The following is a 72,089-nucleotide window of genomic DNA, read 5'->3' as shown; positions in this document are numbered from 1 at the left end:
TCCAGCCCATGGTCAGACATTCGCCGCTATCCAAAGCCGGGCACCCACATGCACAAATGAACAGCTCCAGCGCATGATGCGCACGCCCACCAGCCCTCCCACAGAGCGTCGAAAGACGCTACCATGGAGACGCGGCAGACACGCCCACCCGCAGCACGGGGCCGCCCATGATGCAGGGAAGCGGCGTATAGCTTCATAGAAGCGCCGCGATCAGAGTGTCAGGACACAAAAGGAGGGACCAACAGAACATACCCATGCATATTGCATGATGTATATAACGCTCCAGCGCATGGTGCGCATAGTCCACGGACCTCACAAAAACACGTCACATGACTCAACATACGGTGCTTCCATGGAGATCCGACAGACACGCCCACCAGCCGCACCGAGCCCATCAAGCAAAATACCGGTGCTCTGTCACAAGGCCACATGACCATATTATAATAGAGCATAGACAGGGGTGCATATACCACCCCATAGCACCAAATCCATGGCTATCAGTCACACAATCCTGCATCATTAACAGTGCTATAATAGTATAATATAATAATCTAATATATATAATTATAATAATATAATAGTGCACATAACTCCACCCACGGCGTTACCATGGAAATCCGGCAAACACGCCCACCAACAGCATAGAGCCACCCACCATGTAAGAAACCGGCACTCAATCACAGGGCTATATGACCAAATCTAAGTAGAGCATAAGAGGGGTTCATGTAATGACCCATAACACCATATCCATGGCTGTCAATACTTATATGTCATTGTCACCTAACCCAAACCGACCTATATGTGTAAAATGGACTTACAGAGAGAAATATACCTATAAAGATCCCATATAGATAGAGGTATCAAAAAACAAAAGAAAAAAACAAGATATAACTAACTAAAAACCAAACACGTAATAAAAACAACAACACAGATCATGACGCTACACAGATCCTATACGGCATTCTAGGAAACACAAAGCTGCAAGTTGTAATCAACATTCAACCCCCAGGAGAGCGACAGCCCAATCTCGAAATCCACCTGAGTTCTTTTTGCTTTAGCAGCCTAACTCTATCACCGCCCCGTCTCAAAGCGGGTACACTATCAATAACCCTAAATCTTAGTTGGCTTACAGAGTGACCGCTATCAGCAAAGTGTTTGGGTATCGGTAACTCTAACATTTTAGTCCTGATGGTACTCTTGTGCTTACTAATGCGTGCCTTGATTTCCATAGTAGTTTCACCTACATATGTTAATCCACAAGGACACACAATTAGATATATTACATAACTGGAGGTACACGTGTATCTTTCTTTGATGTAAATCCTCTTAAATCCCTGTATGAGGGTGATTAAAAAAATCACCTTTCAATAGGTTACCACAGCAGGCACAACCCAAGCAGGGAAAATTTCCCAGCTTAGGGGGGACTAAAGTCCTCTATACCACCGTTTTCATTGGACCAATGTCTGATTTCACAAGTTTGTCCTTTAGATTACACCCTCTTTTGTAGGACAAAATCGGGGGCCGAGTGAACTCCTCAATCTCAGGAAACCCCTCATGTAACAGATGCCAATGCTTCACTACTATGTTTTTAATCTGGCCACTAGCCGTGCTGAAAGTAGATACAAAAGGGATATGCTTATCTCTAGTTCTAACCCTCCTGTTCCTCACTTCTCTCGAGACATCCCTAACCCTTTTCATATGTTCTCTGACTCCACCATTAGGGTATCCTCTACTCAAAATGTTTTTACTCATCTCCTCTAATCTTGAGTCCAAAAGCGAATCATCCGTAATAATTTTGCATACCCTGAGCATCTGGCTCCAGGGTAACGACTCAACCATTTTCCTCGGATGATGACTATTAAAATGTAGAAGACTGTTTCTATCAGTACTTTTAACAAACAAATCAGTCTTCAAAACCGATACTAAATGGAGCACTATGTAAGCCCATTTTACTGTATGGAGCCTTATGTGGGGTGTATTTTACTGTATGGAGCACTATGTGGGGTTCATTATACTATATGGCACACTGAGTGGAGCGCACTATACTGTATAGAGCACTATGTGGGGCCATTATACTGTATGGAGCACTGTGTGCGGCCATCATACTGCATACAGCACTTTTTGGGGCATTATAATCTATGAAGCACTATGTGGGGCCATTATACTGTATGAAGCACTATATGAGGCCATTATACTGTATATAGCACTATGTGGGGCCCATTATACATTATAGAGCACTGTGAGGCCATTATACTATATGGAGCACTATGTGGGGCCATTATACTGTTTGGAGCACTATGTGGGGCCATTATACTGTATGAAGCACTATATTGGGACATTATACTGTGTGGAGCCCTATGTGGCTCCATTTTACTGTATGGAGCACTTTTTGGGGGCTATTATACTGTATGGAACACTATGTTAGCTCATTATACTGTGCGAAAGGCAATGCAGGGCCCAGTATACTGTATGGAGGACTATGTGGAGCCATTATACTGTATGGAGCACTTTTTGTGGAGCCATTATACTGTATGGAGCGTTATGTGGGGCCATTATACTGTATGGAAGGCAATGTAGGGTCCCATTATACGTTACGGAGAACTATGTGGGGGCCAATACACTGTATGGAGCACTATGTAAAGCCCATTTTATTGTATGGAGGTCTATGCGTACATTGCATTTTTAGTGATGTCCGTTTTTCTTTTGCAAAAAAAGGAATTGTTTGCATCAAGTAAATTTTTAGTGAGCACATTAGGGGAGCATAAGTCGCAGTGTTGGTGACCTTCGTTTTTCATTTGCAAAAAAAAAAGACTAGTTAGCGCCGGGTAAATTTATAAGTAGGTCATTAGTGTAGTGAATGTCACTGTATTTTTTTTTTTTATACAAAGTTTTTTTTTTTTCCATCTGATTTTTCTTTTCATTTTTTTCTTTTAAGTGTTTCTTCAGAATTTTTCCTTTTTACTTTTTCTCTCTACTTTTTTTCCTCTCTACTGTTTATAACAAATAGTACCTTTTACCCAACCCCACACAATACATGTGTAAAAGCACCACTTAGACACACACATCCCCAGTGTTTTGAAAAATGAAATAAAAATGACCCACATTGTTTTAATTCCAATGATGCATATAAAGGGTTACTAAACTTCTTGAATGTAGTTTTGAACACTTAAAGTGGTGCAGCATTTAGAATGGTGTCTTTTTGTGGTATTTTCTGTCATATAGCCCCTCAAAGTCACTTCAAATTTGCTGTGGTCTCTAAAAAAATGGTTTTGAAAATTTGGTTGGAAAAATAAGAAATTGATGATACATTTTTAACCCTTCTAAGTTCCTAACAACAAAAAAATGATGTTTAAAAAATTGTGCTCATGTAAAGTAGACATGCGGGAAATGTTATTAACTATTTCCTGTGATATACGGTCACTCTCTGGTTTAAGGGAATAAAAAGTACAATTTTGAAAATTGAGAAATGTTCAAAATTTCTGCCAAATGTGCAATATTTTCACAAATAAATGCAAAAAATATACCACTAACATGAAGTACAACCTGTCCCAAGAAAACATTCTCAAAATCAGTGGGATCAATTGAAGCGTTTCAGAGTTATGACCTCATAAAGTGACAGTGGTCAGAATTGAAAAAATTGGCAAGGTCAGAAAGATGTAAACAGGCTCTGGCGGGAAAAGGTTATCGGAACATGCTCGAGTGTTATCCGAATATCTTGGCTGTGCTCGAATAATATGTTCGAGTCCCTGCGGCTGCATGTTTTGCATCTGTCTCATAGCCGTGAATCATGCAGCCGCGAAGACTCGAACATATTCGAGCACGGCCAAGATACTCTGATAACAACCGAGCGTGTTCCGATAACACGTTATCCGAGCACCTTCACTCACATCACTAGTTAATTGCTAAAAATATAGAGTGTATTTTTACTTTATATTAATGCTGCTGACTGCAATAATTGGATTGGATGTGGGGAGAACGTACTGACGAAGTACACGGTGTTATTCACTTTATACTGTAGCAAATATTAATAGGCGCCAATAAAATGTCAACCAATCAAAATTCTGGCCAGTGAGAAAGGCATTATGGATTCACGTGAAAGGATTCTGCAGTGTTACAAGACTCTGGTGTTTAATGAGATTTTCGCTGCCATATGTGCCAAACATATTGCAGAAGCAATCCCCCCAAGCACTGCTCTGATTCCTTTAGTAAAATATTTTTTTTTTCCAGAATCTTAAAAGTGAGTTAAAGTTAGCGAAATATTATGTTAATCACATGGGAGTCGGGCACTTACAGTATTTACCTGCTGGCCAGAGATCAAACGGCCGTAAATAATGGGGTCAAATAAATGTAATGTCACCTAATATTGCTTCTTCTAAACCTCTGAGAAACGTCCGCCGCGCCTCTTCAGCGGTAATTTTACAGAGGGGAGACTTGGAAAGATGACAGATTTAGGGATTATATTATCACAGTTTGGGTTTGCGTGAAATTAATTTTGACAGAATTTATATATTACTGAATACTGAGAAGCTTGATGCCCCCGATAGGTACCGGTATATTATGTGCCACCTCATAATAGGTCACCATTGGGGCCTTTCTGAGACATAAAAGGGGTATTGTAGTTCAGAAAACAACCTAAAATGTATACAATTCTGTAAGTTTCAGTGCATAAGTGGTTGGACATCAGGATTTTTGCACCATATAGCATTACAGCTTTTGCATTCTGCTGGGGATCGGTGGAAGTCTTTTTCTACGATTTTATATGGATCCTAATTTTGGGTACCCAATCTGACCCATGCAGTGTCAGTCTGGGGTACATTAAACCTATCCTTAAACTACCATTATTTACCATTATTCCTGAAGCTACACATCTAATTACTTCTTTTCACTGCTCAGATATTTCATAAATGAGAAAATCCTGCACAATTACCAGATGGGAGCAGCATGTGATGGGCAGAAGGTGTAGAGGAATTATGTCGGAGCCGTGCAGCAGGAAGAGAAGACAGGGGAGCTGGAGGGATTTTTTTTCCAAACACAGTTCAACTGTTGGCTTTCAGTTATCTCTTGTGACGCCGCCATATGACCTCAGCTAAGCATACATGGTTTCCATCATAGTGCAGGCTTGACCGGCATGCACCCCGGAGTGAATAACGGTAGACAGAAGTCTGTTTTCCTAACAGCCTGAACCCACCAAAATTTCTGGTGGAAGGAATAAACAGCATAGTGGAAAATGACTGTCAGAAACCTACTGCAATATCTGCTCTGAAAATGTAAATAGTTGATTAGATAGATTATTATAAAAACGAAAAAGCCCAAAGCACTATAAAAAAGACACATTCAAAATATACTCTATATCCAAACAGTGTGAGACTAATGCAGGCCCTCACATTGGCCATATATATAGGCAATCATCTCCTACACATATTTAAAAAACAAAACAAACATACTCACCTCACTCCTGCTCCCCCGGCGCTCTGCCCTGGTCCCCAAGGCTCTACTTCTACGTTTGGCCAACACGTACATACTGGGACACCGGCACCGCCTGATGACTTCATCATGCTACGTGGCACGTCCCAGCATACAGTAGGTGATGGGAGCTCCCCTGGAGCTACTGTGCTGTCATTCTGTATCGTTGGAAACAGAGTTCCAGGAAAACTCCCAACTGGGATATGTGCGCTGCCATCAGCGACCCACAAAACATTATAATGAGGGCAATCTGGCCATGGGCCCCCAGATCATCAGGCTTAGGGTTATAGCCCAGTTTGCCCTCTTTATAATCTGTCTATGGCTGAGACTGCTATATGTTTATCACATAGGAAATACCAAGACTGCTGTGTATATCGCATAGGAGACACCAAGATTACTGTCTATACTGTTGTGAATTCTGCTCTTGGGCTCCCTCCGGTGGTTGTAAGTGGTACTGCTGATCTCAGCAGTTATCAGGTGCTTTCACTTACTACCAATTCTGACTGGGCTACTTATTCTGGCTAGATCCTTTAGTCAGTGCCAGTTGTCCATTGTTTTCTGGAGGATTCACATCTCTGCTTGGTTTCTCCTGCTGGATTGTCCAAATCATCTAAGATAAGTCCTGGCTTTGTTTTTGCAGTCCACATGCGGTGGACTTTATAGCTCAGTGAATTGCTATGTTTTTTCTTGTCCAGCTTTGTCTGTGTAAGGATTTATTCAGCCAAGTTGGAAGCTCTGGAGTTGCAGAGTTACCCTCCATGCCTTTAGTTAGGTGTAAAGATTTTTGTATTCTCTGTGGTGGATTTTTGTAGTATTTTAATACTGACCGCACAGTACTCTGTCCTGTCTTTTCTTTCAAGGTAGCGTGGCCTCCTTTGCTAAATTCTGTTTTCAGTCTGCGTATGTAATTTCCCTCTCCTCTCACAGTCAATATTTGTGGGGGGCTGTCTTTCCTTTGGGGATTTTCTCTGAGGCAAGATAGTTTTCCTGTTTCTTTAGGGGTAATTAGTCCTCCGGCTGTGACGAGGTGTCTAGGGAGTGACAGGAACATCCCACGGCTACTTCTAGTTGCAGTGTTAAGTTCAGGGTCTGTGGTCAGTATAGAGGCCACCTACTCCAGAGCTCGTCCATGCTGCTCCTAGGCCACCAGATCATAACAGTACAACTGGCCGCTACAAAGAGTTACATGCATCTCAAAAGAAGGGAAGTGCTGAGCTATTTTTTTTTTGTAGTCTGTTTTGTCTTCTCTTCCCTCTTAAACTCTGGGTGGTTCAGGAGTTTGGCGCGGGCATGGATATTCAGGGACTGGCTTCTCGTGTGGATCAACTTGCTGCAAGAGTACAGGGTATTTCCGATTATATTGTCCAGACTCCAGTTTTGGAGCCTAGAATTCCTATTCCTGATTTGTTTTTTGGGGACAGGTCCAAGTTTTTGAGCTTTAGAAATAACTGCAAACTGTTTTTTGCTCTGAAACCTCGTTCCTCTGGTGATCCATTCAGCAAGTTAAAATTGTCATCTCTTTGCTGCGTGGCGACCCTCAGGATTGGGCATTTTCCCTGGAGTCTGGGAATCCAGCATTGCTTAATGTAGACACCTTTTTTCAGGCGCTAGGGTTATTGTATGATGAACCTAATTCAGTGGATCATGCAGAAAAGACCTTGTTAACCCTGTGTCAGGGTCAAGAAGCGGCAGAATTATACTGCCAGAAATTTAGAAAATGGTCTATGCTCACGAAATGGAATGAGGATGCTTTGGCGGCAATTTTCAGAAAGGGTCTTTCTGAATCCGTTAAAGATTTTATGGTGGGGTTCCCCACGCCTGCTGGTCTGAGTGATTCTATGTCTCTGGCCATTCAGATTGACCGGCGCTTACGTGAGCGCAGAGTTGTGCACACAATGGCGTTGTCCTCTGAGCGGAGTCCTGAGCCTATGCAGTGTGATAGGATTTTGTCTAGAGCTGAACGACAAGGTTTCAGATGTCAGAATGGGTTGTGTTTTTACTGCGGCGATTCTGCTCATGTTATTTCTGATTGTCCTAAGCGTACAAAGAGAATCGCTAGTTCCGTTACCATCAGTACTGTACAACCTAAATTTCTGTTATCTGTGACCCTGATCTGCTCATTATCGTCATTTTCTGTCATGGCATTTGTGGATTCAGGCGCCGCTTTGAACTTGATGGATTTAGAATTTGCCAAGCGTTGTGGGTTCTCATTGCAGCCTTTGCAGGATCCTATTCCTTTAAGGGGCATTGATGCTACACCTTTGGCTAAAAATGAACCTCAGTTTTGGACACAGCTGACTATGTGCATGGCGCCAGCACATCAGGAAGATTGTCGTTTTCTGGTGTTGCATAATTTGCATGATTCTATTGTGCTGGGGTTTCCATGGTTACAGGTACATAACCCGATACTGGATTGGAAATCTATGTCTGTGACTAGTTGGGGTTGTCAGGGGGTTCATGATGACGTTCCTGTGATGTCAATTTCCTCTTCCCCCTCTTCTGAAATTCCTGAGTTTTTTCAGATTTCCAGGATGTATTTGATGAGCCCAAATCCAGTTCCCTTCCTCCACATAGGGACTGTGATTGTGCTATTGACTTGATTCCAGGCTGTAAGTTCCCTAAGGGCCGACTCTTCAACCTGTCTGTGCCATAACATGCCGCCATGCGGAGTTATGTTAAGGAGTCCTTGGAGAAAGGGCATATTCGGCCATCTTCTTCACCTTTGGGAGCGGGTTTTTATTTTGTTGCCAAGAAGGATGGCTCATTGAGACGCTGTATTGATTATCGCCTCTTGAATACGATCACGGTCAAATTTCAATACCCTTTGCCTTTGCTTTCTGACTTGTTTGCTAGGATTAAGGGGGCTAGTTGGTTTACTAAGATTGACCTTCGAGGAGCGTATAATCTTGTTCGTATTAAACAGGGTGACGAATGGAAAACTGCGTTTAATACGCCTGAAGGTCATTTTGAATACCTTGTGATGCCATTCGGGCTTTCTAATGCTCCATCTGTGTTTCAGTCCTTCATGCATGATATCTTCCGCAATTATCTTGATAAATTCATGATTGTATATTTGGATGATATTTTGATTTTTTCAGATGATTGGGAGTCTCATGTGAAACAAGTCAGGATGGTATTTCAGATCCTTCGTGAGAATGCTTTGTTTGTGAAGGGGTCTAAGTGCCTCTTTGGAGTGCAGAAGGTTTCTTTTTTGGGTTTCATTTTTTCTCCCTCGTCTATAGAAATGGATCCGGTTAAGGTTCAGGCCATTCATAATTGGATTCAACCCACATCTGTGAAGAGTCTTCAGAAATTTTTGGGTTTTGCTAATTTTTATCGCCGTTTCATTGCCAACTTCTCCAGTGTGGTTAAACCCTTGACCGATTTGACGAAGAAAGGCGCTGATGTGACGAATTGGTCCTCTGCGGCTGTTTCTGCCTTTCAGGAACTTAAATGCCAATTTATTTCTGCCCCTGTGTTGCGTTAGCCGGACGTTTCTTTTCCTTTTCAGGTTGAGGTTGACGCTTCTGAGATTGGGGCAGGGGCCGTTTTGTCTCAGAGAAATTCTGATGGTTCCTTGATGAAACCATGTGCCTTCTTTTCCCGAAAATTTTCGCCTGCGGAACGCAATTATGATGTCAGCAATCGGGAGTTGTTGGCTATGAAGTGGGCATTTGAGGAGTGGCGACATTGGCTTGAGGGGGCCAAGCACCGTGCTGTGGTCTTGACCGATCATAAGAATCTGATTTACCTCGAGTCTGCCAAGCGGCTGAATCCTAGACAGGCTCGTTGATCCCTGTTTTTCTCCCGTTTTGATTTTGTGGTCTCGTATCTTCCGGGTTCTAAGAATGTTAAGGCTGATGCCCTCTCTAGGAGATTTTTGCCTGATTCTCCTGGGGTCCTTGAGCCGGTCGGCATTCTGAAAGAAGGGGTGATTCTTTCTGCCATCTCCCCTGATTTACGACGGGCTCTTCAGGAATTTCAGACTGATAAACCTGACCGCTGTCCAGCGGGGAAACTGTTTGTTCATGATAGATGGACTAGTAAGGTGATTTCTGAGGTTCATTGTTCTGTGTTGGCGGATCATCCTGGGATTTTTGGTACCAGAGATTTGGTTGGTAGGTCCTTTTGGGGGCCTTCTTTGTCACGGGATGTGCGTTCTTTTGTGCAGTCCTGTGGGACTTGTGCGCGGGCCAAGCCCTGCTGTTCCCGTGCTAGTGGGTTGCTTTTGCCTTTGCCGGTCCCTGAGAGGCCTTGGACGCATTTTTCTATGGATTTTATTTCTGATCTTCCTGTTTCCCAGAAGATGTCTGTTATCTGGGTGGTTTGTGATCGGTTTTCTAAGATGGTTAATTTGGTACCCTTGCCTAAGTTGCCTTCCTCCTCTGATTTGGTTCCGCTGTTTTTTCAGCATGTGGTTTGTTTGCATGGCATTCCTGAGAATATTGTGTCTGACAGAGGTTCCCAATTTGTTTATAGGTTTTGGCGGGCCTTTTGTGCTAGGCTGGGCATTGATTTGTCTTTTCCTTCCGCATTTCATCCTCAGACAAATGGCCAGACCGAGCGTACTAATCAGACCTTGGAGACTTATTTGAGATGCTTTGTGTCTGCTGATCAGGATGACTGGGTGACCTTTTTGCCATTGGCTGAGTTTGCCATTAATAATCGGGCTAGTTCGGCTACTTTGGTTTCTCCTTTTTTTTGCAATTCTGGCTTTCATCCTCGTTTTTCTTCTGGACAGTTTGAGCCTTCTGACTGCCCTGGTGTGGATTCTGTGGTGGACAGGTTGCATCAGATTTGGACCCATGTGGTGGACAATTTGGTATTGTCTCAGGAGAAGGCTCAGCGTTTTGCTAACCGTCGTCGGGGTGTTGGTTCCCGGCTTCAGGTTGGGGATTTGGTCTGGTTGTCTTCCCATCATGTTCCTATAAAGGTCTCTTCCCCTAAGTTCAAGCATCACTTTCTTGGTCCCTATAAGATTTCTGAGATTATTAATCCGGTGTCTTTTCGTTTGGCCCTTCCAGCCTCCTTTTCCATCCATAATGTTTTCCATAGATCTTTGTTGCGGAAATATTTGGTGCCTGTTGTTCCTTCTGTTGATCCTCCTGCTCTGGTGTTGGTTGATGGGGAGTTGGAATATGTGGTTGAGAAGATCTTGGATTCTCGTTTTTCGAGGCGGAGGCTTCAGTATCTTGTCAAGTGGAAGGGTTATGGCCAGGAGGATAATTCTTGGGTTGCTGCCTCCGATGTTCATGCTGACGATTTGGTTCGTGCTTTTCATTTGGCTCATCCTGATCGGCCTGGGGGCTCTGGTGAGGGTTCGGTGACCCCTCCTCAAGGGGGGGGGGGTACTGTTGTGAATTCTGCTCTTGGGCTCCCTCCGGTGGTTGTAAGTGGTACTGCTGCTGATCTCAGCAGTTATCAGGTGCTTTCATTTACTACCAATTCTGACTGGGCTACTTATTCTGGCTAGATCCTTTAGTCAGTGCCAGTTGTCCAATGTTTTCTGGAGGATTCACATCTCTGCTTGGTTTCTCCTGCTGGATTGTCCAAATCATCTAAGATAAGTCCTGGCTTTGTTTTTGCAGTCCACATGCGGTGGACTTTATAGCTCAGTGAATTGCTGTTTTTTCTTGTCCAGCTTTGTCTGTGTAAGGATTTATTCAGCCAAGCTGGAAGCTCTGGAGTTGCAGAGTTACCTTCCATGCCTTTAGTTAGGTGTGGAGATTTTTGTATTCTCTGTGGTGGATTTTTGTAGTATTTTAATACTGACCGCACAGTACTCTGTCCTGTCTTTTCTTTCTAGGTAGCGTGGCCTCCTTTGCTAAATTCTGTTTTCAGTCTGCGTATGTAATTTCCCTCTCCTCTCACAGTCAATATTTGTGGTGGGCTGTCTTTCCTTTGGGGATTTTCTCTGAGGCAAGATAGTTTTCCTGTTTCTTTCTTTAGGGGTAATTAGTCCTCCGGCTGTGACGAGGTGTCTAGGGAGTGACAGGAACATCCCACGGCTACTTCTAGTTGCGGTGTTAAGTTCAGGGTCTGCGGTCAGTATAGAGGCCACCTACTCCAGAGCTCGTCCATGCTGCTCCTAGGCCACCAGATCATAACACTATACATCACATAGGAGACAAGACTGCTGTATACATCACATAGGAGACACTGAGACTGCTGTGTACATCACATATGAGACAATAAGATTATTGTCTATATATCACATAGGAGACACCAAGACTGTTGTGTATATCACATAGGAGACACCAAGATTACTGTCTATAAATTACATAGGAAACACTGAGACTGCTATATATATCCTTATATTTCCCCTAGTTATTTAGTTTCAATTCCTGGAGAAACCCTTTAAGCTCATAGGCTCTGGTACCAAGATTCAGCATGTTTCATCTCTCCAACTTATGACAAAAACAAAATTGACAGGAGCAAGGATAAGATATTTTAGAGGTAACTGTAAAAAGTATAAATTTAAAGGGATTGTCTTACGACAAGGATTTGTCACTTAGCCCCAGGATATGTGATAGTTAACATCGGTGGTCTGACCACTGTGATGTCAACCAATTGCTCACCCTGTGAATTTGCTTGTTTTTGTTCCTCCCTTCTCTTCTTACCCTCTTACTCTTACCTGTGATCCTACGTGTCCTTCTTCTTCTCACATGTTCTGGAAGTTGAAATTTCTGGGAGAAATGCAGTAATAAAATTTACCCCCCAAAATACAAGAAAACAGATTTTCCAAAATATATTTATACAGCCTGTTGCAGAATATACATAATGTGTCTTAATGGCTGTAATATATACCGGCTGTGAAAATATTGGCAGCCTTTTTAGTACAAGCGTGCTTACCTTGTAAAAAATTCATTGCAGTTTTCTCAATATATCACAAAACTTGTCGAGTGTTTCAGCATTTGCTCGAATCAGCATATGTGCAATCAATAAAATGTCCATGAAGCAGCTTCTACATTGGCCAAAATTGAAGTTACGTGGATAGTGCCAAGCGCTTTGGTGGCCAGGATCGAGATAGTAAAATTCATCGTCGCCTCCCTTCTATCGCACATTTTTACATAGAATGGTTCAAGGGTTAGTAAAGGACTGGAATGTCCCTGGCGGTAAAGAGGGATTTAATATCTAATATCACAGGTGGTCTGAAGGACGAATCACAGTAAAGGGCTGTTTACAACTCAGCAAGTTATCAAATATCATTGAGAAACGTGAAAACTCGTCTGCTGGGGGTCCAACCAAGAACGGGCTCTGAAAAGTCTGGTCAAAATGGATCAGTTGGCGTGAATGCAGCATTTCAGAGCCCCATGGTGGCAGTCCAATGAACTGGATTCTCAGGGATCAGCAAGTTATCAGCTGTCCTTTGCATTGATGAATCATTAAATGGAGAAAATTATTGGGATACACCTCTTAACCACTGAATCTTTTGTTCACTCCTAATCCCAAGGTGTAGAACATGCAGACACTTCTCCCTGATGTATATTGTCCGGCCCTGTCCCCCCTGATGTTTAATGTCTGGCCCCTCGCCTCCAATGTATAACATCCAGCCCTTTGCACATGGTATATAACATCCAGTTCCTCCTTCTGTTGTATAACATCTGGGCCCTCACCACCTGTGTTAAATCTTAATTATTGATTATTGACTTATTCTTACACTCAGTTCTGTACTGAGCCTCGTGGAAGGTTTAGCTGACATTACATATGCTATTCCTGTATATTTAGCTCAGAGAAAAAGTTAACACCATATAGAGAGAAAACATGCTCTATGGGACATATATATATATATATATATATATATATATATATATATATATATATATATATATCCACGGCTCTTAGGAGGGAGGGGTTGTCACTTGGGGCCTTCTTCTTGACTCTCACACAGACTTCAAATGGAATGAACAGCTGGTATGTGAGTTAGCCATGATGACTTCTACAAGTCATTGACAAGTGCTAGAAGTACTGCAAGTTCCAGACACACTGAAGATAGACGTGTTGATGACCAGAGCCCAGTGTTGTCCAACAAAGGAACTACAAGCTGAGATATTTCAAGGTAAGAAAAATGGACATAATTAATTCTTATTCTAAGCTAAGTCAACTGAAATTTAGATCTTTAAACGAGTCTAATTTAGAAGTCTTATGGCTCCGCTTATATGCAGAATGCAAAATTGAGAATTTAAAGATAGATTCTAAGAAGAAGAAGCTGATGTCCTACAATAGAGAAAAAGAAAATTATTTCAATATTTTACATTTGGTTGACGTATATCACAAGTTTGTGTCAAAATTCCAAAAAAGGCTGTGTAGAAAGAGTGTCAAAGGAAAGTAGTAATGTTCCAGAGATTGACTGTAGTGTGGAGAGTGAACAAGATGTGAGACACGTGTCTGTAATGGCCACTCAAGGTGACCTTGTGTCTCATGATGTAAAAAAAGATGGAGGAAACGTGGGAGGAGACATGAGAACTGACGAAGATGACGTACAAGGAACAGATGTACAAGGGCCACTAAAAATAGAAGACAACGCAGAGGCCCAACTCCTCCAAATGAAAGTTAGGAAAAACTTGTTAAAATTATGCAAAATCATTCCTGCATATGATAACAAAATCCATGTGTGCAGAAATTCAGAGATATTTGAGAGTTTTGCTGATAAGTTTGATTTAACTAATGAGGAGAAAAATCAGTTGTTTAAAATGTGGCTTCCTGTAACTTTTTCTAGACGGTTAACATTGAATGTACAGATTGATAACAAGTTATATGGAGATTTAACCGATATGGACAGATTAAGAATTCTCGTTTTCTGTGGATTAAATGAAAATTCTCCAGATATTGATATTCTTCAAAAATTAAGGATTGGACGGAAAGAATGTACTTTTACATTCATGTCCATATTTGAAACGTTGTACAAAACGCTCATTAAAAATGTCAAAATACAATCAATGATAAAATGTTTTGTAAACAAATTTGGATTCCTAAATTCTGTATCTCGTGTTATTGCGTCACAAAAAGATTCTTTACTTTAATGTGCGCAATCCCTTGATTTTTCTAGAAAAAATTAGAATCTTGAAAGGAAAATAAATCATACTAAGTCTGGAAAATCAAACAAAAGCCAAAATCAAAATCTTCAAAACTGAGTTATCCCCAAAATCAAATCAATGAAGTACGAAGAAAATTACATAGTCGTTATAAGCCCTACCAAATGATCCAAGAGTCCACTGAAAAAGTTGCATTGAAAGAGTTAAAACTGTAGGTTCTGACCTCTCTGTAAAAAGATAAATGGCAGAAATTGACAGACACAAAGAGGTGGCTTCAGAGAGCCACATCATGGGAGTAAGCTGAAGACTCCATGATTGGAGTACTTGAAATAATCTGTACGTTTAAAAATGGCAATTTTAAAAAGAGCTTTTAAGAACATTATTGACAGAGATAAGATTTGGTTTAGGAATTGGCTAAAAATGTAATTATATGTTGTGTAAAAGTGTTATACAATGTATTATTTAGTAATTTGTAATTATCTTAAACAGTATAATTCTGTAGTTCTATAGATTTTGTAGATACATATATACATACAGTAAATAGCATATTTGCATAAGTAGAGATTGATAACTGTATTTTTATATGTATAGCAAAATAATTAAAATTTACTCCAGTAATAATACTTAGAATTACATTAAATACATATATTAAATATATTCATATGTATAAGATATTTAAATTAACCTTTATCTTTTATTTTTCCTTAGAATTTTAATTTCAAAGCAGAATTTGATCAAAAACCTCTTACATGGATTTATGACTTTATTTACACAGGAAGTTGTAATAATTGCATGATTTTATATATTTAACAGTTAAAAGAAATATCTAACAATCTCAATTTAGTTTTTTGTGTGCTGTTCAATTTTTTGTAACATTTTGCAGATTTTTTTATTGCATGGTAATAATATATCATTACTGCATGGCACGACATGACATGACAGTCACAGCAGTCAACATCTGAACTGTGGACTAATAATAAGGATTCCATTTATCCCTATTTCAGTTTTTGTAACTATAACTAAAGGTAATTGCACCTATGACATAAAAATGTTCTATCACATGAAGAATATGATTAATAATGTATTATCAATAATTATTATTTTATTTGTCCAAATATGAATTCTATATTAATATTCTGATAATAATTATATGGATATTCTTGATTGCTATGGTACGCTGTGATATTATAGGTCAGGAAAATTACCAGATTTGGTATAAAATTAGGGAATGATTGCTTCACTCAAGATACTGGAGTTACGTTAATAAAGACTTTTCATATTTCTAAATTCAAATGATTCTTAAAAGTTGCAAAAAGAAAAAAGCCGCTATCCAGAAGTTCCACAAGGTAACAATGCTATTTGATTTCTGAGTAGTAATAGACTGTGTCCATTACAATTCATGCCACCACTGACAACCACTGTTGTGAACTATACTTTTTGGCTCCCTCTTGTGGTCACTAGCGGTATGGCACTTGGATTTTCTTTCCCCAGGTTGGTAGTCACCTGGTTCGTTAGACTCTGGGTGTTCCTATTTAAACTTCCTGGATTCTTAGTCCATTGCCTGGCATCAATGTAATCAGTCCTTGTCTGGTAGCTCCTGTCTACTGGTCCTGATTTTTGCAAGATAAGCTAAGTCCTGCTTTCTTATTTTTGTTCATTTGTATTGTTCTGTTTTTTTTTGTCCAGCTTGTTCATAATGTGATTCCTGATTTTGCTGGAAGCTCTAAGGGGGCTGATATTCTCCCCCCACACCGTTAGTCGGTGCGGGGGTTCTTGGATATTCAGCATGGATATTTTTGTAGGGTTTTTCGCTGACCGCATAAGTCCGCTTTCTATATTTCTGCTATTATATAGTGGGCCTCTCTTTGCTGAATCTAGTTCATACTTACGTTTGTCCTTTCTTCTTACCTCACCGTTATTATTTGTTGGGGGCGTGTCTTTACTTTGGGGTACCTTTCTCTTGAGGCAAGTGAGGTCTGATTTTCTCTGAAAGGGTTAGTTAGTTCTCCGGCTGGCGCGAGACGTCTAGAACCAACGTAGGTATCTATCAATGGTATCCTCTACCATTGGGATCATAACAAACCACGACTGCAGCATCCATCACTGACATTCATGATTGCAGTATCTAAACTGACAACCACGATTGGAGAGGACGGTGATCCTATGATACTAAAATGAACTGTGTTATCACATTTTTATCATGCTCCAGTGGTTTCCTATCACCTATAAAGCTTAGAAGAAAAGCTGGTGAACAATAAAGGTAATTGTCAGGAAGCTACAACCCTGACATGTGTCATGGGGACTAATGACTGGTTAAGGTGCTATGTTTAGCAAGGAAGAGTCAATTTAACCCTTGCTGTGCTGACCAAATATGTCACACCTGTTCCAAGACCAATGCGGAAGATATGGAAGGATTCCAGAAATATCCAAGGTGAGCCAATGTAAGTCCAGGTCTCTAAAGGTGACACTGCACAGATATTAAAGCTACATTTCATTTATGGACTTTGTTTTCTTATCAGCATTTGAATTTATGGACTTTGATTTACACATGACACACGGTCTCTACAATGTCTACATGCCATTTCAAAATAATTATAATAAAGATTGTTTTAAAAAGAACCAAGAAGAAGACAGAAGACATCAAGATGAAGACCAGATGACATCAGATGACAATTTATATAAGGGAAGTATAATATATTTTATATGAATATTGATCACGGCTTACCATAACATGAATTTACATATCATTATGTTATTGAGTACATATAACAATATTATTATTATTATTATGGACATTCATTTATTTTGCCAAAAAAGAAGAAAAGAAGAAAGAAGATGTTATTATCAATATATCTAATTTGAGGGTTCAAATCAATGTCTGTCACCCTCAAAAGGGGAATTGTTAAATATTAATTATTGACTAATTATTACACTCAATTCTGTACTGAGCCTCGTGGAAGGTTTCGCTGACATTACATTTGCTATTCCTGTATATTTATCTCAGAGTAAAAGTTAACACCATATAGAGAGAACATGTGCTCTGTGGGACATATACACTGTGTGCAGAATTATTAGGCAAGTTGTATTTTAGAGGATTATTTATATTATTGATCAACAACTATGTTCTCAATCAACCCAAAAGACTCATAAATATCAAAGCTTAATATTCGTGGAAGTTAGAGTGTTTTTTTTTTAGATTTGGCTATCTTAGGAGGATATCTGTTTGTGCAGGTAACTATTACGGTGCAGAATTATTAGGCAACTTAAAAAAAAACAAATATATTCCCATCTCACTTGTTTATTTTCACCAGGTAAACCAATAAAACTGCACAAAATTTAGAAATAAACATTTCTGACATGCAAAAACAAAAACCCCAAAAAATTAGTGACAAATATAGCCACCTTTCTTTATGATGACACTCAACAGCTTTTCATCCATAGATTCTGTCAGTTGCTTGATCTGTTTACGATGGACATTATGTGCAGCAGCCACCTGTTATGAACTGGTGGCCTAGGAGCGGCATGAGACGTACTCTGGAAAATGTGGTAACTGTACTGACCGCAGACCCTGGACTTAACACCGCAACTAGAAGTAGCCGTGGGATGTACCTACCAATCCTAGACACCTCGACACAGCCGGAGGACTAATTAACCCTATAGATAGAAAAGGGAAAACTATCTTGCCTCAGAGAAAATTCCCAAAGGATAGGCAGCCCCCTACAAATATTGACTGTGAGAGGAGAGGAAAAAACATACACAGGCTGAAAACAGAATCCAGCAAAGGAGGCCAATCTAGCTAGATAGAAAAGATAGGACAGAGAACTATGCGGTCAGTATTAAAATACTAAGAAATGTCCACCACAGATAATACAAAAAACTCCACATCTAACTAAAGACATAGAGGGTAAATCTGCCTCTCCAGAGATTCCAGCTTGGCTGCATAAATCCTTACACAGATTAAGCTGGACAAGAAAAAACATGTAATGCACTGAACAATGAGGCCCACAACATCTGGGCAGAAAAACAAGCAGAACTTATCTTGAAGAAATGAACTGCAAGCAGGAGCGACCAGGAAGGGATGTGAATCCTCCAGAACAATGAGCAACTGGCACTCACTAAAGGGTGAAGCCAGACTAAATAGCCCCGTCCGAAGTGGACGCACCTGATGACTGCTGTGAAGGATAAACAGCAGCACTACCACTTATTTCCACCGGAGGGAGCCCAAGAGCAGAACCCACAACAGAATTCACAACAGCCACCACAGCCTCCCAGACACTGCTCTGAGAGGTGGACTGTTTTCCCTCCCTGTAGATCTCACATTTTATGAGGGACCACAGGTTCTCTATGGGGTTCAGATCAGGTGAACAAAGGGGCCATGTCATTATTTTTTCTTCTTTGAGACCTTTACTGGCCAGCCACACTGTGGAGTAGTTGGAGGCATGTGATGGAGCATTGTCCTGCATGAAAATCATGTTTTTTCTTGAACGATACCGACTTCTTCCTGTACCACTGCTTGAAGATGTTGTCTTCCAGAAACTCTCAGTAGGTCTGGGAGTTGAGCTTCACTCCATCCTCAACCTGAAAAGGTCCCACAAGTTCGTCTTTGATGATACCAGCCCATACCAGCACCCCAACTCCACCTTGCTGGCCTCTGAGTCGGAGTGGAGCTCTCTGCCCTTTACTGATCCAGCCTCTGGCCCATCCATCTGGCCCATCAAGAGTCACTCTCATTTCATCAGTCCATAAAACCTTTGAAAAGTCAGTCTTAAGATATTTCTTGGCCCAGTCTTGACATTTTATCTTATGTTTCTTGCTCAAAGGTGGTCGTTTTTCAGCCTTCCTTACCTTGGCCATGTCCCTGAGTATCGCACACCTTGTGCTTTTTGTTACTCCAGTAACGTTGCAGCTCTGAAATATGGCAAAGCTGGTGGCAAATGGCATCTTGGCAGCTTCACACTTGATTTTCCTCAATTTATGGGCAGTTATTTTGCGCCTTTTTTGCCCAACACGCTTCTTGTGACCTGTTGGCTATTTGCCATGAAACGCTTGATTGTTCGGTGATCACGCTTCAAAAGTTTGGCAATTTCAAGACTGCTGCATCCCTCTGCAAGACATCTCACAATTTTGGACTTTTCAGAGCCCGTGATATCTCTCTTCTGACCCATTTTGCCAAAGGAAAGGAAGTTGCCTAATAATTAAGCACACCTTATATAGGGTTTTGATGTCATTAGACAACACCCCTCCTCATTACAGAGATGCACATCACCTGATTTACTTAATTGGTAGTTGGCTCTCAAGCCTGAACAGCTTGGAGTAGGACAACATGTATAAAAAGTATCATGTGATCAAAATACAACTTGCCTAATAATTCTGCATACAGTGAATACACTACCGTTCAAAAGTTTAGGGTCACCCAGACAATTTTGTGTTTTCCATGATAACTCATACTTTTATTAATCAAATGAGTTGCCAAATGAATTGCAAATCTAGTCCAGACATTGACAAGGTTTGAAAAAAATAAATTTTTTTTAAATAATAATTTTCTCCTTCAAACTTTGCTTTCGTCAAAGAATGCTCCCTTTGCAGCAATTAGAGTATTGCAGACCTTTGGCATTCTAGCAGTTAATTTGCTGAGGTAATCTGGAGAAATTTCACCCCATGCTTCCAGAAGCCCCTCCACAAGTTGGTTTGGCTTGATGGGCACTTTTTGCGTACCATATGGTCAAGCTTCTCCCACAACAGCTCAATGGGGTTGAGATCTGGTAACTGCGCTGGCCACTCCAATACAGATAGAATTCCAGATGCCTGCTTCTTCCTTAAATAGTTCTCACATAATTTGGAGGTATGCTTTGGGTCATTGTCCTGTAGGATGAAATTGGCTCCAATCAAGCGATGTCGACAGGGTATGGCATTGCAAAAGGGAGTGATAGCCTTACTTATTCAAAATCCCTTTTACCTTGTACAAATCTCCCACTTTACCAGCACCAAAGTAACCCTAGACCATCACATTACCTCCACCATGCTTGACAGATGGCATCAGACACTCTTCCAGCATCTTTTCAGTTGTTCTGCGTCTCACAAATGTTCTTCTGTGTGATCCAAACACCTCAAACTTGGATTCGTCTGTCCATAACACTTTTTCCAATCTTCTTCTGTCCAATGTCTGTGTTCTTTTGCCCATATTAATATTTTCCTTTTATTAGCCAGTCTCAGATATGGCTTTTTCTTTGCCACTCTGCCCTGAAGGCCAGCATCCTGGAGTCGCCTCTTCACTGTTGACGTTAACACTGGCGTTTTGCGTGTACTATTTAATGAAACTGCCAGTTGAGGACCTGTGAGGCGTCGATTTCTCACACTACAGACTCTAATGTACTTGTCTTGTTGCTCAGTTGTGCAGCGGGGCCTCCCACTTCTCTTTCTATTCAGGTTAGAGCCTGTTTGTGCTCTCCTCTGAAGGGAGTAGTACACACCGTTGTAGGAAATCTTCAGTTTCTTGCATGTAATAGCCTTCATTTCTAAGAACAAGAATAGACTGTCGAGTTTCACATGAAAGTTCTTTTTTTCTGGCCATTTTGAGAGTTTCATGGAACCAACAAATGTAATGCTCCAGATTCTCAACTAGCTCAAAGGAAGGTCAGAGTTATAGCTTCTCTAATCAGCCAATCTTTTTTCAGCTGTGCTAACATACTTGCACAAGGGTTTTCAAGGGTATTCTAACCATCCATTAGCCTTCTTACACAGCAAGCACAAAGTATCATAAGAACATCGGAGTGATGGTTGTTGGAAATGGGCCTCTATACACCTATGAAGATATTTACATTACAAACCAGACGTCTGCAGCTAGAATAGTCATTTACCGCATTAACAATGTATAGAGTCTATTTCTGAATCATTTAATGTTAGCTTCATTGGAAAAAACTGTGCTTTTTTTTTCAAAAATAAGGACATTTGTAAATGACCCTAAACTTTTGAATGGTAGTGTACATATATCCACGGCTTATAGGAGGGGGGCTGTCACTTGGGGGCTTCTCCTTCACTCTCTATGGACTTCAGACACAGACGTCAAACGAGATGGACAGCTGGTATGTGAGTTAGCCATGTACTTCTTGATTACTTCTACCATATTTCATGACCGAGACAGACGCCATTTACCATTCAGAATCTCAGGAAAGATGGGGAACAAACTTTGATATGGACAAATGGACAATCTCTTTGTAACTATTTTACCTATTTTATGTTTTGCTGCAATTATGCTTTTTGGTTGACAATCCAATAAACCACTACATGTTTTATGAGAAATATCATGACATTTTCTTTAGAGTATCGCATGTGGTAAACAGTCTTGAATAATTAATGACATGAAATAAGCATTATTTAACAATATTATTTTCAACAATCATCTCTATCTACCTCATTTGTCCTACAAAAATAAAAGTTATCGCTGTTGGATTACTCCGTCACCCTGGATTGTCATTGCCTGGACTGCAGTGACTGGGAAAAATAGGTAACTTGTGAGGAGAACTGTGTCCGTCTTGTCTATTTCTGTACAAGGTCCCGAGGTGTATATTGACTGTGGCTTAGTTGACTTGGCTGGGACTATCGCCCCAGGCCACCTTGTTGCACATTTACCAAGCGAGACACAGATCAGCAGTCTAATCATTCAAATATACATTTCAGGCTAGTTTTCTGGTAGAAGGCCCCCATGTTAAAAATATGTCTAATGGTCAGTGTCGGTATCATGTTCTCACACTTATTTCCATACAGTTCTTTCAGAATCTGACCACATTACTAAGGTGAATAAGGAAATACACTATATTGTACATATGATTTAGATTAGTATATTATATAAGTTCTGTATATTTTTAACCGCTTTCTGACATTAGACGTACTATCCCGTCAAGGTGGGGTGGGCCCATATGCCCACCGAAGGTATAGTACATCATAGCGATCGGACGCGCTCACGGGGGAGCGCGGCCGATCGCGGCCGGGTGTCAGCTGACTATAGCAGCTGACATCCGGCACTATGTGCCAGGAGCGGTCACGGACCGCTCCCGGCACACTGCGATCAAACATGATCGCAGCGTTCCGGGGGCATAGAGAAGCATTGCGCAGGGAGGGGGCTCCCTGCGGGCTTCCCTGAGACCCTCGGTACAAGGCGATGTGCTCACCTTGCACCGAGCGTCTCCTCCCTGCAGGCCCCGGATCCAAAATGGCCACGGGGCTGCATCCGGGTCCTGCAGGGAGGTGGCTTACAAGCGGCTGCTCAGAAGAGGCGCCAGGAAGCCTCCCTGCTGTGCCTGTGTGATCGCTGATCTGACACAGTGTACAGCAAAGTGTCAGATCAGCGATCTGTCACTTTACTGTGATGTCCCCCCCTGGGGCAAAGTAAAAAAGTTTAAAAAAAATATTTACATGTGAAAAAAAAAAAAAATCCTAAATAAGTAAAAAAAAAAAAAAAAACATTGTTCCAATAAATACATTCCCTTATCTAAATAAAAAAAAAAAAACAATAAAAGTACACATATTTAGTATCGCCGCATCCATAACGACCCGACCTATAAAACTGTCCCACTAGTTAACCCCTTCAGTGAACACCGTAAAAAAATAAAAAAAGAGGCAAAAAACAACCCTTTAATATCATACCGCCGAACAAAAAGATTAATAACACGCGATCAAAAACACAGATATAAATAACCATGGTACCGCTGAAAACGTCATCTGGTCCCGCAAAATACAAGCTGCCACACAACGTCATCAGTGAAAAAATAAAAAAGTTATAGTCCTCAGAATAAAGCGATGCAAAAATAATTATTTTTTCTATAAAATAGTTTTTATCGTATAAAAGCGTCAAAACATAAAAAAATGATATAAATGAGATATCGCTGTAATCGTACTGACCCGAAGAATAAAACTGCTTTATCAATTTTACCAAACGCGGAACGGTATAAACGCCTCCCCCAAAAGAAATTCACGAATAGCTGGTTTTTGGTCATTTTGCCTCACAAAAATCAGAATAAAAAGGGATCAAAAAATGTCACATGCCCGAAAATGTTACCAATAGAAACGTCAACTTGTCCCGCAAAAAAACAAGACCTCACATGACTCTGTGGACCAAAATATGGAAACATTATAGCTCTCAAAATGTGGTAACGCAAAAAAATATTTTTTGCAATAAAAAGCGTCTTTTAGTGTGTGACAGCTGCCAATCATAAAAACCCACTAAGAAACCCGCTATAAAAGTAAATCAAACCCCCCTTCATCACCCCTTGTTAGGAAAAAATAAAAAAAATGTATTTATTTTCATTTTCCCATTAGGGTTAGGGCTAGGGTTAGGATCAGGGTTGGGGCTAGGGTTAGGGTTGGGGTTGGGGCTAGGGTTAGGATTACATTTACGGTTGGGATTACGGTTAGGGGTGTCAGGATTAGGGGTGTGGTTAGGGTTATGGTTGGGATTAGGGTTAGGGGTGTGTTGGAGTTAGGGGTGTGGTTAGGGTTGGGGATAGGGGTGTGGTTGGGATTAGTGGTGTGTTTGGGTTAGGGTTTCAGTTAGAATTGGGGGTTTCCACTGTTTAGGCACATCAGGGCCCTCCAAACACGACATGGCATCTGATCTCAATTCCAGCCAATTCTGCGTTGAAAAAGTAAAACGGCGCTCCTTCCATTTCAAGCTCTCCCGTGCGCCCAAACAGGGGTTTACCCCAACATATGGGGTATCAGCGTACTCAGGACAAATTGGACAACTACTTCTGGGGTCCAATTTCTCTTGTTACCCTTGGGAAAATAAAAATTTGGGGGAGTAAATAAACATTATTGTGGGACAAAAATTATTTTTTATTTTCACGGCTCTGCGTTATTAACTGTAGTGAAACACTTGGGGGTTTAAAATTCTCATAACACATCTAGATAAGTCCCTTGGGGGTCTAGTTTCCAATATGGGGTCACTTGTGGGGGGTTTCTACTGTTTAGGTACATCAGGGGCTCTGCAAATGCAACGTGACGCCAGCAGACCAATCCATCTAAGTCTGCATTCCAAATGGCGCTCCATCCCTTCCGAGCTCTGCCATGCGCCCAAACAGTGGTTCCCCACCCACATATGGGGTATCAGCGTACTCAGGACAAATTGGACAACAACTTTTGGGGACCAATTTCTCCTGTTACCCTTGGGAAAATACAAAACTAGGTGTTAAGGATAATTTTTGTGGAAAAAAAAAGATTTTTTATTTTCACGGCTCTGCGTTATTAACTGTAGTGAAACACTTGAGGGTTCAAAGTTCTCACAACACATTTAGATAAGTTTCTTGGGGGGTCTAGTTTCCAAAATGGGGTTACTTGTGGGGGGTTTCCACTGTTTAGGTACATTAGGGGCTCTGCAAACGCAATGTGACGCCTGCAGACCATTCTATCTAAGTCTGCATTCCAAATGGCGCTGCTTACCTTCCGAGCTCTGCCATGCACCCAAACGGTGGTTCCCCCCCACATATGGGGTATCAGCGTACTCAGGACAAATTGGACAACAACTTTTGGGGACCAATTTCTCCTGTTACCCTTGGAAAAATACAAAACTGGGGGCTAAAATAGAATTTTTGCTGAAAAAAAAATAATTTTTATTTTTACAGCTCTGCGTCATAAACTGTAGTGAAACACTTGGTGGTTCAAAGCTCTCACAACACATCTAGATAAGATCCTTAGGGGGTCTACTTTCCAAAATGGTGTCACTTGTGGGGAGTTTCAATGTTTAGGCACATCAGGGGCTCTCCAAACACAACATGGCGTCCCATCTCAATTCCAGGCAATTTTGCATTGAAAAGTCAAATGGCGCTCCTTCCCTTCCAAGCTCTGCCATGCACCCAAACAGTGGTTCCCCCCCACATATGGGTTATCAGCGTACTCAGGACAAATTGCACAACAACTTTTGGTGTACAATTTCTTCTGGTACCCTTGAGAAAATAAAAAAATGGGGGGGAAAGTTCATTTTTGTGAAAAAATATTACTTTTTATTTTTACGGCTCTACATTATAAACTTCTGTGAAGCACTTGGTGGGTCAAAGTGCTCACCACACATCTAGATAAGTTCCCTAAGCGGTCTACTTTCCAAAATGGTGTCACTTGTGGGGGGTTTCAATGTTTAGGCATATTAGTGGCTCTCCAAACGCAACATGGTATCCCATCTCAATTCCAGCCAATTTTGCATTGAAAAGTCAAATGGCGCTCCTTCCCTTCCGAGCTCTGCCATGCGCCCAAACAGTGGTTTACCTGTTATGATCCTTAGTGGCTGAGGATCACAGATCTGACCAGCTAAGTAACTGAACATAGGACGAGCTCTAGGGAGGTGGTAACTGGACTGACCGCAATCCTGATCCTATCCAATACACAATAAAAGTAGCCGTGGAACGTTACCTGAAATCCTAGACGTCTCTTCACGGCCTGAGAAACTAACTACCCCTAAAGAGAGAAAGCAAAGACCTCACTTGCCTCAGAGAAAATACCCCAAAGATATAGAAAGCCCCCCACAAATAATAACGGTGAGTTAAGGGGAAAATACAAACGTAGAAATGAAACAGATTTAGCAAATGAGGCCCGCTAATCACTAGATAGCAGAAGATAGATAGGAAACTGTGCGGTCAGTAAAAAACCCTATTCAAAATATCCACGCTGAGAGTTCAAGAACCCCCGCACCAACTAACAGTGTGAGGGGAGAAACTCAGCTCCCTAGAGCTACCAGCAAGCGAGGAAATCACATATTAGCAAGCTGGACAGAACTCATCATAAACAAGAAACACATTAAACACAGATGAGCAAAAATTGAACAAACAGAAACTTAGCTTCTCTTGGAGAGACTGGTAATGAATGTAGTCAGGGAAAATCAGAATAGCACTGAATACATTGACAGCAGGCAACAACTGAAAGTCCAGGTGAGCTAAATAGGGAACCAACTAGCAGATGACGAGACAGCTGATCCCAGCCACAGACCCGCAGAATGATAAAAAGAGCCACCAGAGGGAGCCCAAAGACAGCACTCACTCAGTACCACTTGTGACCACAAGAGGGAGCCCAAGAACAGAGTTCACAACAGTACCCCCCCCCCCTTGAGGAGGAGTCACCGAACCCTCATCAAAACCCCCAGGGCGATCAGGATGAGCCACATGGAAGGCATGAACCAAATCGGCCGCATGAACATCAGAGGCGACCACCCAGGAATTATCCTCCTGACCATAGCCCTTCCACTTAACCAAATACTGAAGCCTCCGTCTAGAAATACGAGAATCCAAGATCTTCTCCACCACATACTCCAATTGTCCCTCAACCAGCACCGGAGCAGGAGGCTCAACAGAAGGAACCACGGGCACCACATACTTCTGCAACAAAGACCTATGGAACACATTATGAATGGTAAACGATGCTGGGAGGTCCAAACGAAATGACACAGGGTTAAGGATTTCCAAAATCTTATAAGGACCGATGAAACGAGGCTTGAACTTAGGAGAGGAGACCTTCATAGGAACATGACGAGAAGACAGCCACACCAAATCCCCAACACGAAGTCGGGGACCCACACAGCGACGGCGGTTGGCAAAGCGCTGAGCCTTCTCCTGTGACAACTTCAAATTGTCCACCACATGGTTCCAAATCTGCTGCAACCTATCCACCACCGAATCCACCCCAGGACAGTCAGAAGACTCCACCTGACCCGAGGAAAAACGAGGATGAAAACCAGAATTACAAAAAAACGGCGAAACCAAAGTAGCAGAACTAGCCCGATTATTAAGGGCAAATTCGGCCAATGGCAAAAAAGTAACCCAATCATCCTGATCAGCAGAAACAAAACATCTCAAATAAGTTTCCAAGGTCTGATTGGTTCGCTCGGTTTGGCCATTCGTCTGAGGGTGGAAAGCCGATGAAAAAGACAAATCAATGCCCATCTTAGCACAGAAGGTCCGCCAAAATCTGGACACAAACTGGGATCCTCTGTCAGACACAATGTTTTCAGGGATGCCGTGTAAACGAACCACATTCTGAAAAAACAGAGGAACCAAATCGGAGGAGGAAGGCAACTTAGGCAAGGGCACCAAATGGACCATTTTAGAAAAACGATCACACACCACCCAGATGACAGACATTTTCTGAGAGACTGGAAGATCCGAAATAAAATCCATGGAAATGTGCGTCCAAGGCCTCTTCGGGACAGGCAAAGGCAAAAGCAATCCACTGGCACGAGAACAGCAAGGCTTAGCCCGAGCACAAATCCCACAGGACTGCACAAAGGAACGCACATCCCGCGACAAGGAAGGCCACCAGAAGGACCTAGCCACCAAATCTCTGGTACCAAAAATCCCAGGATGACCCGCTAACACCGAAGAATGAACCTCGGAAATAACTCTGCTGGTCCATCTATCTGGGACAAACAGTCTCTCTGGTGGACAACGGTCAGGTCTATCCGCTTGAAATTCCTGCAGCACTCGTCGCAAATCTGGGGAAATGGCTGACAAAATCACTCCCTCTCTGAGGATGCCAGCCGGCACGGAAACTCCAGAAGAGTCAGGCACAAAACTCCTAGAAAGAGCATCAGCCTTCACGTTCTTCGAACCAGGCAGGTACGAGACCGCGAAATCGAAACGGGAGAAAAACAACGACCAACGTGCCTGTCTAGGGTTCAGTCGCTTGGCAGACTCGAGATAAATCAGATTTTTGTGATCAGTCAAGACCACCACACGATGCTTAGCCCCCTCGAGCCAATGTCGCCACTCCTCAAATGCCCACTTCATTGCCAACAACTCCCGATTACCAACATCATAATTCCGCTCCGCAGGTGAAAACTTCCTCGAAAAGAAAGCACAAGGCTTCATCACAGAGCCATCAGCGCTTCTCTGCGACAAAACAGCCCCTGCTCCAATCTCAGAAGCACCCACCTCGACCTGAAAAGGAAGAGAGATATCTGGCTGACATAAGACTGGAGCTGAAGAAAACCTTCAGGAGCGCTTCAGCTCCCGAAAGGCCTCCACGGCCGCAGGAGACCAATTAGTCACATCAGAACCCTTCTTGGTCAAATCCGTCAAGGGCTTAACCACGCCAGAAAAATTAGTGATGAAGCGACGGTAAAAATTAGCAAAACCCAAGAACTTCTGAAGACTCTTAACAGATGAAGGCTGAGCCCAGTCATGAATAGCCTGGACCTTGACTGGGTCCATCTCAATAGTAGAAGGAGAAAAAATAAAACCCAAAAAGGAAACCTTCTGGACTCCGGAGAGACATTTTGAGCCCTTCACAAATAAGGCATTGGCACGCAGGACCTGAAATACCATCCTGACCTGCTTCACATGGGACTCCCAATCATCAGAAAAGACCAAAATGTCATCCAGATACACAATCATAAATTTATCCAGATATTCTCGGAAGATGTCATGCATGAAGGACTGAAACACAGAAGGAGCATTAGACAGTCCAAAAGGCATCACCAAGTACTCAAAATGGCCTTCAGGCGTATTAAATGCAGTTTTCCATTCATCACCCTGCTTAATACGCACAAGGTTATACGCACCACGAAGATCTATCTTGGTGAACCAACTAGACCCCCTAATCCGAGCAAACAGATCAGACAATAATGGCAAAGGATACTGAAATTTGACCGTGATTTTATTTAGAAGGCGATAATCTATACAAGGTCTCAGAGAACCATCCTTCTTGGCCACAAAAAATAAATCCTGCACCAAGAGGGGAGGAGGACGGGCGAATATGTCCCTTCTCCAAAGACTCCTTTATATAACTCCGCATAGCGGCATGCTCTGGCATAGACAAATTAAAAAGTCGTCCCTTAGGTAACTTACTACCAGGAATCAAATTTATAGCACAATCACAATCCCTATGAGAAGGCAGGGCACCGGATCTGGGCTCATCAAATACATCCTGGTAGTCCGACAAAAACTCAGGGACTTCAGAAGGAGTGGAAGAAGCAATCGACACCAAAGGTGCGTCGCCATGAACTCCCTGGCAACCCCAACTTGACACAGACATAGCTTTCCAATCCAGGACTGGATTGTGAGTCTGCAACCATGGCAGACCCAACACGACAACATCATGCAAATTATGCAGCACAAGAAAACGAATCACCTCCTGATGTACAGGAGCCATGCACATGGTTACTTGAGTCCAGTACTGAGGTTTATTCTTAGCCAATGGTGTAGCATCAATTCCCCTTAGTGGAATAGGGATTTTTAAAGGCTCCAAAATAAAACCACAGCGCCTGGCAAAAGACAAATCCATCAGATTCAGGGCAGCACCTGAATCCACAAAAGCCATAACCGAGTAGGATGAAAGAGAGCAAATTAAAGTCACAGACAAAATGAATTTAGGCTGTATAGTACCAACGGTGACAGATTCAGCGATTTTTTTTAAGCGCTTAGAGCATGCTGAGATAACATGAGCAGAATCATCACAGTAAAAGCACAACCCATTTTGACGTCTATGATTTTGCCGTTCAATTCTGGTCAGAATTCTGTCACATTGCATAGACTCAGGTTTCTGTTCAGAAAACACCGCCAGATGGTGCGCAGATTTGCGCTCCCGCAAACTCTGATCAATCTGAATGGCCAAAGCCATTGACTCATTCAGACCTGCAGGCGTGGGGAATCCCACCATGACATTCTTAATGGCTTCAGAAAGACCTTTTCTGAAATTTGCAGCCAAAGCACACTCATTCCATTGAGTAAGCACCGACCATTTCCTAAATTTTTGACAATACACCTCTGCTTCATCCTGACCCTGAAAAAGAGCCAGTAAAGCCTTTTCTGCCTGGTTCTCAAGATTAGGTTCCTCATAAAGCACTCCAAGCGCCAGAAAAAACGCATCCACATTCAGCAATGCAGGGTCTCCTGGCGCCAGGGAGAATGCCCAATCTTGAGGGTCACCACGTAATAAGGAGATAATTATTTTAACTTGCTGAGCGGAATCACCAGAGGAACGAGGTCTCAAAGAAAGAAATAATTTACAATTATTCTTAAAATTCAGAAACCTAGATCTATCTCCAGAAAATAACTCAGGAATGGGAATTTTTGGCTCTGACATAGGACTGTGAACAACAAAATCCTGAATGCTTTGAACCCTTGCAGCAAGTTGATCCATACTAGAAGTCAGACTCTGAATATCCATGTCTGCAGCTGAACTCAGAGCCACCCAGAGATTAAGGGGAAGAGAGAAGCTGGACAAACTGCAGCAAAGGAAAAAAAAATATGCACTCCGGACTTCTCCTATCCCGCTTCTGCGATGCATTAAACACTTTTGGGCCTGCTGTACTGTTATGATCCTTAGTGGCTGAGGATCACAGATCTGACCAGCTAAGTAACTGAACATAGGACGAGCTCTAGGGAGGTGGTAACTGGACTGACCGCAATCCTGATCCTATCCAATACACAATAAAAGTAGCCGTGGAACGTTACCTGAAATCCTAGACGTCTCTTCACGGCCTGAGAAACTAACTACCCCTAAAGAGAGAAAGCAAAGACCTCACTTGCCTCAGAGAAAATACCCCAAAGATATAGAAAGCCCCCCACAAATAATAACGGTGAGTTAAGGGGAAAATACAAACGTAGAAATGAAACAGATTTAGCAAATGAGGCCCGCTAATCACTAGATAGCAGAAGATAGATAGGAAACTGTGCGGTCAGTAAAAAACCCTATTCAAAATATCCACGCTGAGAGTTCAAGAACCCCCGCACCAACTAACGGTGTGAGGGGAGAAACTCAGCTCTCTAGAGCTACCAGCAAGCGAGGAAATCACATATTAGCAAGCTGGACAGAACTCATCATAAACAAGAAACAAATTAAACACAGATGAGCAAAAAATTGAACAAACAGAAACTTAGCTTCTCTTGGAGAGACTGGTAACGAATGTAGTCAGGGGAAATCAGAATAGCACTGAATACATTGACAGCAGGCAACAACTGAAAGTCCAGGTGAGCTAAATAGGGAACCAACTAGCAGATGACGAGACAGCTGATCCCAGCCACAGACCCGCAGAATGATAAAAAGAGCCACCAGAGGGAGCCCAAAGACAGCACTCACTCAGTACCACTTGTGACCACAAGAGGGAGCCCAAGAACAGAGTTCACAACATTTACCCCCACATATGGGGTATCCGGGCACTCAGGACAAATTGTACAACAACTTTTGGGGTCCATTTTCTCCTGTTATCCTTGGTAAAATAAAACAAATTGGAGCTGAATTAATTTTTTTGTGAAAAAAAATTAAATGTTCATTTTTTTTTTTAAACATTCCAAAAATTCCTGTGAAACACCTGAAGCGTTAATAAACTTCTTGAAGGTGGTTTTGAGCATCTTGAGGGGTGCAGTTTTTAGAATGGTGTCACACTTGTGTATTTTCTATTATATACACCCCTTAAAATCACTTCAAATGTGACGTGGTCCCTAAAAAAAATGGTGTTGTAAAAATGAGGAATTGCTGGTCAACCTTTAACCCTTATAACTCCCTAACAAAAAAAATTTTGTTTCCAAAATTGTGCTGATGTAAAGTAGACATGTGGGAAATGTTACTTATTAAGTATTTTGTGTGACATATCTCTGTGATTTAAGGGCATAAAAATTCAAAGTTGGAAAATTGTGAAATTTTCAAAATTTTTGCCAAATTTCCAGTTTTTTTCACAAATAAACGCAGGTAATATCAAAGAAATTTTACCACTATCTTGAAGTACAATATGTCTCGAGAAAACAATGTCAGAATCACTGGGATCCGTTGAAGTGTTCCAGAGTTATAACCTCATAAAGGGACAGTGGTCAGAAATGTAAAAATTGGCCCGGTCATTAACGTGCAAACCACCCTTGGGGGTAAAGCGGTTAAAAACATGTACGAGGTACAGGAGGGCGAAGACAAAGACGTGGTCAGACGGTCCGAGGTCGGGGCAGGCAGCACAGCATCAGAATGCGTAGCCGAGGTCAGGAGTGGAGAGATCAGATAGGATGTTATACGAGCCGGGTCAATAACGGGAGAAACCAAAACAAACAGGTCACTAGCAGGCAAACTGACTAGGAACCAACCGGAATATTAACTTTATTTTCGCTTGCAGACACGGCCCTGAAAGAGAGAAGAAGATTTGTTACACAGTGTCATCTAACCTGCCTGGATTAACCACCTGAAAAATGTACTGTACAGAGACGTATCCATCATCAATCAAGAAGTAGGGGCAGCTCAAGCGAGAAAAAGTGGAGATGAGCAAAGGATGGCTAGTAACTGATACGCCCACTAGTGACTGATACGCCCACCAGTGACTGATACACCTACCAGTGACTGATACGCCCGCCAGTAACTGATACACCCACCAGTGACTGACACGCCTACCAGTGACTTAAACGCCCACTAGTGACTGATATGCCCCCAGTGACTGATACACCCCCCAGTGACTGATACGCCCCCCAGTGACTGATACGCCCACCAGTGACTGATACGCCCACCAGTGACTGATACGCCCACCAGTGACTGATATTCCTACCAGAGACTGATACTCCCACGAGTGACTGATATGCCCCCAGTGACTGATACGCCCGCCAGTGACTGATACGCCCCCCAGTGACTGATACGCCCACCAGTGACTGATACGCCCACCAGTGACTGATACGCCCACCAGTGACTGATATTCCTACCAGAGACTGATACTCCCACGAGTGACTGATATGCCCCCAGTGACTGATACGCCCGCCAGTGACTGATATTCCTACCAGTGACTGATACGCCCACTAGTGACTGATATGCCCACGAGTGACTGAAATTCCTACCAGAGACTGATACTCCCACGAGTGACTGATACGCCCCCAGTGACTGATACGCCCACCAGTGACTGATATGCCCCCAGTGACTGATACGCCCACCAGTGACTGATATGCCCCCAGTGACTGATACGCCCACCAGTGACTGATACTCTCACGAGTGACTGATACGCCCACCAGTGACTGATACTCTCACGAGTGACTGATACGCCCACCAGTGACTGATACGCCCACCAGTGACTGATACGCCCCCCAGTGACTGATACGCCCACCAGTGACTGATACGCCCACCAGTGACTGATACGCCCCCCAGTGACTGATATTCCTACCAGTGACTGATACGCCCACCAGTGACTGATACTGAAAGTCCCAGCACTCTATGATCAGTGGGTTCTGATCCTGAGGATGAAAGTGAGCAAATATCAAGCAGCACATTGTATAGTTTATACTCTGTACAGGGATGAATGTAAGGAGTAGAGCGCCCCCTTGTGCCAGAGTCTTGTATACTTACATTTTACTTCCGGGTAGGGCGGCAGCAGCAGCAGAAGGTGGACAGGAAGCTAAAAAGAAAGAAACGGGATTTAGCTGAGAACAGAAACGTCTCCTAATGACACAATGACCTATGGAAATAATCACTTAATTTTCCCCATTGCAGCCACCACATCTGACTTTGGGGTGAATATGAGGGTGACCCCAACTTCTAAGCTCCTCCCATTATTGGGGGCAGTGATTCTACATTTCCCAGCATTACCAGTGTTAAAAACCAGGTGAGGCTGAGCCGCCCTCCACATGGCCAGTATTACGGAACGTATCCCTTAACCAAATACATACACCCCTCACCACAACCATTTCTGGAAAAAGAGGGTCCTGACCCCCCCACTAAGACTGTACAGGGGACAATATATAAGAGCAGAATGGCCTCACTCGTCAGGGTCGGCCGTGTATTTACCTTGATGGTGGCGGTGGTGTTTCTTCTCTGGAGCTGGAGGGAAATAGAAGCCATTAGCTACAAAGAAATTCTCTATTTACTGAAGAAATACAAAACAATGTTGGGAATATCCAGATTATTATCACTAAAGTCCGAGCGTAAAGCTCCTGTGTCCCCATGTAAACTCCATCCCAGGGCCCTATAGTTATGTGTGAAGTCGGGAGAGAAGGATCCGGCCTGTTGGATTCCCAGAGGAGTCTGGCAGAGGCTCTGTCATAGAGAACACAGGGGTGCTGGGCCGATCTGAGCGTCCTGTGTATGGGGGAGTCGGGAGAGATCGCTGTCAGCCTAATAATGGTTTGGGGGCTTAATGTGTGCGGGGCCTTTACTCGGAGCTATCATGTGACTATGTACTTACAGCTGTTCGGTTTCTTTCCTTCCTCAGCTGATCACTAGGATCAGGGTATGAAGGATGGGAAGGAGAAGCAGCTCCAATCTCTGCAGCACGATATGTATAGACCCCACCGCCCCCCATACAGCTGGTTACCGTCCTGTGTCCCCCCCAAGCTCTAACACTGTGACAACTCTGCCTACTCCCTGTGATTTACAAGAGGTGATAAAGACTCCTGGAGATGAGCAGACCCCATAGAAAGACATATCTGTAGTAATAAGATCTTCTATCACTCACATGTTGTTCGCCAGCCAGATGTACCAGGCTTTATCAGCTCTAAAAAATCCAGAGAGAGAAAAACAAAGACAATGAGATGTGATGTCCCCAATTATGACTGGCAGCCATTCTCTGCGGACACTTACTCATACTTGGCGGCTTCTTTTGCTTTCTTTACTTTCTCCGCGTCCTCACTGAAACACAGAATAGAAAACATCCCATTAGATTAGAATGGTGGGAGCAAAGATTTATAGCCCCATGACCTCCATAATAATCCGCCACATAGTGGTCTCCAGTTTTATCCATTATAAGTGGAGGATCATCCTGTAGGGACCCCATATAACGTCAGTGTTATCACCCAAAAAAATCACTGTCTGTCCCTAATAATAATAATCCTCTTCCTACTGTATCTGTCGACATCCCTAAAGGATCCTCAGAGGAAGATGAGGAGACGCGATCTCTGTCTCCTCATATCTGGAATATGGAGTCTCTGCTGCTGTCACATTAGATCGCTGGAGTCTCTTCCTGCACCCCGTGACCATGTCAGATAATGGGGGCTCCTAATTCATGTCCACAACCATTCTCAGTGTCCATGTACAGTATTATCTGCTGAACACATGAAGCCCCCCAGTGTGGGTGTCTCTCTACAGCTGGTGAGATGTGGAGAAAGACGTCCTGTCCCTCGACCTGTAGAGAGCAGACGTGTCTGATGTTATGTCTGTAATCAGCTCCTTCTACCTCTACTTACATCACCACAGTGGTCTCCTCTGCTTTCTCCTCCTCCTTCTGTTCTTCCTTTACTTCTCCTCCTTCCTCCACTCTAATCTCTTCCACTTCTTTTTCATCACTATGAAAGACATAACAGAACATCTCAGACATAAATGTAGAAATATATTGTTCCCTTGTATGTCCTATGTCCAGAGTGGACGACTCCCTTCATTAGTTCTGAAGGATTAGTTCTGAGAATTGTGTCGGCGGTAGATCTATATTCTTCTTTATGCTATAACTAACATGGTATATAGTAGATGTATATGGACACAAATTGCAACAAAGAAGATGACTGACTACAATGTGAAATGGGGGATTGAGCACTCAGATAAGTGTATTCACATGTCAATGATGGGCTTAACAAGTGGGTGTAAAACCAGGTGCGTGACATCCCATATAAATGATCCAGGTAACAGGAAATATAAACCTAGGTGTTAGGTGTCGTGTTCCCGCCGCTGCACAGGGGGAATCTCGAACCATATCTGCTGCGGTCTCCCATTCTACATCAGCCGCAGTGGAGCCTGCTCAGCGGAGATATCGGTCCCAGCATCTCGCTCAGCCTGATACTGTGCAAAGGGTTACTGTTGCCTTTCCAGGCTCTGCTTTTGTAGCCAGCACTGGTCAGCGGCGAGCGGGCTTTTCTGGGACTAAGTCCTGCTTTGCACACACTGAGCATGCCCATGGGACGACATCTCATTGGAGGTCGGGGGTCACACGCTCAGGCCCTGTAGCAGTTCCTATTGGTTCTCCAGGAAGGTCCTGAAGAGCTGCAACTATAAAACATTTGCATGGCCGCACGGCCATGCGCTAGTATCAAATGTGTATGGCTTAGTCCAGTGGATACTATACCACTCTTTATAAATGTGGTGTGAGACTGTAGCGCTGGGACTGTACACTCAGGCAGGCAGTTAGCCGTTGGCTTGCTTGCAAGCACAACCCTAGTTAGGGCTATACTTTTTGTGTACAGCGCGAATCTGTGCAGCGACAGAGATCGCTTTCAGTTCACACGGGGTGAAGCTTAACCCACGGGTAAGCTCAGAGTTTATCCGTCATTACTTTGCAGCAGATATCTCTGCACGGTGGACCCCGGGCTGCGAACGCACCTTGTTGCTTCCTACCTATACTCGGTGCGTTCCGCTAGCCCTAACAGTGTACTAGCGCCAGGGTCTGGCTAAGTAATGGCGGACGAACAGCGATTGCAGGGGTACATCCAGCTGCTGGAGGGCAGGTTGGCGGCTCTCGAGCGTGCAACCTCAGCGGTGGATGTTACCACAACAGCTGTTCAGGCTGCTAGCGTGGCTGCAGCAACTTTAACCACTGCCACCCCTGTTCTGACCTTATCCCACCTCCCGCTGCCAGAGAAATACTCTGGTGACAGTAAGTCCTGTAGGGGTTTCTTGAGCCAGTGCGGTATTCACCTCGAGCTCCTGGCTGCACGTTTTCCCACAGAGCGGGCAAAGGTGGGATTCATTATTTCTCTTCTGTCGGACAGGGTGTTGGAGTGGGCTACGCCGCTGTGGGAGCGCGACGATCATGTGGTGCAGAGTGCTCCTCGGTTTTTGAGCACTCTGAAAAAGGTCTTTTTAGGACCTCAAGTCACCCATGAAACAGCGCTCCAACTGCTGGCATTGACTCAGGCTACGTCCATGGTCAGCCATTTTGCCGTCCACTTCCGGACTTTGGCATCTGAGCTGGAGTGGCCAGATAAAGCCCTCATCCCAGTATTTTGGAGGGGGCTGGCTAACCATGTGAACGACGCTTTGGCCACTAAGAAGATTCCTACCACACTGGAGGAGCTCATAGCTGTATCAACTCACATCGACCTTCGTTTTAACAAGCGAAGGTGGGAGCGAGCCCAGTGTAGGCAGAGGTTTTGGCTGGCTCCCACCTTCGCCAAACCTCAGGAATCTCCGGTCCAGGCGTCCGAGTCACATGAGGCCATGGAGGTGTCACGAGCGGGGTCTAAGTCCCGGACCGCTCGTGCACTTAAGGTCTGTCAGGTTTGCCGGCAGTCAGGACACCTTGCCTCCGGGTGTTCTCAGTGGTCTGGAAAACGTCAGCGTCTAGTGGCGACGTTTTCCTCCAAATTGTCCTTCAAGGGGACAATTACCATAGGCCCATCCACTCTTATGGTAGAGCTTTGCGTGGACTCCGGGGCGGAGGGCAATTTTATGTCATCTGCTTTCGCCCAACGACACGCAATACCCCTGGTGATGCTCGCCAAACCAGTGACCGCTCGAGTGGTAAATGGGTCGACACAACCCTCACAGATTACTCACCAAACCATTCCATTTACCCTTTCCATGTTTACATCTCATCAGGAGATTATTTCCCTATTAGTCATTCCCGAGGGAATTGATGAGGTCCTGTTGGGGATACCATGGCTATGCTACCACTCTCCTCATATAGAGTGGTCCTCTGGGAGAATTCTGGGATGGAGTAAATCCTGTGAGGGTAGATGTCAGAGGGAGTGCGTTCAGGTTGCTACAACTGAGGTACCCACAGATCTCTCCTCTCTCCCCAAGCACTATTGGCCCTATGTGGACGTGTTCTCCAAAAGGGCTGCGGAGACCCTTCCACCTCACTGCCCCTATGACTGTCCTATTGACCTCTTGCCTGGTACTGAGCCTCCCCGGGGTCGAGTCTATGCGTTATCTCTTCCGGAGACGGAGGCAATGTCCCAGTACATCTGAGAGAATCTGGCAAGAGGATTAATTAGGAAGTCAGTGTCACCTGCAGGGGCTGGGTTCTTCTTCGTGCAGAAGAAGAGTGGGGAACTACGTCCATGCATAGACTACAGGGATCTTAACGCCATCACCGTTAAGAATAAGTACCCACTACCCCTGATATCTGAGCTCTCTGATAGGCTACTGGGAGCAAGAGTATTTACTAAATTAGATCTGCGGGGTGCTTACAACCTGATTCGCATCCGTGCGGGGGACAAATGGAAGATGGCATTTAACTCCAGGAATGGGCACTATGAAGATCTGGTGATTCCCTTCGGGCTCTGTAATGCCCCAGCCGTTTTCCAAGACTTTGTGAACGACCTCTTCCGGGATATGCTCACCACCTCGGTCGTAGTCTATCTGGATGATATTCTCATCTACTCTCCAGATATTGACTCCCACTGGAGAGATGTTTGCAAAGTCTTCGACCTCTTACGGGCAAACTCCCTCTACGCCAAGTTGGAGAAGTGTGTGTTTGAGCAGGAGTCCTTGCCTTTCCTTGGCTATGTCATCTCTGCCCAGGGATTGGCTATGGATCCTGCCAAGCTACAGGCTGTGATGGACTGGCAGGAACCCCATTCTCTTAAAGCGGTGCAGCGCTTTATGGGGTTCATTAATTACTATCGCCAGTTCATTCCCCACTTCTCAACTTTGGTAGCTCCCTTTGTTGCCCTCACCAAGAAAGGAGCAAATCCCAAATTGTGGTCGGAGGAGGTATCCAAGGCCTTTCTCTGTATTAAGTCACACTTCGCCAGCACTCCCATTCTACATCACCCCGATGTAGATAAGCTGTTTAAAATGGAGGTGGATGCCTCATCCCTTGGTGCTGGAGCAGTCCTCTTCCAAAAGGATGCTCAAGGTCGGAAGCATCCTTACTTCTTCTTTTCCAAGACCTTTTCACCTGCGGAGAGGAATCATTCCATCGGGGACAGGGAGTTGCTAGCTATGAAGTTGGCTTTCTCAGAGTGGAGACACCTCCTGGAGGGAGCTCGTTTTCCCTTCCAAGTTTTTACTGACCACAAAAATTTGGTCTACTTACAGACAGCCCAGCAGCTAAATTCTCGCCAGGCCAGATGGTCCCTGTTCTACCGGTTCCATTTCACCCTCCATTTTCTCTCCAGGGAGAAGAACATTCGTGCCGACACCCTGTCCTGCTCCGTAGTGTCATCTGAGGAGGAGGAGGAGGAGGAAGAGCCTCGGCTTATTGTCTCTTCGAAGAGCCTGAGAACTGTGGCTCTGGTTTCGATAGAGTCTGTGCCCCCAGGCAAGACTTTCGTTCCATCTAATTTGAGACCAGAGGTTCTCTCTTGGGCTCACTCATCCAGGGTGGGTGGACATTTTGGGACCAAGAGGACATCTGAGCTTTTAACGTACTGGTGGCCGTATATGGCCGTGACATCAGGAACTATATTCGGGCGTGTGACTCCTGCGCCAAGAATCTGTCTCCTCGGCAACGGCCTGCTGGGCTACTTTACCCCCTGCCGGTGGCAGACAGGCCTTGGGAGATGGTCGGGATGGACTTTGTGGTGGGCTTACCCAAGTCTTGCAGCTGCACCGTTATCTTGGTAGTGACCGATCATTTCTTTAAAATGGTGCACTTGGTGCCGCTTCCACGGTTACCTTCTGCACGGGCCTTGTTCATAAAACATATTTTCCGTCTACATGGCATGCCTGACAAAATTGTCAGTGACCGGGGTCCCCAGTTTGTGTAGCGCCCCCACCGCCGCAGGGCTGAGGGGTACCCAGTACCGGGCCTCTGAGTCTCTGCTCTAGGGTTGTCACGGTGGCTAGGCCCGATCCGTGACCCTGCCGAGGGGCGCACAGTCAGTGGTAGATATGATGGATGATGGTAGTGACTGTAGCGGTGCAGTTGTGGGGTGCAGGTCGCGGTAAATAACGAGGACACCAGGTTGCAGTCTCTTTACCTCTTTACTGGAGATCTCTGGGTCCTCAGTCCTGAATACGGTTCACCAGGCTGCGCAAGTCCGGCCGGTCCAATGGCACCTCCAGAGTTCTCTTCACAGGTGGAAATCTGCGCCTTCCCCCTAGCGCTAGGTGTTGTGGTCCTTCCCTGCTGTGCTTACGGAAAGTACCCCACAACTGTTGTGTCTGTTTCTTAAGTTCCCTCACAACTCGATTAGATGATGTTCTGCTAATCCTCCGTCCCTCCCTGATGTTCTGGTTGGGACGGCACCCGTTTGACGGGTAGGCTCGGAGCTCTTCCGGGACCCTAGAGTCGCCCCTCTCCACAAGTTGCCCCCCAAGACTGCATAGGTGATTTAAGTTAGACAGCCCGCCTTAGACTGACTGTCCTGCCGCTGTTTAGAGTATTGCTTGAAGCTGGATATTATAATACTCCCTCGGCGTTCCGGCCACCGGTTATGCGCCTCAGTAGGATGTTGCTTTGGTCTTACAGCACGACTCCTACTGGTATTCTCCTATTGCTATGATCTCGTTTCTCACTCAGCACAATCTATCTCGCTTCTGATCCTTTCTTGGGCACCGCCGCTATCCTGAGCAGGCACGGTCCCGTTACGTTCGTTCAAGTTGCCAAGCCTCTGTCAGGATCCCACCCCTGACAGAGACCCTACTGTATCTTCCCCCCGCAACACCCTCTGCCACAAGGTGTTGCCTGGTTCCAACCCAGTCAGCTTCTGATCTAACTTCCTGCCTGACCCCCAGTTTACCCACTATGGTGGGGAGTGGCCTAATGAATAGCACCCTTAGCTCCCCCCGGAGGCCCGGCTGTGAAATGTATTGGTGTCTGTGATACCTGATCAGATGAACTCCTTCAGTGCCATCAGACGCACCATAGCTCCCCATAAGGGCGGAGCCACAGTACTGCAACGACCAGGACTCTGGGGCGCTGCACTCCCCCCTGGTTAAACACAGTACTCCGGGACTGGGAAGAAAACAACAATACAAGTTAGCAAAAAGACATACAGTTTTGTTGAGTGCAATAACAATAAGTATACTTGAACAGGCTTCCCTTTATGGGAGGTAAGGACACTTGAACGTTACAAACATGGTTAAATATCATAGCAACATGCTATAAATAACTCTTCTTACCCAACTGGGTAATCTACTTAGTGCAAAATTGTTGAACAATAATTTAACATTGCCTTTAAGGACATACACTCTAAATCCACTAAAGACCTTCCTATAATCACATTATAAGGTAATTTAACTTTTTCATTCTCCTTCTTTAAATCTACAGGACCGCCTGTCCCAACGGCACCAGACCTACTGCCTCTCCTTTCTGTTACAGGACCGCCCCGTTCAGCCCGGGCCTACTGCCTTTTCTACTACTATACACAGTATAGATCATAACATTACTTTCAGTTTAAGAGCACTGAGCCATCTCTACATGACTCCTATGAGGACTCAGGGTTTACCTTCTATCCTAACTATCTATCAACATTATCAAAACATTTTCTATTGAACATTAAGCCTTCTCATTATCTTTCTCAATAACATGCACGCTGGACACTTCGTCTACCCCTACGGGCCCACCGCATCCTTCTTCTAGCTTTCTCTTTCTTTCCGGGAACATCATCAGCATTTCTTTACAATTAACTAGTTGGATACATATAACTTTTTCTCGCAAACATTATCATTGCTTTCTCTTTATCAAAACATTATTGCTATCTCTCAATCTTAAAGCAATATTACTCTCTTAAGTGCAACACATGAACATCCCCTTTAAGAGGGGACCAAGTCTCTATGAGGTAGCATATCTTCTCAAGCTACCAGTCCGTACTCAGCAAAGGTTCCAGTGTGGTATCTTCACAAAGAGTCCTTTTTGAAGTAAAACCAGTAGGGAACGCCTTTAATAAGGTGCAAACTATTTACAAGCAGTTTGTATCATGCACTGTTCATGATTCAGCAGTTCTTTTCAACATGGGTGAACAAAAAGCAAAAAGGAAAACAAAAGCAAAAATAAAAGGCAATAGGGATCCCGGGTAAACAAAGGGATCCCTTTAAGAATAACCCTAGTCGGGTTTAAAGCAGCAAAAGCAGGGAAACAAACAGTTAACTATTTACATGTTCAGGTTTCCGAGGTTTAGTTGGACGGCTTCCAGGGCTGAACCTGGCACTTAACCCTTCCTGGCCTGGGAAAAGTGAGGTCCAGGGCTACACCCAGTGCTGGACACACGCCGTTAATCCGTCTTTCATGTATGGTTAAATCATGCGCAGCTATGGAGGTCTGCGCAGCTTGAGTATGGGCATTTGCTGCAGCAGAGGTAGCGGCTGCTGCAAGATCAGTCACTGGAACGGAGTCAGCGGCTGTGGCACTAGCAGTCGCGGGAGTGATGTCAGTCATCAGGGCAGGGTCGTCCTTCATACCTGCTTCAGATGCGGTCCCTCCGGTGCCGGTCGGCTCTGCCTCCGCTGGGGTCTGGAATGCTGGCTGCAGGGCCTCGTGCTGCGACGTGGTCATCTCTGCTCGCAGCATCTCGCTTTCCGGCAGGGCCTTGCTTTCTGGCTTCGGAGCGCTGGAACTTCTTTCTTGCTCCGGACCAGACGAGGCTGCCGACTGATGTCTGGTGAGGCTCCCGATGATGGTCTTCTTCCACCCGGCCTCAGTGCTCAGCTGCGTCTGCGAGAGTTGGTGGATCAGCTCGTCCGCTCCGGTCTGCAGGAGGTCAGCGTCAACTATGGAGGTCTGGCTGCGATGCCTCTCCGGGTAGCTGGGGGAGTCCTCGGCTCCGACCCCACGCTCCGGCTCCGGGCGGCTGGCCATGGCGTCCTCTATGTCGCTGAATTCTTCTTCCTGGTCCTTTTCCCGCTCTCTCCTCCGTGGGCGGTTTCGTTTTCTCTGTCTCCGCCCACCATTGAGAATCAGGAGGCGGATCTCGGCTGCTGACGGACACGTCCTCAAGGGGCCGAAATATTTAGACTGGGCGGCCATTGTCTTTCGCGCTCTTCAGCTTGTTCACGCCCACTTCCATGCCCTTCTTCTTCTCCTGCGCTCTCCTTAGCGCTGTAATGGCGGCGGTTTTGGCGCAAACTTTTGGCGGCAAGTGACAATCCACAGTCTTTGCAATAAAGTACAGTCCAAGCACGATAAATCACAGTTCCAAGGCACACATGACCTGATTCTTCAGGCTTAAGTAGATCCTGTTCGTGACGCCAAGTTTGTAGCGCCCCCACCGCCGCAGGGCCGAGGGGTACCCGGTACCGGGCCTCTGAGTCTCTGCTCTAGGGTTGTCACGGTGGCTAGGCCCGATCCGTGACCCTGCCGAGGGGCGCACAGTCAGTGGTAGATATGATGGATGATGGTAGTGACTGTAGCGGTGCAGTTGTGGGGTGCAGGTCGCGGTAAATAACGAGGACACCAGGTTGCAGTCTCTTTACTGGAGATCTCTGGGTCCTCAGTCCGGAATACGGTTCACCAGGCTGCGCAAGTCCGGCCGGTCCAATGGCACCTCCAGAGTTCTCTTCACAGGTGGAAATCTGCGCCTTCCCCCTAGCGCTAGGTGTTGTGGTCCTTCCCTGCTGTGCTTACGGAAAGTACCCCACAACTGTTGTGTCTGTTTCTTAAGTTCCCTCACAACTCGATTAGATGATGTTCTGCTAATCCTCCGTCCCTCCCTGATGTTCTGGTTGGGACGGCACCCGTTTGACGGGTAGGCTCGGAGCTCTTCCGGGACCCTAGAGTCGCCCCTCTCCACAAGTTGCCCCCCAAGACTGCATAGGTGATTTAAGTTAGACAGCCCGCCTTAGACTGACTGTCCTGCCGCTGTTTAGAGTATTGCTTGAAGCTGGATATTATAATACTCCCTCGGCGTTCCGGCCACCGGTTATGCGCCTCAGTAGGATGTTGCTTTGGTCTTACAGCACGACTCCTACTGGTATTCTCCTATTGCTATGATCTCGTTTCTCACTCAGCACAATCTATCTCGCTTCTGATCCTTTCTTGGGCACCGCCGCTATCCTGAGCAGGCACGGTCCCGTTACATTCGTTCAAGTTGCCAAGCCTCTGTCAGGATCCCACCCCTGACAGAGACCCTACTGTATCTTCCCCCCGCAACACCCTCTGCCACAAGGTGTTGCCTGGTTCCAACCCAGTCAGCTTCTGATCTAACTTCCTGCCTGACCCCCAGTTTACCCACTATGGTGGGGAGTGGCCTAATGAATAGCACCCTTAGCTCCCCCCGGAGGCCCGGCTGTGAAATGTTTTGGTGTCTGTGATACCTGATCAGATGAACTCCTTCAGTGCCATCAGACGCACCATAGCTCCCCATAAGGGCGGAGCCACAGTACTGCAACGACCAGGACTCTGGGGCGCTGCACTTGCGTCTCAGTTTTGGAGAGAGCTCTGTAGTTTACTCAGCATAGAACTGAATCTCTCTTCTGCATATCATCCCGAGATGAATGGGTTGGTAGAGAGGGCCAACCAGACTCTGGTGACATATTTGCGACATTTTGTCTCTGCTAGGCAGGATGACTGGGCATCTCTGCTACCTTGGGCGGAATTTGCTTTGAACAACTCCGTAGCTGACTCCACCGGACAGACTCCATTTCTCCTTAATTATAGCCAGCATCCGCGTGTCCCTGTGCCCATGCCCGTGTCATCCACTGATTCTAGGGAGGCAGACTGGGTGGTGAAGGCACGTGACATTTGGGACCACACACAGGATGCCATCTGGGCCTCCAAGGAGAGAATGAGGTTTCTGCCGATGCACACCGGCGCCCCGCTCTGACCTTTGCTCCTGGCGACTTAGTGTGGCTCTCCGCCCGTAACATCAGGCTCCGAGTTGAGTCCACTAAGTTTGCGCCTCCATACATAGGCCCTTTCAAGGTTCTGGAACAGGTTAACCCTGTAGTCTACCATTTGGCTATTCCTCTGCGCCTATGTATCACCTACACTTTCCATGTATTGCTCTTAAAGCCCGTCTATATGTTCTGGTTTTCCGAGTAATCTGCCGGGACATTGGGTTCGTCCACGGATGAGTACGAGGTGAACTCGATCTTGGGGTGCAAGGTGGTACGTGGCAAAAAATACTATCTGGTGGACTGGAAGGGTCACGGCCCAGAGGACAAAACCTGGGAACCTGTGGAGCACATTCGGGCTCCGCTGCTCTTTGCAGCCTTTGAGCATAGAGAGGCCCAAGGAGGAGGGGGGGTAATGTTAGGTGTCGAGTTCCCGCCGCTGCACAGGGGGAATCTCGAACCATGTCTACTGCAGTCTCCCATTCTACATGAGCCGCAGTGGAGCCTGCTCAGCGGAGACGTTGGTCCCAGCGTCTCGCTCAGCCTGATACTGTACAAAGGGTTACTGCTGCCTTTCCAGGCTCTGCCCTTGTAGCCAGCACTGGTCAGCGGCGAGCAGGCTTTTCTGGGACTAAGTCCTGCTTTGCACACACTGAGCATGGCCACGGGAGGACCTCTCATTGGAGGTCGGGGGTCACATGCGCAGGCCCTGTAGCAGCTCCTATTGGTTCTCCAGGAAGGTCCTGAAGAGCTGCAACTATAAAACGTTTCAAATGTGTATGGCTTAGGCCAGTGGATACTATACCACTCTTTATACATGTGGTGTGGGACTGTAGCGCTGGGACTGTACACTCAGGCAGACAGTTAGCGTCAGTGGGGGCAATTAGCCGTTGGCTTGCTTGCAAGCACAACTCTAGTTAGGGCTATAGTTTTTGTGTACAGCGCGACTCTGTGCGGCAACAGCGATCGCTTTCAGTTCACACGGGGTGAAGCTTAACCCACGTGTGAGCTCAGAGTTTATCCGTCATTACTTTGCAGCAGATATCTCTGCACGGTGGACCCCGGGCTGGAAACGCACCTTGTTGCTTCCTACCTATACTCGGTGCGTTCCGCTAGCCCTAACACTAGGTAAGTGAAGTCACATGTAGATCACAGGGATCAAGTGGGTGTAATCCTATATAGGACATAGGTAATAGTCAGCATAATCTCATAAAGGGAGTCAAAGTGTAATTAAATACATAATGTACTTTATGGATTATAAGACGCACTTTTTCCCAAAACTATTTGGGAGGAAAATGGAGTTAAGTCTTATAATATAAAGATAGCTTACCGGGGGAATGGCTGCAGTAGCGCGGGGTCACAGGAGGCAGAGTCGCTGCTTAAGGAGGCAGTTGTGGCATCAGGAGTAGGGCAATGCTGCAGGCTCTGGTGTGGGAGCTGGGAGTGTCCAGGTGGGGCCCGCTGTGCAGTTCGGTGAAATGTCCGCCCGAAGCCTCTGGCAGCTATTTTCCTGGCAACGCAAGTAAATCAATGTAAAACGGGACTCTGCTCACCGCCGTTGACATGTTATCAGATTCCAGGGCCCGCAGCTTTGCACCGCCTGGAGGTCCCCTCCTCCCAGACCGGGGTCAGCAGCCTTGTACCGCCTAGATGCCCCCTCCTCCCAAACAGGGTCCCGCAGCCTCGCAAGGCCACTGGACGCCCCCTCCCAGACCGGGGCCCGTAGCCTCTCACAACCTGGATGCCCCCTCCTCTCAGACTGGGGACTGCAGCCTTGCACCGCCTGGATGCCCCCTCCTCCCACACTGGGACCCACAGCATCGCCCCACTCCTGCTGCTGCCACTGACCTCCAGCAGCAGGGACCCTTTCTATTAAGACCCCACTCCACTTCCTCCGCCCTCCAAAAAGTTATGGGTAAAACTGTAAAATACAGTACTTGATGTACAGTAGGAGTTCCTCTGTGATGCGCCCACCCAGTGGTGCCTTCGTCAGGGGTTGGACAGCAGCTTAATCGCGAGTCGGGGTGTGTTCGGTGGGCACTTCAGCACTTGGTGAGATCTTTTTCCCCCTTTATGTTCTCCATACTTGGCGTATTTAGTATGGTTTAATGCCTTAAGATGCTGGTGTATGCATACGGGAACATTGCCTCAGGCGGCCATTATGGATTTTCAATAATTGAAATGGCTTTGATAAACTGTATATAGGGGCATGTTATGGGATAACATAAAGGAGAGGATTTTTCTCACCAGTTACTGGACTTCTTAAATGATTTAATGTATAATCTGTACCGAGTGCCACAATTTTTTGGTGTCTTACATATAACACATCTTTTACTGATGTGTGTGTTTTTTAACTTTTTGTATTGTGATAATAAAGTTTTTTGTCATTTTTAAATTAAACTCCTATTATTCTCCAGTGTTTTGTAGGTTAGTTATGGAGTTATACGTAGTGGCCAAGTGATTCACACAGGTCACGCTATGAGTCTGGATATTGTGGTATTAATATGTAATATGCTAACTTATTTATCGTGAAACTGGAGGAGGAATTTTTGTCATCTTGCTCTTTTAAACCTTTTGCATACTTCCGCTACATTGATGATCTGCTAATAATATGGACAGGCTCAAAAGGTGATCTACTCACCTTCCACAATAACTTCAACAAGTTCCACCCAACCATCAGACTCACCCTCAACTTTTCAAAGACCCAAATATATTTTCTGGACATGACCATACACATCAAGGACAACGCCATACAAACATCAATTTACCATAAGCCCACTGGACGTCCGGCTTATCTTAGATGGAACAGCTTTCATCCAAGACACACAAAAAAAAATCCATCATCTACAGTCAGGCTCTGAGGTACATTGTTCAGACAGTAAAGACAGGGAACTACAGCTGCTATCACTGAGGAACACATTCCTACAACAAAGATACCATCCACTGGTAATAGATGAACAGATCCACAGGGCTACAAGGATCCCAAGAAGCAGCCTCCTGGATTACAAACAGAGAGGATAACAACAAAGAACCTCTTGTGGTCACATTCAACCCCCACATGAGCATCCTAAGGAAAATTGGTGCTGATCTCCAACCCATATTCCACAGAGACCACAAATTGAAAGACATATTCCCAGAACTACCACTTCTCTCCTACAAACAGCCCCCTAACTTACGGAATCACCTTGTCAGAAGTGTCCTCTCATCACCATCAGTAACTGGCACATTCCCCTGTAACAATAAAAAATGCTAAACTTGTACTCACATATTACCAACAGATATAGTCCATGTACCAAACACAAATCAGGACTATAAGGTCATGGGGTTCTTTTTCATGTACATCCTCCAACCTGGTGTACATGAAACAATGCAGAAGGTGCCCTGGAGGTATCTATATTGGGGAAACCAGGCAAAAACTACAAACTAGGATGAATCTACACAGAGACACAATCAGGAATGAAATGGACACACCGGTGGGAAAACATTTCTCTGGACCTGGACACAGTATGACAGATTTAAAAGTCTTAATACTAAAAGGTCATTTTAAGGACCACAGGGAAAGAAAAATTAGAGAATTCAAACTAATGAAGATGTTCAATTCTTTGACACTAGGACTCAATTTATGAGTCACTACATGGATACAAGTCACACCTCCACCAGACGGACTCCAGATAACTAAGAACATCATTCCCACTGCCTCTCCATTTGTAAAGGTACCTTCACATTAAGCGACGCTGCAGCGATAGCGACAACGATGCCGATCGCTGCAGCGTCGCTGTTTGGTCGCTGGAGAGCTGTCACACAGACCGCTCTCTACCGACCAACGATGCTGAGGTCCCCGGGTAACCAGGGTAAACATCGGGTTGCTAAGCGCAGGGCCGCGCTTAGTAACCCGATGTTTACCCTGGTTACCAGCGTAAAATGTAAAAAAAACAAACAGTACATACTTACATTCGCGTCCCTCGGCGTCCGCTTCCTGCACTGACTGAGCGCCGGCCCTAACAGCACAGCGGTGACGTCACCGCTGTGCTGTGCTTTCACTTTCACTTTACGGCGCTCAGTCAGTGTGGGAAGCGGACGGCGGGGGATGCGAAGGTGAGTATGTACTGTTTGTTTTTTTTACATTTTACGCTGGTAACCAGGGTAAACATCGGGTTACTAAGCGCGGCCCTGCGCTCAGTAACCCGATGTTTACCCTGGTTACCAGTGTAAAACATCGCTGGAATCGTTGCTTTTGGTGTCACGACGATAAACGCCGGTCTGACGACCAAATAAAGTTCTGAACTTTGTTCAACGACCAGCGACATCACAGCAGGATCCTGATCGCTGCTGCCTGTCAAACTAAACGATATCGCTAGCCAGGACGCTGCAACGTCACGGATCGCTAGCGATATCGTTTAGTGTGAAGGTACCTTAAGAAAATGCTTAATTTGATTTCCTTGGCTTATCTTTAGGAGGCATCACACCTCCCACCCCCCTGAACAAATGTCCTGCTGTAGTATTCTCTAAATGTTATGCTTTTTTCTTATTAATCTATTTGTAATCTTGCCTGAAGAAGGAGCCACAGTGCTCTGAAAGCTGCAAACATAATATTTTCTGGTTTCTGGCCAATAAAGGTATCACTCCTAGAATACTTCTGTCATCATTGGGCAGAAAAGTATTCACATCAATTTTTCTGGCTAACACAGTACCACAATACAATTTGTTATTGTACTACATAATGATCAGAAATGGAAGAAGATGAAAGTTCTGCAGCAGCAATTACCGGACAGGGAGATCTGATCTTATGGAAAATGTCTGACAATGAATGAAAGGGGGAAATGAGAGGCTGGTAAAAAATATAGAAGATAATATAATATATAATATAAAATGTAATTAACCATTGAAAAAAATAATAAAAATGTGAATAATGTGACTATTATTATCATACACAACGCTGGTCTGGATGAATTGGGCCCCTTGTGTGTAGAGAACATGGAGACGACTTGTGTGACATGAAGAAGACGCCATTACTTACCTCGATCTTCTCATGCAGTTCAGGAACAGAATCTGTAAATGGAGAACACAATGTTAGTCTGAAGCTCAGAGGAGAAACAGCTGGGGCCCTATGTAACAGCTGTACCAGGGGCCCAACAACCATGTATAATACTCAGGTCTTCTAACGTGGCATCCCTCAAGCCCTTGGGTCCCACACTCCAGGAGCCATTTATAATATTGGGAGTCTTCATGTATAAGCTCCCTCAGGCTCCAGGGGTGTATTACTAGTGTTCTCTTCTGTGGCCCCTATTCAGATACCGGGGCCCAGCAGTGACTTATAGCCTTGACCCCCTATACCCGGCTTCTCCTGGAGCAGATACTTTGTAGTAAAGCAGCTGGGAGAAGCGGTGATGATAAGCGGCGCCATCATATCATCAGGACCATCTTCAGCCGCTATAACATTGACCCCCAGCAGTGATGTCCCCTCATTTGTTGCTTACATCTCTAAAACTCCTGCAGAATTTAGCCATCTTCACCGAACAAAACTCCAAATAACACAAAATCTCTCTCTCTTAATAACTCTCCTACTCCAACCAACTCCAAACACAACCCTCAGTGAGATTCCGCTCAGCAGCTCCTTATATAGTCCCATGATGTCATAATAGTCACATGATTCTATTCTGTGACATCATACTCACAAATGTGCACAGAGCTGTGGAAAGGCGGTGGGGGCGGAGCTTCATATCAACCAATCAGAGCGCAGCTTTTATTATTCATGGAAACACAGTAGGTGTTGGAAGTTTGAGGGTGTGGCCTCATGTAAATGGGCGGGGCTTATGTCATGTCTCCTAACATTTGCGATGGTCAAAAAAGGAGAATTCTGGGTAATATAATGTGAACATAATGTTTTATTGTGGTAATTAATAACAGTATTATATACGGGGTAAGTGGTGACTGCTGGGAATATAATACTATAATAAGTAATATCAGATGTGACGTGTGATGATAATAAAATGACCAATTTAGGGGTCTTTATTAGTTTCGAGGGTCTGGGTAAACTGATTTTATTTAAGGGTCTGTGTGTATTTATGGGGTCTGGTGTCAGTATATGGGGGGGTCTTCTGTGTATTCTGTACTCTCCTTAGCTGTCGCTGGCAGGTTATATAGATCTGCCCCATCTTGCACGGCATGGCTGTGCTGTATAATTAGTGTATGAATGTTCGTTTATCCCCGGAAACATCTGTATATATTATGTGTGACTCTCAATTAGTATTTTGCGGTGTCTGATACAAAAATAAGACAAGTGACAAAATTGGCTGCAGAAGTCACATTTGCTGATAACATTATGTAACCGCTGCAGACAATCAACAAAGACAGGAGCGGTGACAGAGAGGCAGCACTGGACCTGGGGAGGCCGAGTCATAGCCCAGTTCATTACTTTATACATTTACAAGCTTTTGGTTAATTAACCCCTTAACCCCTGGACCATTTTCGTTATTTGTTCCCCTTCTTCCCAGAGCCATAACTTGTTTTTACTTTTCTGTCAATTTGGCCATGTGAGGGCTTGTTTGTTGTGGGACGAGTTGTACTTTTGAACGACATCATTGGTTTTACCATGTCGTGTTCTGGAAAACGGGAAAAAAAATCCAAGTGCGGTGAAATTGCAAAAAAATGCAATCCCACACTTGCTGGCTTTTTTTCATCACTAAATGTTAAAACTGACCTGTCACTATGATTCTCCAGGTCATTACGAGTTCACAGACACCAAACATGTCTAGGTTATTTTTTATTTATGTGGTGAAAAAAAATTCCTAAATTTGGTGAGGAAAAATGGTGCCATTTTCCGAAACCTGTAGCGTCGCCATTTTTCGTGAACTGGGGCTTGGTCAGAGCTTTTTGTTTGGCGTGCCGAGTTAACATTTTTATTGATATCATTTTGGTGTAGATACGAAGTTTTAATCTCCCGTTATTGCATTTTATTGCAATGTAGCTGGGACCAAAAAACATAATTCTGGCATTTTTAATTTTTTTTTTTCGTTACGCCATTTAGTGATCGCGTTAATTCTTTTTTTATATTGATAGATCGGGCGATTCTGAACGCAGCGATACCGAATACGTCAATTGAAAAACAAACTGAACTTAGCAATACCCATATCCCCAATAAAATATTAAAAGATATATAAAAATAAATAAAAAAATATATATATTCATTCATAGGGATAATAGTTGCAAGATGGAAGAATGGCGGACCATTCCAGATACCAGAAACACCAATAAATATCCAAACTTAAGAGAAGAGTACAAATGCATCATAATTAATCAAATTCACTTTATTTAGATTTCTCGTTTAAGTGTTTTTATTGAAATTTTTAAACATGACAATTATACTTTATGTAATATTGTCATAAGCTTCATCAAAATAACAAGTGTATAGGAAAAGTGGGGGAGGAGGAAGGGGGGGAAAGGGAATGGAGAGATGAGGGGAGGAAAGGAAATAAGTAACCAGAATGTAGACAGAACTGTTATTAGTTATAAAGACTTTTGTCTCCATTTCTGTCTATTGTCACTAACCTCTATAATCCTATATTCAAAGGTAAACTATATACATAAGAATAAACTCTGTATTCTATAACTCCAGACATCGTTGTCTGCTAATTAGAACTTTGGTGGATGGTGTTCCAAATTTTCCACTTTCTATACTTTATTTAGATTTAAGTTGTAAACAGCATCGCAATATATAATAATAATTTTTATTTTTTCTATTAATAATATACATTTTTTTCATTTTCCCAATCCCCTTCACTCCCTCACCATTCCCTTTTCTCTTTGTTCCTCCCTTATCTTAGCGCCTTATTATATTTATACAAATACATATTGCTACACAGGTATCTCATTGCCATTTGGCTCTTAGTACACCACCCCCTGACGAAGGATTAAATTCGAAACGCGCGTCGGGGTGTGCGCTGTACTTGGACCGGCGAGCCTGAAAGGTATACACCACCTCTTTTTATTATTCCTGGGCTTGATTGCATATATATATATATATATATATATATATATATATATATATATATATATATATATATATATATATATATATATATATTTATTTGTCTTGCACTAGTTTTGTGCACTTATATTGCCTGTTCCTTTTCACAATGTTGTGTTTTTTTAATTACTAATTTCTTATTTTTACACATGGTCTAATTACCACATATACAATTTTTTTTATATATTATTGCATATATTTTATATATTTATAGATTTTTTTTACACATAAATATCAACCCTCTAACGTGGAGAAGACCCTATTGTGCTCGTGCATTTCTCTAAAATATTAAGTTCTGTTTTTCTATTGTTTCAAATACTTATTAAATGCAATAAAATCCAAATTAATTAGGTAAAAATCATACAATGTGATTTTCTGGATTTTATTTTTAGATTCTGTCTCTAACAGTTGAAGTGTACCTACGATAAAAATTACAGAGCTCTCCATTCTTTGTAGGTGGGAAACTTTGAAGAGAAGGAATATAAACCAGGTCACCCATGATGCATAAGCTGAATTTCGGGAGCACGGACCCGCAGTGTCCAGGCGTGTAGAATCCAAAAGAAGAAAATGTCCAGCTTCATCGAATTTGTGAAAAAAAGTTTTCTTTATTCACAAACTTAAATATGGAGGATACAAACTTCAGCACAAACCATATGGGTACGAATCTCAACGAGTTTCTGGATATTTTCTGTCTAATATGTACAAGAGATATCATAGCTGGTAGTGAAAACAGAACAAAAATCTGCTAAAAAAATAATTTATAAGTGACTTAATGACCAAAAATAATATAATTCCTAATGCAAAGGTGACCATCACTGTTTATCCTGAAAAATCAACTGAATGATAGGTACATTTTAAACAATATATGCAGAATTAAAGGGAATCTGTCACCAGGTTTTTGCTACCTCATTTGAGTTCAGCATAATGTAGAGACGGAGACCCTAATTTTAGTGATGCATCACTTACTTGGCTGCTTGCTGTAGTTTTGATAAAATCATTGATTTATAAGCAGGAGATTATCACTAAAGAACTAATAAACCTGCTGCCATGTTGTCCTCCATATTTATGAGCTCTGTATAACCCCACCCCATCACTGAGGTGCTAATCAGAGGTGTGGACGGGGTTATGCACAACTCAGCATTCAGAAAACTGCTAGATCTGCAGCACAGAAACTGTGATTTTATCAAAACTACAGCTAGCAGACCAGTAAGTGACACATCGCTGGAATCAGAGTTTCTCTCTCTACATTTTTACGGTGTCAGTTGAGGAAGCAAAATTCTGGTGATAGAATCCCTTTAAGGGCAATAATTTTTTGCAATAGGCCTTTATTAAACATTTGGAACAATTTGGCTTCTCTCGACTTCTGTGTATTCTAGAACATAAACTACAGAATGAGTTGACAGCTAGTCCATCACGGAGACCGACTGTCACTTAGGTTTATATCTCTTTATCTTTCCTGAATGATCTTTTAATCTAACTTACATACACTTCTCTCTGCTATACAATGTATTGCTTCTTCTTACTACACAGGCTTGTTTATGGTCTATCTATACAATACAAAATAAAATGAATACAAAGAGGTAAATGTGTCGAACAATGCAACCACTTTTTTAAAAGATGAAAAATATATTATTTCCAATTAAAATGTATTAGCAGGTAGAATGTTGATTTTTTGGGGTTTGGAGGGAAATTGTCACAATTGCGTCACGTCCTCCTTGGAAGATCTGGGGTTAGAAGATCACAAATCTTTCATTTAGCCTGTGTGTTTGTGTCCCATATTAAATGGATTTGGTTTCCTTTGGTGCTGTATAGGTTAATCACCCTTTCTATGCTGGTCAAAAACTTGCAGCTCTATTTTCTGCTGCTTCTGATCTGGTCATTACCTCTCCCTATAAAACCTGGCCAAACCTTCTCTGCCTTGCCAGTGAAAGCTTTGCTTCCTAGCTCTTGGGGACTCTGTGCTGAGTTGGAGATCATTGTTGCTCCTGGAGATTGCTGTGTGTTTTGGGGTGTTTGCTTTCCTCATTGTCCTATTCCCATTTGGTTACTACATTCCTATCCTTCCCTGTATACCTCTCTATCTTTGGTGAGTGTTTGAATGTTTGTTGCTTTCTGGTATCCCTGTTTCGTCTTTGTGTCCTGTTTGCCTTATATTTCTGTCCCATGCCTCATGGGGTGGACGAGGGGACGGATAAGTGTTTAGTACCCTCAGGACAGGGATAGTTAGGGCTCCAGTTCCAGGGACAGTTTGAGGCCTTTCTTCCTTACCAAAGACTGTCAGAGGGACAGAAATTATATCTAATATTCTGATTATGTCGCAAAAATTTTAGTTTTTTTAGTCTCTCGAATCATTTGCAATACTCTACACCATTAATTGCTGTAGGTGTCTGTCCAAGGCGCTCATTCATGACAGTATAAGAGGGGAATAGTTACACGGATGACATCAAACTATTACTCGTAGCCCACCGAGATCAAAGACTAGAGAAGAGATTGTCAGGGAGCTGAAAAAAGCAGGTGTTTGTAGGACGCTTAAAGTAGTCAAATGTCATGCAGCTGCAGTGCAGTACAGCGCAACCTTCACCAGGGGGAGCTTTATAGGGAAGCGAGACTGCACACACTGAGCAGCAGAATAGATGCCACCTAGTGGCAAGAGAGTAGTCAGAAAAGCCGAGTCAGGGCACAAGATAGCACGTCAGTACAAAAAGGATTTAAACAGAAAGGATAGTCAGGACGTAGCAAGAGATCAGTAAACCAGGATGGGCAAAATACGGTACAATAGGGACAAATCAAAACAGAGTCAATAGCCAAGCCAGGAGGTCAGAATAAGAGAATCAAGCAGAACAGACAAACGCAGGGAAAGGGCAGACAGAGGGAGATAATAGACACAGGACAAGTCAGTGTTCACAGAAGGACAAACCAAGGGCTTCCAGAGTCAGGTTCACAAGCCGAAGACAGAACTATAGCTGCCACTGCCAGCAAGATTCATGGGAGCTAAATAGCAAACCTGAACCCAGAATGAGGCAGAGCATAGTTAACCCTTGACATGATCCGTCCAAAAAAGGGCAGACACTAATAAACCCTTGAACGGATCATGACACCAATGTTTTATGGTGTATTGACAAGACTGTTAGATCAAAGACCAAGAAAAGAGGTAGGACATGGAGAGCAGCGCAGAAGATGGGCCGTCCGCACAAAATTATATAGTACCTACACCATTAAGTCTTAATAGCAACCTATACGCCTTTTTACTGACCTAACAAATAAGAGAATATCGCACCCCGATACAAAAATCATGGCTGGTGAACTCCCGATATGATGTTGTGAATAGCGACAGCAGCAGTTAAATGGCTAATAGCAGCAGAGGGCTTCATCTTGAATCCCATAGGCGCCCCTCAATCACGTTTGTATGGTCTTGATGGCTGACCTGGGAACCTGAAGCCAAGTAATGTTGGAATGTTAGCAACAGTTTAGTGGAAAAAAACTGTAATTTTTCATTCCATTGATTCCATGTTGCATCAATTCTTGTAAAGCACCTAAACGATTATCAAACTCCTTAAGAGCAGTTTGGAATACATTGAGAGATGCTGCTTTTAAAATATCACTTTTGGAGCTCTTGGCAATTGCCCAGTTTGCCTTTCCCTTTCTAAGGTTGGCCCTGGGTTCAAGATGGCCGTATGAAACATCTGTCTTGATACATTTCCCCAATAGTCTTATTTGTCTAATCTTTCATCTTCATCAGCATTGATGCTTTAAGGCACTGGAACTGGGATTTCAGGACTTTGTAAAAGACGTGTCATGGCCAAAGTTACCGTGTAGCCTGAGCCTTATGAGAAGACGTTACAATGCTGTGCTGTCCGGACAGCATCATGGACACAGTTTGCGCCCCACAGACTTTGTTCTCTTAGTAATTCGTTAGTCGGTTCTGCCAATATTTGGCTGTAAGTCTTAGGTTACTAGAAATATCTGGGCCAAGTAAAAGAAAGGGCGACGCACAATTTGAAAAGTCGATGTGCAAAAATGCAAAATCTTCTTATCGAAAAAAATCAATTTTGAAATTTTAACATTTTTCATTTAAAAATTTATTCCGGAAGCCGGAGGACCAGCGGGGAGAAGCCCACACCGGAGCGGCAAGAGAGCCCCGAGCAGAGCGGGAAGCCCCGCCGGACCCTCGTCATTCCGGAGCCGCCGGGACTCGGAGAGGACAGATGCAACAGTAAGCGCCCCCTCCCCCTCCTCCACAGCATCCCGGCGCGAAGGTAAAGAGCCTCCCTGCCCACGCTGAGGCCTGACGCGGCAGAGCGGCTGAACACAGAGGACATTCACGGGGGGAGGTGAAGATCCCTGAGGGCGCACGGACTAGACAGAGCTCCGCCTCGGTGCCGCAGATCTGACCGGAAGTAAGAGGTCCCAGGACCAGCACTCTGTAAACGCCTAACAGCTGCGTGACTGCCGCGCCGGTGCCGGTTTACCATAGAGCTCCCACGCTCCATATCCCACATCTCCGTGCTTGGGGACCAGGCACCCTCCCCTACAGGGGTGAGCAGGCCCCGGAGGGATAAGTCCTTGTGAACACTAATAGCACAGCTATAGGCGGGGGTGGCGTTAATCTCCCCTCCGAAGACACCGATATTTCGGTCACAAACCATATAGGACCTGAGGCCTACAGAGCCCTACTGACGCTCTGAGAACGTGGTACTTTTAAGCAGCAGAAAGCAGCAGGCCGCAACGTCGTAACTGGGACTGACCACACTAAACACCGTAACAATAGCTCTCAGACTGCACTGTTATCCCCTGCATGCGACTCATCCCGCAACTAAGTGAAATGAGTTAAGAGAATAAACTTTATTGACGGGGCGCATGCGCAGAGTACAGCAATGACAGACATGTTGTGCTGAGCTCTGCTACCCGACGGACCCCATTTAACCCTTTCCAGTGACCGGAGCACAGTAAATATAATATCCCCCCCCCCCCCCCGGGACAGTTTATCTTTGAGAGCGGGGCAATTTGTAATGCCGAAAAAGGGAAGCGCAACACAGCCGGCGGGCCGCACTATTTCAGACCTCCTTATGAATGGCACCCCTTCCAAAATGGCTGCAGCAGTTAATCCTCCACCTGCCTCTGCAACTCAAGGTGGCGGGAGCGCAGAGCGGGATGACATTTCCCCACACTCTGAAGCAATGATATCAATGGCTGCCCTCACGAGGTCCCTGCAAGAAACCTTTAGAGAGGAACTCACCACCGCTATGCAGGGTATCTCATCCCAGTTGCAAGACCTAGCGCAACGCACAAACAACTTGGAGGAAAAAATGGATGCTGTCTCAGACGCGCTGGAGGAGAATCAGGAAACTCTCAAGCGGCATACTGACCGTATTACTGAGCTAGAATTGAGATGTGAGGACTATGAGAATAGATCCAGAAGAAGCAACATATGAATTAGAGGACTTCCTGAACATGTTGTTGCTCTTAAAGATACAGCAGCAGCCCTCTTTACGGCCCTTCTACCTGACCTGGACTCGGCCCTTCTACATATTACAAGAATACACAGGGCACTGGGCAAGCCATGATCTAATGATATGCCCAGAGATGTAATACTAAAGATGCACTATGAGGAGACCAGTGATCAGATCTTGCTGGCGGCTAGAAACCATCCTATCTTAACCGGCCTGCCAGACTCAGTGCACATTTATGCAGACATTGCGCCCACCACACTGGCCAGGAGAAGGGCCCTCAGGTCAATTACGACCTCTCTACAAGAGGCCCAGGTCAAATACAGGTTGGGCTTCCCATTTGCCCTTATCTTCACATTCAAATCCCAACTCTATACCTGCCGGTCCCTAGAGGAAGGAACTCAGGCCTTAATTAAGGCTGGTATCTCACTATCTTCAGAGACATCCTCGCTCCCACAGAGAAAATCCAGGCCTGTAAGGGAGTGGAGGAACCATCCCAGAACAAGAAGCCAAAACACTCAGATCACTTGACTCGCATAACCCAGGATTTGGCATCCCCAAAATGTTTTATGTAACTTTGGGTTATGTTGTGAGGCCAGTTGTTGGTTTTGCCCTGCTCTGAACCTAGGTCATCTACCTAGCAGTTAATGCTCGGTCTATTTACAGTTGAACTACCTACTATTACATTAACTAGTACCCTTCTCCCTACTCCCCCCTTCTTCATTATTCCCCCCTTTTTTTTTTCTCTCTCTCTCTTTTCCCTTTCTTATCTCTCTTTCCCTCCCTCTCTCCCCTCTTCCCCATATTATAAAGTCAACCTTATATGATTCAAGGGTTGGGGTTCTCGGGGTTGCATCATGCTGCCCAACCTCGGCGAATTTTGGTGTCCTTCTTAATATGGGACCCCAGATTGCCGCATCTTGTGGGCTCAATGCCCTTTGGAAAACTTATGTTATGTTTTGTGTCGACGTCTCCCCCCTGTTTGTCTCTTTCCTTTCGTTTCCGCATAGAGATTATTGCTGTGATGGTGAATCTGTGGGCCGAGGTCGGGTGGAGGGCAATGGTTTGCCTCTTATTAGCAGTGTCCACTTAATTAAGCATGTGTAGAGTGCTCTCCCATAATGTGAGGGGCTTCAACTCGCCTCTAAAACGTAAAAAGGCCTTCCTCGATTATCGGAAGCACAACCCGGATGTAATCTGCATTCAGGAAACCCATTTTTCCAATTCATCCCATCCCAAATTCCTGGACGCACATTATTCGAAATTCTTCCTTTCAACCTGGGACCGCAAAACGAGGGGCGTGGCTATTCTAATTAAAAACAGCCTTCCATTCCAACCCACTAACATGTACTCAGATCCTGAGGGCAGATTCATTATCCTGATGGGAACCTTGCAGGGTCTAAATATATGCATTGTTAATAGTTACCTGCCAACTGCCGCTCAGACTCGGGTCATACGTCTAATCTTATCAAAATTAGCTTCACTCTCCTATCATCACCTTATCTGGTGTGGCGACTTCAATCTCACTCTGAGCCCGTCACTTGACAGCAGTTCACTGAATCGAGCAGACATATCAAAAACAGACAGGAAAAAAATCCTACAAATGCTGAAAGTAAATTGTTTGGCTGATATCTGGCGAGAGCTAAATGGCCCTCAGAGGGGATATACATATCTCTCCCCCGCACAAAAGTCCTATTCCAGAATTGACTTACATCTCACCTCTTCCAAAACACTCTCCTCGGTTCTATACTCCCGACATATAGTATCGTCTTGGTCAGACCATGATGCCGTCCTTTCTGCATTTAACTTTACCATTACCTCTTCTAGGCTGTTCAGGTGGAGACTGAACGAGTCCCTTCTAGTAGACCCAATGGTCTTATCTACTGTAAAGGATGAGCTGAATCTATATTTCCAAACTAACAATACCGCAGACGTGTCCCTGGGAACTGTGTGGATGGCACACAAAAAATTTATAACAGGGACCCTAATCAAAATTGCCTCTAACAGGAAAAAGCAAAGGTCTGAACTACAATTGCAATTAGAAAATAAACTCTCAAAATTAGAACAGGCAAACCAAAACCTCCCCTCACTTTATCTAATCAAGAAAATTCGTGAAACTAAATTACAACTCAATACCATTTTAACCAATAGATCAGAAAGAGCCCTGACATGGACTAAATCTACTTTTCACAAATATGCTAACAAACCAAGCAGCATGTTGGCCCGTAAGCTTAGGAGTAGAGAGCTACTGAATAGTATCCCCTCCATTAAAGATCCTACAGGCCGTATCACTGCCCACCCAGATGTAATATATAAAACGTTTCAGCAATATTATCAAAACCTATACTCCCTCCCGCAGCCCCCTTCCCCAACTCGCATCCAGAACTTCCTCAAAGATCTGACACTACCTAAAGTCCCGGATTCAGACATAGCATATCTCCAAGCACCAATCAACTCTGATGAAATAAAGGCAACGATTAAAAATGTAAAAAAAAACAAGGCTCCTGGGCCTGATGGGCTCACGGCACAGTACTACAAAAAATTTGACAGCTTACTCATACCTCATATACAGAGCTTTTGTAATGCTCTACTAAACAGAGCTCAAATGCCACCTGAATTTTACATTGCCCACGTAACTCTAATTCCAAAACTGAAGAAAGATCACCTTTACCCCAAAAACTATAGGCCTATTTCATTGCTAAACATAGATTTAAAAATTTTTACATCTATAATCACGGCCAGAATAAATAAAATACTGCCCATCCTAATCCACCGGGACCAGGTAGGGTTCATCCCCAGAAGACAGGGCCCTGACAATATTAGGAGGAACCTTAATTTAATACATTCAGCTAATCACTGCAAGCAATCCTCACTCTTGTTAGCACTCGATATAGAGAAGGCCTTTGACTCGGTATCATGGTCATACTTGTTCGAAGTCCCCGCTAAGTTTGGCTTCCCGAGTGGTATTACCTCCTGCCTTAAACCTCTGTATGACCACCCCACAGCCTATCTGAAATTACCTTCAAACCAGCCTACCCCTATTAACATACAACGTGGTACCAGGCAAGGTTGTCCGCTTTCCCCAGCCTTATTCGCCCTAGCCATGGAGCCCCAAGCGGAAGCTATTAGAGCCAACCCCAACATTAAAGGGCCTACAATCAGAGATGACCAATACAAGGCTAGCCTTTTTGCGGATGATCTACTATTGTCCATAGTCAATCCCACAATTACACTCCCAAACCTTTTTGTCGCTCTCCATGAATTTGAACTGGTCTCTGGCCTCAAGATTAACGTCGACAAATCTGAAGCCTTGTTCATTAACACCCCCAGGGGTACACAAAACAACATAACAGCGCAATTTAAGTTTACCAGAAATGAACAGTCCTTAACCTATCTCGGCATCAATCTAACCTCCCATAGGTCGACTTTATTTAAATGGAACTATGCCCCCTTAATCAGAAATCTCAAATCGGACCTTACCAGATGGTCATCTATGTCCTTATCCTGGTTAGGTAGACTACACGCCATTAAGATGGTTTCCTTACCACGATTTCTGTATGTTTTCCGATCTTTACCCATTCCTCTCCCTGCCAAAACGTTACTAGATATCCATAACACGATTTCTAAATTTATATGGCAGGGGAAAAGACCTAGGATAAGACTTAAAACCATGTTTATTAGTAGAAGACGAGGAGGTATGTCTCTGCCCAACTTCACTTTATACTATAGAGCGGCCCAACTAGCCCAGCTAATAAGTGCTAATGCGGACAAACACAGCACACCCAGATGGGTGAATCTCGAATCTCACCTCCTGACCCCATTCACCCTACCAGGCCTCATGTGGTCGTTGCAGAGACTCCCGAAAGGGATCCATACATCAGCTCCATTTACAGCACACTCCCTGATGTTATGGAGGAAGGAAAGATTTAAACATTCCCTACAATCCAAAACCTCCTTAATGACGCATATTTTTCATAATCCAGCTTTTCCGCCAGGGTTGGAGCCTCGCTCTTTCCATTGGTGGGTATCTAGGGGTTTAATTACCCTTAAACATCTTACTTCGCCATTTAACATTCTACTCACCAAGCAAGAGTTCATCCAAAAGTACTCCCCACCAAACTCGGAAATATTGCGTATCATCCAAATTTTTCACTTTGCTGAACAAATATTAGGACATGGTGTCACCCACCGCCCATCAGGTTATGAGCAAATATGTTTAAATGACCCGCTGGGCAGGGGAGCTATCTCTTTAATATATTCAAACCTGAACGCAATATCAGAGGATGTAAAACTTAAATATATGATACAATGGGAAAGAGACTTTAATAAGATAATGTCCCCATTGGAATGGCAAAAATGTTGCCGCTCTCTCTCTAAGGGCAGTCTCCAATGCAGCATCTATAGTAAAAGATAGGATGTTTAAAAATAATAAAAAAAATAAAAAAAATGCTTATACTCACCCAGCGGCGTCCGTTCCTCTTCCTATAGCTGGTGTGTGCGCGCAGGACCTTCCATGACATCGCAGTTATGTGAGCGGTCATGTGAGCGGTCACATGACCGCTCACGACCAATCACAAGACAGTGACGTCATCACAGGTCCTTCACCGCACACCAGCTATAGGAACCGAAGCGGCAGCATGCAGCGGTGAGGCGGGAACACTGCGGGGGACATCGAAGGTGAGTATAGGACTATTTTTTATTTTAATTCTTTTATTTTCGACCAATTATATGGTGCCCAGTGCGTAGAGGAGAGTCTCCTCTCCTCCACCCTGGGTACCAACCGCACATAATCTGCTTACTTCCCGCATGGTGTGCACAGCCCCGTGCGGGAAGTAAGCAGATCAATGGACTCCTAGGTGTGCGGAATCCCCGCGATTCCGCATTTTTAATGAACATGTTGCTTTTTTTTCCGCTATGCGATTTTTTTCGCGGAAAAAATCGCAACTTTTGCACAAAAAATGCGGAATACACTGTAAATAATAGGAGGCATATGTTAGCCTTTTTTTTGCGTTTTTATTACGTTTTTATAGCAAAAAAACGCAAAAAAACCGCTAAAAATCCTGAACGTGTGCACATGGGTTTAGACTCGCTCCTTATACCCGACCATTGATAGTACCCTGATGCAGTAATGGATCTCTTACTCCCCCCCCCTCTTGTCTTTTTCAACCACCTATCTTTGTCTGCCTGTTTAACTGTATTGTTTAACCCCTTAGTGACAGAGCCAATTTGGTACTTAATGACCGAGCCAATTTTTACAATTCTGACCAGTGTCTGGAACGCTTTATCGGATCCCGCTGATTCTGAGATTGTTTTTTCGTGACATATTGTACTTCAAGTTAGTGGTAACATTTCTTCGATATTACTTGCGATTATTTATGAAAAAAATGGAAATATGGCGAAAATTTTTAAAATTTTGCAATTTTCAAAATTTGTATTTTTATGCCCTTAAATTAGAGAGATATGTCACAAAAAATAGTTAATAAATAACATTTCCCACATGTCTACTTTACATCAGCACAATTTTTTTTTTTGTTAGGGCGTTATAAGGGTTAAAAGTTGACCAGCAATTTCTCATTTTTACAACACCATGTTTTTTTTAGGGACCACATCACCTTTGAAGTCATTTTGAGGGGTCTATATGATAGTAAATAACCAAGTGTGACACCATTCTAAAAACTGCACCCCTCAAGCTGCTCAAAACCACATTCAAGAAGTTTATTAACCCTTTACGTACTTCACAGGAACTGAAACAATGTGGAAGAAAAAAATGAACATTTAACTTTTTTTTGCAAACATTTTACTTCAGAACCATTTTTTTTAATTTTCACAAGTGTAAAAACAGAAATTTAACCACAAATTTTGTTGTGCAATTTTTCCTGAGTACGCCGATACCCCATATGTGGAGGTAAACCACTGTTTGGGCGCACTGCAGAGCTTGGAAGTGAAGGAGCACCGTTTGACTGTTTCAATGCAGAATTGGCTGGAATTGAGATCAGACGCCATGTCGCGTTTGGAGAGCCCCTAATGTGCCTAAACAGTGGAAACCCCCCACAAGTGATACCATTTTGGAAACTAGACCCCTTAAGGAACTTATCTAGATGTGTGGTGAGCACTTTGAACCCCCAAGTGCTTCACAGAAGTTTATAACGTAGAGCCGTGAAAATAAAAAATCGCATTTGTTTTCACAAAAATGATTTTTTCGCCCACAAATTCTTATTTTCACAAGGGTAACAGGAGAAATTAGACCACAAAAGTTGTTGTGCAATTTCTCCTGAGTACGTCGATACCCAATATGTGGGGGTAAACCACTGTTTGGGCGCACCGCAGAGCTTGGAAGAGAAGGAGTGTCGTTTTACTTTTTCAATGTAGAATTGGCTGGAATTGAGATCAGACGCCATGTCACGTTTGGAGAGCCGCTGATGTGCCTAAACAGTGGAGACCCCCCACAAATGACACCATTTTGGAAACTAGACCCCTTAAGGAACTTATCTAGATGTGTGGTGAGCACTTTAAACCCCCAGGTGCTTCACTGAAGTTTATAACGTAGAGCCGTGAAAATAAAAAAATCGAATTTTTTCTACAAAAATGATCTTTTTGCCTCCAAATTTTTATTTTACCAAGGGTAACAGGAGAAAATGGACCCCAGAAGTTCTTGTACAATTTGTCTTGAGTACGCCGACACCCCATATGTGGGGGTAAACCACTGTTTGGGCGCATGGCTGAGCTCGGAAGCAAAGGAGCGCCATTTGACTTTTCAATGCAAAATTAACTGGAATTGAGATCGGACACCATGTCGCGTTTGGAGAGCCCCTGATGTGCCTAAACAGTAGAAACCCCCCAAAAGTGACCCCATTTTGCAAACTAGACCCCCCATGGAACTTATCTAGATGTGTAGTGAGAACTTTGAATGCCTAAGTGCATCACAGAAGTTTATAATGCAGAGTCGTGAAAATAAAAAATATATATTTTTTTAACAATAAAGATTTTTTAGCCCCCAAGTTTTTATTTTCACAAGGGTAACAAGAGAAATTGGACCCCAAAAGTTGTTGTCCAATTTGTCCTGAGTATGCTGGTACCCCAAATGTGGGGGTAAACCACTGTTTGGACGCACGGCAGAGCTTGGAAGGGAAGGAGCGCCATTTTGGAATGCAGACTTTGATAGAATTGTCTGCGGGCGTTATGTTGCGTTTGCAGACCCCTAATGTACCTAAACAGTAGAAACCCCCAAAAGTGACCCCATTTTGGAAAATAGACCCCCCAAGGAACTTATCTAGATATGTGGTGAGAACTTTGAATGCCCAAGTGCTTCACAGAAGTTTATAATGCAGAGTAGTGAAAATAAAAAATATTTTTTTTTCCCACAAAAAAGATTTTTTTAGCCCCCAAATTTTTATTTTCACAAGGGTAACAAGAGAAATTGGACCCCAAAAGTTGTTGTCCAATTTGTCCTGAGTATTCTGGTACCCAATATGTGGGGGTAAACCACTGTTTGGGCGCACGGCAGAGCTCGGAAGGGAAGGAGTGCCATTTTGAAATGCAGGCTTTGATAGAATGGTCTGCGGGCGTTATGTTGCGTTTGCAGAGCCACTGATGTACCTAAACAGTAGAAACCCCCCACAAGTGACCCCATTTTGAAAACTAGACCCCCCCAAGGAACTTATCTAGATATGTGGTGAGAACTTTGAATGCTCAAGTGCTTCACAGAAGTTTATAATGCAGAGTAGTGAAAATAAAAAAATATTTTTTTTTCCCACAAAAAAGATTTTTAGCCCCCAAGTTTTTATTTTCACAAGGGTAACAGGAGAAATTGGACCCCAAAAGCTGTTGTCCAATTTATCCCGAGTACGCTGATGCCCCATATGTGGGGGTAAACCACTGTTTGGGCGCACGACAGAGCTCAGAAGGGAGGGAGCACCATTTGACTTTTTTTAGCGCAAAATTGGCTGTCGTGTTTGGAGACCCCCTGATGTACCTAAACAGTGGAAACCCCAAAATTATAACTCCAACCCTAACTCCAACACACCCCTAACCCTAATCTTAACCCGATCCATAATCCTAATCACAACCCTAACGATAATCACAACCCTAACCCCAAAACAGCCCTAATCTCAACCCTAACCGTAACCCTAATCAAAACCCTAAATCCAACACACCCCTAACCCTAATCCCAACCCTAACCCTAATCCCAACCCTAATCCCAAACGGTACCCTAATCCCAACCCTAATCCCAAACGTAACCCTAATCCAAACCCTAATCCCAACTCTAACCCTAACTTTAGCCCCAATCCTAACCATAACTTTAGCCCCGTCGTCACAAAAAAAGTTCAATGTAACCTTTTTTTTGTACGTCACGTCCGCCATTTCCGCGCATGCGTGGCCGTAACTCTGCCCCCTCCTCCCCAGGACATAGACTGGGCAGCGGATGCGTTGAAAAACTGCGTCCGCTGCCCACGTTGTGCACAATGTTCACAACGTGCGTCGGTACGTCGGGCCGACACATTGCAACCGCCCCGTACCGACGCAAATGTGAAAGAAGCCTAAGGCTACTTTCACACTAGCGTCGTACTCGGCCCATCGCAGTGTGTCGGGCCGACGTACCGACGCTAGCGTTGTAAGCGCCACACAACGGGTGCAGCGGATGCTGTTTTTTCAATGCATCCGCTGCCCCATTGTGAGGTGCGGGGAGGCGGGGGCGGAGTTCCGGCCGCGCATGCGTGGTCGGAAATGGCGGACACGTCGCACAAAAAAGTTACATGTAGCTTTTTTTGTGCCGACGGTCCGCCAAAGCACGACGCATCCGTCGCACGACGGATGCGACATGTGGCAATCCGTCGCAATGCGTCGCTAATGCAAGCCAATGGAGAAAAAACGCATTCTGCAAGCACTTTTGCAGGATGCGTTTTTTCTCCGACGCATTGCGACGGAAGCCAAAAAACGCTAGTGTGAAAGTAGCCTAACCCTAAATTTAGCCCCAACCCTAACCCTAACTCTAACCCTAGCCCTAACCCTAACTCTAACCCTAACCCTAATTTTAGCCCCAACTCGTCGGCAGGAGGAGACGGAAGAGGACCCAGGGACACCGGGTGAGTATTATAGGGTCCCCGAATCCCCCTATTTCTCTGTCCTCTGATGTGCGATCACATCAGAGGACAGAGAATTACAGATCGTTTTTTTTTTTTTTGCGGCGATAACAAAACAGGGGTTGGTGCAAACCGACCCCGATCATGTTCTTTGGGGTCTCGGCTACCCCCGGCAGCCGAGACCCCAAAGATCTTCCGGGTGCCGGGCGGCGGGCGTACTGCGCGTGCGCCCGCCATTTTTTCCCGGAAAAAAGATGGCGGCGCCCATCGGGAGCCACGAGGAGCACCGGGGGAGATAGGTGAGTATTGGGGGGCTATCGGGGGCCATCGGGGACCCTATTTCTCTGTCCTCCGATGTGCGATCACATCGGAGGACAGAGAAATTAAAAGGCAAATCGCGATTTTTTTTTTTTGTTGCGACCGCCGGTAAACGGTTAATTACCGGCGATCGCAACTCGGGGGTCGGTAAAAAAACCCCGAATCATGTTCTCTGGGGTCTCGGCTACCCTCGGCAACCGAGACCCCAGAGAAAATCCGACTCTAGGGGGCGCTATTCACTTTTTCCACAGCGCCAGCATTGCCCCCAGTGTGTCCAGCAATCTGCCCCAGTGTGTCCAGCATTGCCCCCAGTGTGTCCAGCAATCTGCCCCAGTGTGTCCAGCATTACCCCCAGTGTCCAGCATTGCCCCCAGTGTGTCCAGCAATCTGCCCCAGTGTCCAGCATTGCCCCCAGTGTGTCCAGCAATCTGCCCCAGTGTCCAGCATTGCCCCCAGTGTGTCCAGCAATCTGCCCCAGTGTCCAGCATTGCCCCCAGTGCGTCCAGCAATCTGCCCCAGTGTGTCCAGCAATCTGCCCCAGTGTCCAGCATTGCCCCCAGTGTGTCCAGCAATCTGCCCCAGTGTGTCCAGCAATCTGCCCATGTCCAGCATTGCCCCAGTGTCTAGCATTGCCCCCAGTGTGCCCCCTGGTGTAGTACCCTAGGAGCCAGGGACACAAGATCATTTACCGATATCTCAATGTTATTTAGCACCATACCAATATATATGACCAAATACAAATTAATATATCCGGTATACACACGTCAGGTATTATTCAAATATTACTGTATATAGTCATCGGCTCTCCCATAGATAGATAACATATTTCCTCACAGAAATGATGATAACCACACAAGGAAATACCACAATGTTGAAAAGATATATATGTTAACAGATAGTATCTCCAGAACCAAAAAAGTTCTTATAGCGTATTCTTTGCTTATCTTTGTAGTATATCATCAAAAGCGACTGGAGGCGATGATGATGTAAACTCTCCAAACATATAAGTCAGCTCTCCTCAGTGCTGATAATAGGCACTATGCAGAGATATTAACAGGTACAACATAGTATATACAGTAGGCAAAAAAAAAAAAGAGTCACATACTGTTGAAGTGCTAATGTATCGGATAGTTAGCTCTCACATAAGTGAATGACAGATATTCCTTCATGGAAACCACAATGTCAATTCCAAATTATATGCTAACAGATAATATCTCCAAGACTGGATCAGTCCTTATGGCGTTTTTTACTTATCTGTCTGCTTGCGGTATATCATCCAAGCGACTGAAGGCCATGATGAATCAGATTCTCATATCATACTTGTAAGCTCTCAACGCGTTTCCCCTTTCTAAAACAGGTTCGTCAGGAGAGACTGATATACCATAACATGGCAGCAGAGAGCTATCCATACGATGAGGCTGCCTTTGTAGCGTGGGAAAGTTTCTGAATATTTTCCCATGCTACAGAGTTCATATGAGTTCATGCCGCCAGGGGGTGCAGAGTCGGTGACGGCACCGCTAGTCCCCGAAGCTCCGCTCCCTGCATTTCATTCATTCCCCAGTCGTTTACAGCCAGGAGCGGCCGAATTAGCAGCGCTCCCGGTTGTAAAATGTAAATACCCCCAGATATGGATTATTGCGTGGGACATGACTGTACGGCGGACAGGTATGGGATATTGTTGCGTTTTAATTTTGGATTCTTTTTTTACAGAAGAACAAGGGCTTCGCTTGGATTGAGCGTGCAATCAAGATGTTAAAACCTGTGTGTTTCATTCTTTCATTAAAATACTATATTTTTAATGTGTGTATTTTTAACCCTTTCATATTATTGGATTAATAATGGATAGGTGTCTTTTTAACTCCTCTCCATTATTAACCAGGCTTAATGCCACTTTACAATAGCAAGGTGACATTAACCCCTTATTACCCCATATGCCAATGCTACAGAGCAGTGGGAAGAGAGAGCCTAAGTGCCGGAGTAGGACGTTCTACTATTGTCTATACAATGATGTCCACCAATTTTTATGTTCGTCGTCACCACCACTTCATTTTGATGTATTTCCATTTGTCACTTGTTTGACACATATTTTTTTTGTATATCTCCATAGTTTCTGATGAAGGTCTATACCCAGACCGAAAATGTTTAATTGATCATTGTATGCAAAATAAATTGGAACCCTTTTTTTCAACACGATACATTTTGAGTGTCGAGTTTTTTACTTATATTGATTTTGGAATGGATACCCTACTTGAGCACCTATTCCAATGACTGAATGCCGTATATAATCCATTGCAGTGCTCTACACGTGAGATCGCTGTGGGACACACTCGGGATTACGTGGACTATGGTGGACAGGTGAGTATATGTTGTTTTTTATTTTACATTTTTTTTTATAGGGGACGAGGGCATCGGGGATTTGGAGTTAGGAGAGTATAATGTGTTTTTTATTTTTATTTGAATATGTATTCTATTACTTTACATGTTGTGCTTTAGTTTTTTAAGTTTGAGCAGAGGCGCCGGCTGACAAGAGACTACTTCTCCCATCAGCGGCTCATGCTATCACAGCTGCTGGGTCACACTGACATCTGACAGTGTGACCCCGCAACGCTCTGACCGACGGTCTTACTGGCGGTAGCGTTACTGCTGATAAGAACCACCGCGCCGATGTTTCCCACACTATCACACACCATAGGAAATCTGTAAAAACGCAAACAAAAACTCAGCAAATCCGCAAACATTTTTATACATGCGTGTCTCCTGCAGATTTGACTGACTTGAAGTCAATGGGTGAAAAATGCTAGAAATCTGAACAAAGAATTGACATGCTGCAGAAAAAAACACACTGCTAATACTCAAAGGACAATTATTGATCTGTGCACTTCATGATTGTTATTGAATTAGCTGGGATAAGGATTCCATAGAGTTTTGGCCCATATCCGCGTGGAAAAAAAGCAGCGAAAACACAACAAAAACGAACCGTGCGCACATAGCGTCAAATACACCTATATAATTACTTTCAAAGATATATGAGACACCAAAATACTAAAACAATGTGTATGTATACGTGTATGTATATGCATGTGTACGTATATATATATATATATATATATATTTATACATGATTTATGTACATTTCACTAGTCTCAATTATTATGACTTTCATAAATTTCCTGCTTGTTTTTATCATGTCGATTTTCCTTCACTTGCTCTTCATGCACTTTCTATGTTGGCAGCGACTCTAATGTTATTATATGAATTATTCATGTTTACTTTTTACCTTTTCTTTATTTCAAATTTTTCTTGTCCCATACCTATATACCTAATCATGTGATTTTCTCTCTCTGTCGTTTGACCACAACATGACCACATGACAAAGTGTTTCTTTTATGGCCGCTCTCATGTGCATACTGCCCTCACGCTAGTTTACTTTTGCCATGGGGAGGGGTTTTCCAGGCATGACGTATCTCTTTGTGAATAAAGTTTTTTTTTTTTGTCATAACAAAACATTGTTTTAGTATTTTGGTGTCTCACATAGCCTTAAATGTAAATTGTCCTCGGCTCCTTCTGCTCAGTCCGCGCTTCTGTGTGGAGATCCGGCTTTTATGGCTCCTCTCTCCACGACTGGCCACACACAAGTCCAGAGTCTCCTCTACGCTGCCCCCCGATCTCCGACATCTCCTGTAAGTGGTCGCGCACCACCTGCTCCATCGCTCGCTCCAGGTGATCCTCGTGCAGCCGTGATTCCAACTCCAGCAGCGCTAAAGACAAGTGGGGTCCCCCCGCCGACTCCTCCACATAGCTGAGATCCGCCAGCGGCGTGTCCTCGATGAAGCCGGCTGAGCTGGCGCACACGTAGTCCTGCATGGGGATGCCGGCGTCGATCACCGCCAGGGTGGCGGCATTCACACACGTGCAGTAATTGCCGCCATCAGCCTGTAGGATCTAAAAGGGGGAAAGTATACAATTATAGTATAACCTAAAATTCTGCCACACGGCCAATCTCCAGTCCCAGACAGCTGACAACAGAGAGCAATAGATGACAGCCGGGCACTACTGGCCTGATACAAGAGGAGATTGTATTTATCTGAGCAGATATCAAGGTCAAGGTTCCATCATTCTGTTTAGTTGATAACAGAGAACAATA

General features: G+C 44.2%; 1 protein-coding gene and 1 long non-coding RNA gene across 3 annotated transcripts in view; both read right to left on the bottom strand.

Annotated features, from left to right (window-relative positions):
• Positions 1-32,527: 32,527 nt before the first annotated feature.
• Positions 32,528-50,691, bottom strand: LOC143781583 (uncharacterized). 2 transcript variants are annotated; one of them, XM_077268239.1, is made up of 9 exons: positions 50,552-50,691; positions 50,092-50,123; positions 46,405-46,584; positions 35,612-35,710; positions 35,010-35,057; positions 34,885-34,923; positions 34,218-34,250; positions 33,780-33,828; positions 32,528-32,579 (listed from the first exon to the last, which is right to left on the bottom strand). In XM_077268239.1, the coding sequence occupies exons 1-8, from the start codon at positions 50,579-50,581 to the stop codon at positions 33,783-33,785; spliced, it is 507 nt and encodes a 168-aa protein (XP_077124354.1). In that variant the 5' UTR covers positions 50,582-50,691; the 3' UTR covers positions 32,528-32,579; positions 33,780-33,782. The 2 variants fall into 2 exon arrangements, with proteins under 2 accessions (XP_077124354.1, XP_077124355.1); XM_077268240.1 differs by lacking the exon at positions 46,405-46,584.
• A 19,981-nt stretch (positions 50,692-70,672) lies between these two features.
• Positions 70,673-72,089, bottom strand: part of LOC143781582 (uncharacterized) — a 17,926-nt gene continuing 16,509 nt past the window's right edge. The window contains exon 2 of the long non-coding RNA XR_013216767.1: positions 70,673-71,887. This is a non-coding gene — a long non-coding RNA (uncharacterized LOC143781582). The remainder of the gene's footprint in view (positions 71,888-72,089) is intronic.

Source organism: Ranitomeya variabilis, chromosome 6, assembly GCF_051348905.1.
Source record: "Ranitomeya variabilis isolate aRanVar5 chromosome 6, aRanVar5.hap1, whole genome shotgun sequence".
Taxonomy (NCBI): domain Eukaryota; kingdom Metazoa; phylum Chordata; class Amphibia; order Anura; family Dendrobatidae; genus Ranitomeya; species Ranitomeya variabilis.
Note: the sequence above shows the minus strand (reverse complement) of the source record. Positions and strands in the feature narration are given on the sequence as shown.

Coding starts and splice junctions, on each gene's coding strand:
- LOC143781583 (XM_077268239.1), bottom strand. CDS start 50,581: ATGGCTAAATTCTGCAGGAGTTTTAGAGAT. Junction 50,124..50,551: donor TCTGCAGGAGTTTTAGAGAT/GTAAGCAACAAA, acceptor CTCCATTTACAG/ATTCTGTTCCTGAACTGCAT. Junction 34,924..35,009: donor AAAGAAGCCGCCAAGTATGA/GTAAGTGTCCGC, acceptor TGGATTTTTTAG/AGCTGATAAAGCCTGGTACA.